General features: G+C 44.4%; 1 protein-coding gene across 1 annotated transcript; it reads left to right on the top strand.

Annotated features, from left to right (window-relative positions):
- Positions 1–28625: 28625 nt before the first annotated feature.
- Positions 28626–61524, top strand: LOC308512414 (centriole and centriolar satellite protein OFD1-like; the record flags this gene model as incomplete). The annotated part of the gene is made up of 5 exons (XM_081082173.1): positions 28626–28787; positions 52966–53072; positions 58663–58736; positions 60315–60409; positions 61309–61524. The coding sequence occupies 5 exons, from the start codon at positions 28626–28628 to the stop codon at positions 61522–61524; spliced, it is 654 nt and encodes a 217-aa protein (XP_080938299.1).
- Between the last annotated feature and the right edge of the window lie 10565 nt (positions 61525–72089).

Below are 72089 nucleotides of genomic sequence, written 5' to 3'. Positions count from 1 at the left end.
ATGTACCACAAAGGGTATGATCACTCAAACTCTGAGTTATCTCGAATCCTCAGTATTTTTATTAGTGAATATAAACAAACATCATGAATGGGAAAGGTTTTTAGAAACTCACCTCTTGGACTGTTGAGTGTATAGTTATCAACAAGCCTTCCAACTTCAATTTTAAAAATTACCCCAATAATGTGTGGTTTTTAACATTCTTTTTATTAAAATAGTGTATGTGAAATTAATTGAAAATTTAGGAAGCTGGGACCTCAACTTTTTAAGGATTTTAAAATCTAGCCTGTCAGATTGCGCGTTGTGGGGTGGCACAAACCATGGATGGTATGGCTCAGTGAGCCCATTTTCCATTGCCAGCTGGTATGCTCCTGGATTGGTGAAATACTTAATAAAGCCATTTGGATGCCAAATTTACTCAGCCTAATTTTTCCAATGTAGGTTTGTACTGATAACGTATTATGGTACAGAGAAATACAACAAGACAAACAATACAAAATGTCCCAGCATGAAATAGATCACTTTATATACAATCCCATGGGGAAGTGGAATACAAAAGAAGATTAAAGGGGAAGAAGGAACAGCATAAAAATCCTGACCATGACAAAAGACTCCTTCTTGTATTTCTAAATGGATATTCAGGGTATCAAAACCCTAAGCTATGTACATACTTTTAGATATATATTTTTATTGATTTCACAGGGGAAGGGAGAGGGAGAAAGAGTTAGAACCATCAATGGTGAGAGAGAATCATTGATTGGCTGCCTTCTACAAGACATCTACTGGGCTAAGAGCCCACAACATGGGCATGTCCCGGCCTGGGAATTGAACCCTGACCTCCTGGTTCACAGGTCGAAACTCATCCACTGAGACAAGCAGGCCAGGCTTTGGCTCTTCTTTATTCAGAATCTTCCTTTTGACATTCGTGTGCTCCAGCTGCCCTGTATCCAGCCTGCCTGACAGCTGTGCAGATTGGTGGACTCTAGGGTACATTCTAGTAGTAAGGAACCTACTATGTGTGCCTTACTCTCCCCGCTTGCTTTCTGATGGCCTAGAGACCCTGCCCATAGTGCCTTCATGTACAAGATGCCTGTGCACCAGCAGTCACCTCCTATCCAGGCCCCTTCTGTGCACATCTTCACAGATGTGGTCTCTATCTAAGCTTTCTAAGCCTCATTGCCTTAATATTATGCTTTTATGAATATTTTGATGGAAAAATCCAGATTCCAATAAAGAATTTTTCTAGATTTATCATTGTGGTCTCCAGAACAAATAAAGCGTCAAGTGCAGGACACTTGGTTTTAGAGGCAACATGCAGCAATGAGTTTTCTTTTGTTGTGTCTTAATATGGTGGGTTTTTAAAATTAATTCTTTAGAGAGAGGTGAATGGAGAGAGACAGACACAGAAGCATGCATTCATGTTAGAGAGAAACAATGTTGGATGCCTGGGGACTGAACCTGCAATCTGGACATGTGCCCTGGCCAGAAATCAAATCGGTGAACTTTCTGGTGCACAGGACAATGCCCAGACACACTGGCCAGGGTGCACTGACTTTTATTTTCTTCCTTATCTTGCATCAGGTGGTTAATAAATACCATCAATGCTAATAACAGTGGGCAATTCCAGAGGAGGACATGCTGACAAGAGCTTTACATAAGTTGGCCCCACAGGTGAATCTCCCCACAAGGTAATGGGCACTATCTCTATGTGTGGAGGAATTAACACCCAGACCATGGGATGTTTTGCCTATGCCCTTCCTCCCTCAGAACCTGCCCATTTGTGTACTTTTCCTCAAATTCCAGAGGTTCTGATTCCCATTATGGACTCTATTTCCTGTGAAGGTGGGGATGGCAAGACAAGGTGCATGTCAGAGGGACAGGGAGAGGGAGACAGAATAGGAGAGAGAGAGGAAGAGAAAGAGAGTGTTTGCTGTAAGAGATACACATTTTCTGACCAATGTTCTCTAATCCTCTTTTTGGGGGGAGTGGGGAGCTCACCGACTGTTACAGAGACTTCAGCATTTTCTCTTCCCACTAGAAGAAGCAGAGTGTGCCTGGCCAGTGTGGCTCAGTAGGCCTATGAACCAAGAGGACATAGTTCAATTCTCAGTTGGCACAGGGGCCAGAGTTTACATCTGGATCCCCAGGTGGATGTGCAGGAGAAAGCCAACCAATGATTTTGTCTCATTATTGATGTTTTATCCATCTCTCCCTCTCCCTTCCTCTCTGAAATCAATAAGAAATGTACTTAAGAAATGGGAAAATGAGCTCCTACACTGATGGGCCCAAGGTAAAAGAGTGGAAGGTAGAAGAAAAAGAAAGGAACAGCAATAAAAAGAGAACGAAGGGCCAGGTGCTGTATGTGACAAGCTAGGAAGCTGCTGACACCCAGCAGAGAGCAGCAAGCACATGAGTGGCTGGCACTGAATGAGAGGCAGTAGAAGGAGAAAAACCAGGACTGACTTCCTCACATTTAGGGAGACATACAGGCAAATGGAGCCCTGCCCCTGGGCCTGGATGTGTGGCCTTCTCCCTAGGTGGTCCTCTGGCAGGCGACTCAGTGAGCAAACTGAGACAGCCTAGGGCCAGAATGAGGTGGCAGGTGGGCAGGGAGCCTGTTCCATGCTGAGCAGCTAACTGTCCATTGACTGTGGGATCCAACAGCACACTAGGACATCTCCCTTTCACTTGGTTGTATTGCCCCTCAGGGTGGCCCTCCATACCCCCATCTCCCCGGTGTGACCTTCACCTGTGTCCACTTAAATGCTCTCTGGGAGCTGGCTTGGGGTTGTCCACTCTTCAGACCAGGGGCCTGTCACTGGCTGAGAGTTGCTTTACCACCTCCTTGATTGATGGGAAGGAGGATCATGAGGGGAAAGTCTTCTAACATTAGACCATCCTCCACAAAAGGATGTTCTATTCTTAGGACGGGACACAGAACAAAGCAGAGGTTTATGCCAGCTTAGTATTTTGCTGAAAAGAATGTAAATGTGTTTATAGGCCACAGGAACTTGAATTCGAGAAGGAGCTTGATCCAGTGGAATGACAGGCATAGACTTGTGAGGCCAGGGCTCTGGCTCCCTGGCAGGCTGATGTCCCTTTGAATACTGGGGGCCTGACTTGTGCACAGGGAAGCCCTACCATGGAGCGGCCACAGGCCAGTGGGGAGGAGTGTTTGAGTCCAGGGCCTGGACTAGTTACCCGTGATGGCCCCAGACAAGTTGTACCTCCGTGGTGCTCACTGGAAACCACTTGTTCCAGTCCCTGTGGATGCACCTTGTGTGCGTTGACCCACTAAAAGAGAGACAGAGAGGCACAGCATTTCTGTAGGCCCTTCTGTCCCCCCTGCACTGTGATGCCCAAACAACTCTCATATTCCAGGCAGAGGGTCCACGTGACAGATTACCACAGTGGTGTTGACCAGAAAATTCCAGACTGGCTGATGAGGTTTGTGGAAGAGGTTCAAACTGTAATGAGGTCAGCAGTTGAGTCTAGACTTGGTATCATGGGCTGAAAGCCTGAGTGGTGCCACCTGGGGGCTGAGATTTTCTCTTTAACACAAACATTACACGCACCAGGCAGAAATTGGAAAATTGTAGGAGCCCAAACTCAGGCAGCCACTATGAGATCCCAGTGTCCAGGAGATACAAGGAGGCAGGAGGGACCACTTAGAATGACCTAGAAACGAAGCCTGAGCGAACATGCCTTCTTCATGAGCACCAAACACTCCTCTATCCACCCCCCAAATGCAGATCCTGCATTCCCTGGACATGTGCTGTGGCACCGGGGGCAGGAGAACTTCATGCCCAGTATTGGACTGGCCCCGCCGACTCCCAGCACCCACACATGAATTTGGGGGATGTTTTCACCACATCCTGGTCACCTGCCACCTGCTCTCATCATGGCCCTCACTTATGTACAGGACACAGTAGCCTCTCAGCCCATGAGTAGGGCCGTCCTGTGCAACCTCCTTCTCCAGTCACAAAATTCCTAGTGCGATGCCAGGTCATCTGCACTTGTGACCTTTTTTTTGAAGGAAGGGAGTCCTTAGAATGTGCTCCAAGTCTGGGACCCTCTTTATGCATCCCTGGAATGTCAGTCAGCCAATCAGGAACCTGATTCTGGGGACACCTACTGACAACAGAAATCAGGAGTTCTCCCCAATTCTTCTGAGCTGTTTTGGAGAACATGACAAGCTACAGTGTACAGAAGGAAAATCAACATCCCAGCTGCCTTTCTGGATCCAAAGAGGCACCAGAGAGGAAGGCGGATGCCCTTCCTTGGTTCCACAGCAAGCCCTGCCTCTGTGGGCCTTCAGAGGCCCTGGGGACCATTCCCCATGCATGGGCTTTCCCATCGTCCACTCTCTTAACCCAGCCTTCTAGCAGACAGCCTTCCACCTGGCTTCTTTCCCTCTGCAGTCAGACGTCTTCCTACCCTCACGTATTTTGTCCTCTGTGCCTTTTTCAAACTCACAAGTCTCTGCTGGCACTACCTGCCCTGCCTGTGCCCAACAAGACCTGGTTTCACTTCAGAGCCAATGACATCTACACCTAAACAAGGGATTGCTCCTCTTTCTTGCTCCCCAAGGAGAACATGCCTCAGGTCCAAGACATGCCTGGGTCTAGCCGTTTAATGCCAACAGCAGCGCTTCTAGAGGCACAGGGGAGGTGCATGACGAAGAGCACTCACTCTGGGCTAGAGCGACAGGGCAGAAAATGGCCCAGAGAATCCCATGAGGAACCCAGAATGGGGGACAAAAGGGAAATGGCAGCAGAGCATTGGCCAGTCTTGCTGAATCTGAGATTTGCATCCCTTAAATATCAGAGACATAATCTACCAGATTATGCAGACGGCGGTGGTGGCGGGAGGGGTTGGGGTGCAGGGGTGGCCTGGTGTAGATGAGGTGCCAGTGACATTCCCAGATCCCAACCCCAAAGGCACTGGGTCATTCCAATAGAGAGTGCATGGCAAGGTGGGGAGAATGGCACACACCGATCCTGGACACAAAGAAGAGGAGAGGGCTAGAGGGAAAGGGAGGGCCCAACCATGGCATTCAGGCCTGCAGAGGGATGCTTCTGGTGAAGATTGCACTTCTGCCTCATCAGATGGTAAGAATTATGCTTCTGACCAGAGAAGGAGAGAAAGGTTCCTGCTACTGCATCCCTGTCATACACTGACCCTAAATCTCCAACTCTAAGCCAGAGGAAGACTATTGTGGCTGAGAGGAAAACCAGATGCTATAGGCTGTACAGCCCGTTCCACTGCTGATTGTTCCCCTGGGGACGGTTCCATAAGCCTCAGGGTCACAGAAGGTCTGTCTCCATACTTGACAGAAAATCCCTCTATGCCCTATGTGAAGGCTGGCAGGACACACTGGCACAGAGTGGACATCTTCTCAGGGATGTCCATCGGTCAGCTGATCCTCATCTGCCAAAGCCAGACACCTCTCCTCACTCTTCAATCCTTGATTTACTCCAAAAAATTTACTGAGTGCCTAAGGGTACATCCACTACTATTCTGGGTGATCAGCTGGGACACCTCATGAGAATTTCATGGTCTTCCTCGGAGTATCTCTGAGGCATGAAACCTCACTCGATTGAGGAGACAAACAAACAAAACAACTGAACTGGAAAATGAGTAAATCACAGACTAGTCTTGCTTTGCACTGTAGAGCAACCCACACAGAATGGTACCTCCAGCTAATACCCTGCCCAGCAATCCTAATAACCATAGGAAAAGTTGTTATTTTTCAATGGCTATTACAGAGTTATGTCACAACATTAAAAAAACTCTGTTATAAACATAACATACATGTAAATAAATAAAGTAGTAAAATCACTACTTAGCACCCTGTGATTTTAACTGTTTGAGAATTAAAAACTGACATGCGCCTTTGCAAACTATTTCCTGAGTAGTTTAAACATGGCTTGCGGGTCTTCTGCTCATACAACTTTCCACACAGAGTGAGAGTCTTTTCCATGCCCTGGTCAACTGTCACATTGCTTTCTACATTTGGATAAGCTTCCAAGGTCCCATCCTTCCTGCTGCCTACGTGGGCACATGTCTCTGGGAGAGTTCCTTTAGTGTGAAGCTCTTTGGCCTCATGGCTTGCCCTGGGACCTCTCCATCCTTTTTTTGGTCACAACCATGTTGCTCATTTACACTTCTCTGGGAGCTGGCCATTGAACCTGAAGCTGGGTTCTGAGTCATGATGATGAGTAAAAGTAATTCCTCATGTTTGGCAGAATTTAGGAAATTACAGAAGCATTCCACTTTCCAAGTCTCATTACTTCTCTCTCCAGACAAGAGACCTTGGAAGGGGCCATCAATTGACTTCCTTCTCCATGTTCAGTATCTGAGGCCTGAATCAGTCGCCTGCACTCCTATCTCTGAGTGGGTCATGGGACGGTGACACAAGAACAAGGCCCTGGTTCCTGGTGTAAGGCTCCCATGTCCATCACCTGGGCCAGCCTGATGGGAGTGTGCCTAGAGAAGTCACCGGAGAATGGGAACATGCCACTCTATGTGTGGCAGCGGTGGACACGATCAGGGTCATGGGCAGACAGCGGGAGTGTCCATTTAGGTGACAATCACTAACCGCAATCCAAGTTCTCAGAAGGTCTGTGCTCAGTCTTGGTCTATAGACCCAGCCAGTTCTTCCAGTCAGATGGGGGAGGGGAAAACATGTTGGAAGAAATAACGACAGAAAACTTCCCTTTTACAGGCCAGAAAATAACTATGCAAGTTCAAGAACCACACAGAGTCACAAATAAGATGAACCCAAAAAGACCAACACCAAGCCACATCATAATTAAACATCAATGCAAAAGTAAGAATCATAAAGGTTGACAGACAGAGACAGAAAGTTACCTACAAGGCATCTCCCATTAGAATATCAACAGATTTCTCAACAGAAACACACCAGGCCTGAAGGGAATGGAATGAAATATACAAAGTGATGTAAAACAAGGGGCTGAATCCACACCCAGCAAGGCTATAATTCAAAATTGAAGAACTAATAAGGAAATTTACAGACAAAAAAGGGCTATGAGTGTTTATTACCACCAAGTCAGCAATGCAAGAAATGCTAGAGGGATGGAAGTAAAAAGAAGAAACAGAAAGGCAAGAAGAAGCACACACATTAAGAATAAATATAACAAACAAGTACTTACAATAATAACATTAAAGGTAAATGGATTCAGTGCTCCAATCAAGACATAAGGCAGCTGAATGGATAAGGAAACAAAACCCATATTTTGCAGTCTGCAAGAGACTCACCTCAGAGCAAAGGATTCACACAGATAGTGAAAGAGGGAAAAATAAATTTTCAACAAATGGAAATGAGAAAAAAGCTGGGGTGGCAATGCTTATATCGGAACAAAATAGAACTCTAATGAAGGTCATAGCAAGGGATAAGGAAGGCCACTACACAATACTAAAAGGAGCAAATCAACAAGAGGATATAACTCTGGTAAACATATATGCACCCAGTACAGGAGTGCCCAAATACAAAAAACAACTTCTGGAAGGTATCAAGGGATAGATAGATAGCAATAGTATCAAAGTAGGGTACTTCAATACCTCACTGACACCACTGGACAAATCCTCTACACAAAAAACCTCCAAACAAACAGCAATCCTAAATGACTCTCCAGTTCAGATGGACTTGACATCTCCAGAACATTTCATCCCAAAGCTACCAAATATACATTCTTCTCCAGTGCACACGGGACATTTTCAAAGATAAGCCACATATTAGGACACAGGTAAAGTCTCTTCAAATTCAGGAGGATAGAAAACGTAATAAGCATCTTCTCAGGTCACAATGGCATAAAACTAGAAATCAAGTGCAATAAAAACAATGAAAAAAATCAAACACTTGGAGGCTAAATAGCATGCTATTAAACTATGGTTGGGTTACCAAAGAGATCAAAGAAGAAATGAAAAGCATCCTGGAAACAAATGACAATGAAAACACACAATCCTAAAATCTATGCGACACAATGAAAGCAGTCCTGCGAGGGAAGGTCACAACTCTACAGGCCTAGCTTAGAAAACAGGAAAAAAAATGGTAATAAATTAAGTAATCTTCAACTTAAATAATTAGAAAGAGTGCAACAATAAAAGCCCATATTACCAAAAAAGAAAGAGATAATAAAGATCAGAGCAGAAATAAAAGCCATAGAGACCAAAAAAATAATACAAAAGATCATGAAAGCAAGAGCTGGTTCTTTGAAAAAAAGAAAAAAAAAATTGATGAACCTCTAGGGAGGCTCACCAAGAAACTAAGAAAGGGGACCCAAATAAACAAAATCAGAAATGAAAGAGTTGAAGTAACAAATAACCCGGCAGATATACAAAGGATTGTAAAAACTATAAGAACTCTACTCCAACAATTGGAAAACCTGGACAAAATGGACACATTTCTAGACAAATACAAGCTGCCAATACTCAATCAGAAAGAAGCAAAAAAACTGAACAGGCCGATAACTACTGATAAAATTGAAACAGTAATCAAAAAGCTTCCAAAAAACAAAATCCCTGGACCAGATGGCTTCACAACGGAGTTTTTCCAAACATTCAAAGAAGAACTAAAACCAATCTTTCTCACACTATTTCAAATAATTCAAGAGGATGGCATACTTCCAAGCTCTTTTCATGAAGCCAGCATTACCATAATCCCCAAACCAGAAAAAGACACCACAAAGAAAAGGACTTACAGGCCAATATTCCAGATGAACATTGATGCTGCAATCCTCAACTAAATTCTACAAACCGGATACAACATTACATTAGAAAGATCATACACCATGACCAAGTGGATTTATTCCAGGGATTCAAGGATGGTACAATATCCACAAATCAATGCACATGAAACATCACATAAACAAATTGAGAGAGAAAAACCACACAATCATATCATCCGGTGCAGAAAAAGCATTTGACCAAGTGCAACAGCCTTTTCTGATAAAAACACTCAGCAAAGTAGGAATAGAAGAATCATCCACATAATAAAAGCCTTATATGACAAACCTACAGCCAACATCATACTCAATGGGCAAAAACTAAAACCATTTCCCTCTAGAACAGGAACAAGAGAGGGAAACCCACTTTCACCACTCCTGTTCAACACAGTACTGGAAGTCCTGGTCACAGTGATCACACAAGAAAAGGAAAGAAATGGTTCCCAAATTGGAAAAGAAGAAGTAAATTGTCATTATTTGAAGATGACATGATACTGTACATAGAAAACCACAAACAGTCCTTCAAAAATTTAGTAAACTTAATAAATGAATTCGGCAGTGTAGCAGACTACAAAATTAACGCCAAGAAATATATGGCATTTTTATACACCAATAATGAACTTACAGAAAAGGAGATTAAAAAAAGAATCCCATTCATCATCCCACCAAAAAAATTAAGATAACTGGGAATAAACTTACCTAAGGAGGTAAAAGACCTCCACTGAGAAAACTAGAAGATGTTGAAAAAAAGAGATAGAGGAAGACATAAACAGATGGAAGAACATACCTTGTTCATGGATTGGTAGAAACAACATCATTAAAATGGCTATACTACCCAAAGCAATCTATACATTCAATGCACTCCGCATTAAAATACCAACAGCATATTTCACAGACCTAGAATGAACTCTCCAAAAATCCATCTGGAATAACAAAAAAGATCACGAATAGTGGCAGCAATCTTGAGTAAGAAGAACAAAGTAGGAGGGATCTCAATACCAGATATCAAGCTGTATTACAAAGCTACTGTGTTCAAAACTGCCTGACACTGGCACAAGACTAGACATATAGGCCAATGGAATTGAATAGAAAACCCAGAAACCAATTCAAACAACCAAGCTCAATTAATATTTGACAAAGGAAGCAAAAACATACAATGGGGATAAGACAGTCTCTTCAATAAATGGTGCCGGGAAATTTGGTCAGACAAATGCAAAAATTAAACTAGGCCACCAACTGACACCATGCATAAAAATAAGCTCAAAATGGATAAATAACTTGAACATAGAGCTGTAAACCATAAAAATAGTAGAGGAATCCATAGGCAGCAGAGTCTCAGATATATGCGGAAGCAATATCTTCACAGACACAGCTCCTGGGGCAATGGAAAATAAAGTTAAAATGAACAAATCGGAAGATATCAAAATAAAAAGCTTCTTCATAGCAAAAGAAACCATCAACAAGGCAACAACAAAGCCCACTGCATGGGAGAACATATTTGCCAATGTTCTCTCTGATAAGGGTTTCATCTACAACATTTATAGGGAACACATACTACTTAACAAAAGGAAGATAAACAACCCAATCACAAAAATGGGCAATGGACCTAAATAGATACTTTTCCAGAGAGGACAAAAGGAAGGCCAAGGGACACATGAAAACATGCTCAGAGTCACTAATCATCTGACAGATACAAATCAAAAGGAAAATGAGATACCACCTAACAGCTGTCAGAATGGCTATCATCAACAAAGGGCGAGTGCTGGTGAGGATGGCGAGAAAAGGAACCCTCCTTCACTGGTGGTGGGAATGCAGACTGGTGCAGCCACTATGGAGAAGAGTATGGAGTTTCCTCAAAAAACTAAAAACGGAACTCCCATTTGACGCACTGATCCCACTTCTAGGAATATATCCCAGGAACCTAGAATTACCAATCTGAAAGGATGCATGCTCCTCTATGTTCACTGCAGCACAATTTACAATAGCTAAGATTTGGAAACAGCTTAAGTGCTGGTCAGCAGATGAGCGGGTTAAAGAGCCCTGGTATATCTACACAGTGGAATAGTATGCTACATCAGAGCAAAAGCTGGCCCAGTATAAAAAAAAAGGAGCTGTTGGGAGCTTCAGTCACCCGCCAGCCTGAACACAACCCTCAGCCCCTCACCCAGACTGGCCAGGAACCCCAGTGGGGACCCCCACCCTGAAGGGTGTGTGACCAGCTGCAAACAGCCATCATCCCTTCACCAAGGCTGGCCAGGCACCCCAGTGGGGATCCCCATCCTGATCCAGGACAGCCTTCAGGGCAAACCAGCCGGCCCCCACCCGGGCACCAGGCCTCTATCCTATATAGCAAAAGGGTAATATGCCTCCCAGCACTGGGATCAGTGTGACAGGGCAGAGCGCCCAAACCCCCTGATCGCCCCGCAGCTCTTTGTGTGACAGGAGGCGTGGCCACAACCTCCCTATCTGCCCTGCTCTGTTCATGACAGTGGAAGGCGCCCCAACCCCCTGATCAACCCTGCTCTGTGCCTGATAGGGGGGAGCTCCCCAACCCCCTGATTGGCCCTGCTCTGTGTGTGACAGGGGGGAGCTCCCCAAACCCCTGATGGGCCCTGCTCTGTGCATGACAGGGTATGGAGCCCCATATGGAGCCCCTCTGTGTGGGATGCAGCACTCCAACCCCCCTTCTCTGTGTGTGATGGGGTAGAGCCATAACTTCCCCATTGACTCTGCCATGAGTGTGACAGGATGTGGTGCCCCAACCCCCTAATCCGCCCTGCTCTGTGTGTGACAGAGGGCGGTGCCCCAACTCCCCTATCTGCCCTACTCTGTGAGTGACAGGGGGGAGCTCCTCAAACCCCTCATGGGCCTTTTCTGTGCATTACAGGGGGAAGCTTTCCAAACCCCTGATGGGCCCTGCTCTGTGCGTGACAGAGGGGAGCTCCCCAACCCCCTGATGGGCCCTGCTCTGTGTGTGACAGGGTATGGAGCCCCAACCCCCCTGATGGGCCCTGCTCTGTGTGTGACATGGGGTGGTTCCACAACCTCCCCATCGACGCTGCCTTGAGTGTGACAGGGGGCGGTGCCCCAATCCCCCAATCGGCCATACCCTGAGCATGACTGAGGGTGGTATCGCAACCTCACAATCCACCCTGCTCTGTGCATGACAGGGTGCGGTGTCCCAACTCCCCAATCAGCCTTGCTCTGAGCCCGACCAGGGGCTGCACCTAGGGATTGGGCCAGCCCTCTGCCACCCGGGGGCAGGCCTAAGCCTGCAGGTCATTATCTCCCAAGGGGTCCCAGACTGTGAGAGGGCACAAGCCAGGCTGAGGGACCACCCCCCACCCCCCAGTGCACAAATTTTTGTGCACTGGGCCTCTAGTTCAAGTATAAGGGGCTTTCAAAGTTGCGGAGGGAGGTATGAGAGGAAATCAGGGGGAGATGTGACTTCAGTAGAGTCACAAGATGCAATATTCCTGGCTTTTAATGATGAAGGAAGCGGTCACCAGTCACAGAATATGGGTGGTCTCCAGAAGCTGGAAAGAAAGTCTCCCCAAGAGCCTCCAGAAGAGAATGCAGCCTCCTGATACCTGGATTGCAGCCTGGTGAGCCCCACACCAGACTTCTGTGCTAATAACTGTAACACATTTGCATTGTTTCAGGCCACTAAATTTGTGATAATTTTTTACGGCAGCAGTAGATAACTAACACACATGTCAAAGCTTAAAAAAAGCCTTGCAGGCATGAGGAAAAAATATTTAAAGAAGTGTCAGCAAAAAGGTAAAAGAAAGTGAGGATAGAGGGAGTTCATTTACTATGGCACATGGATTGTAACACTTTGTCAGAAAGGTTGGTCTGAGCACAATGCTGCATCAAGGTGGAGCTACTTACAGCAATATGGAGAAAGAGTATGGAAAAGAACGGGGTTGTGTTTTTTTCCAGCCTGATTCCCTAACACTGAGACCAGGATATAATAAGTGCTCAATGTTTGCAGAATGCAGCTGCAAGGAGGGGACTGTAATTTAGACAGTATAAGATGACCCTGAGATTAGGGCAGAGGTAATGCTGGCATGAAAGGCAGGGTGGGATTGACTAGCTCAGTTGAGGACCTTTGAGGGCATGGAGGAAAGGGGTGGTCTCAGGCCTGAGAGCTGAAGTCTGTGTTTGAACAATTATCACCACCTTTTTGAGAACCGGCTAAAGTTGTTAAGGTCCTTACATAAAGCAATCCTCATTACAAGGGACAGGGCCTGTTGCCTAAAGGTAGGGGAGCCCTGACTGGCTCCTGTGGGGAAGACAGCATCTGTCTCGAGTAGCTAGGGTGACTTTGTTAGGGGCAGAAATAGAACATTCAAGACTAGCTATCCTATATAATAAAAGGTTAATATGCAAATCAACGAAAAGGTGGAACAACAAGTTGCTATGACATGCACTGACCCCAGGGAGCAAATGCTCAATGCAGGAGCTGCTCTCTGGGGGTCAGTGCACTCCCACAGAGGGAGCACTGCTTGGCCAGAAGCCGGGCTCATGGCTGGCAAGTGCAGTGGCAGTGGCGGGAGCCTCTCCTGACTCCATGGCAGTGCTAAGGATGTCTGACTGATGGTTTAGGTCCACTCCCCAAGGGCTCCCGGACTGTGAGCGGGTGCAGGCCAGGCTGAGGGACCCCTCACCCCTGAGTGCCCAAATTTCGTGCACCAGACCTCTAGTTAATTATAAAAAACATTAGTCATGTTCTGCTCACTGTGATTGTTTTGTCCTGATTAAAGAAGGCACATTCTAACCTGGCTGGGAGTTGCAAGCAGGACCTAGGACCTCACTTGGAAATACGGCCCATCCTCCACATCCAGTGATGCCTTCCCCAGGATATAAGTGACACATTTTCCCATGGAACTCTGAATTAGTACCTTTCCCTCTAACTTTCTTCAAATTAAGAGAATCTATGGAGTTCCCTATACTGCACAGTTTTAATGAAAGAAAATAAGACTTTCTAAGAGCATCAAATACATTTTTTTTTATTTATAAACATATATACTCCTCTCTCTCTCTCTCTCTCTCTCTCTCTCTCTCTCTCTTTCTCTTTAAAATATATTCTTACTGATTCAGAGAGGAAGGGAGAGGGAGGGAGATAAAAACATCAATGATGAGAGAGAATCGTTGGTCGGCTGCCTCCTACACACCCCGTATAAGGGATCAGGCCAAAACCTAGACATGTGGCCTGACCTGGAAACAAACTGTGACTTCCTGGTTCATAGGTTGATGTTAACCCACTGAGTCACACTGGCCGGGCTCAATTCTTATTTATAAATTCATTCCAAGGACATATACAGCTTGAAAAGCTTTGAAAGCAGTTTAAAAAAAAACAACAACTAGCTTTTAAGTAGCAAGAAAACAGTTATAGAAGAAAGTTTAAATTAAAAGAAAAAATAATTGTTTTACTTTATTCAAGAGTGGGAACATCCTCCATGAAAATGTGTACCTTGACTGAGGATGGCTGGGAGGCCTTATCACACCTTAGGAAATCAAATGCTTTTTACAATGACAAGAAAGAGAGTTTCATCTAATTTCTCTCCCAGGGTAGATGTCTGTCAACAGAAGGTGGACATGAATAAAAGGAGGGGCTTGCACAATCAATCAGGAAATCAGCAATCTATGAGTAATCCAGAACCCAGTATTTATCTCCTCTGCCACACACCCTCCCTCCCAGCCAGTGAGCAAGACAATTACTCTCAAGTCAAGCTAAGTGAACCCCCACTCACAGTGGCCCAATGCTGACATACAAAGCATACAAATAATTCTCACTCTGGCATAAAAGTGACAACTTTCTTGGAAGAAAAGCAGATACTGTAAATTTCTCAAAGTCTTCCTGAAACATTTTCTAAAGTAATTTTTACTTCTTTAGAAAAAATGCATACCTGGCAAACCATCTGTAATAAAAGGCCCATTCTATAAAACCTTACCTGATCCTACTCATATCTGCAATCATAATCATATTTACAGACAAATATATCTATCCTAAGAAAAGAGCAATATGCTAATTAGACTGGGAGACCTTCCAGGAGACCTTCCAGATGTTCTTCTGGACAAAGCCATGGTGATGGGGCCAAGGTAGAGGCGGTTAGAGGCCAAGAGGGGAGGGCAGTTGTGGGTGATCAGGCTGGTGGGGGGCGGGGCTGTTGGGGGTAAGCAGATCAGCAGGGGGGCCATGTGGGGGCAAGCAGGCCGTCAGAGGGGGTCAGTTGGAGGTGATCAGGATAGCGGGGGTGGGGGGCAGTTTGGAGTGAGCAGGCCAGCAGGGGACAGTTGGGGATGAGCAGGCCAGTGGGAAGGGAAGGAGGGACAAGCAGGCCAGCGGGGGGGGGAAGTTTGTGGTGATCAGGCTCATGGGGGTCATGTGGGTGCAAGCAGGCCAGCAGCGGGGGGCGAGGGGAGGTCAGTTGGGGTCGAGCAGGCCGGCAGGCAGAGTGATTAGAGGCAACGAGGCAGGCAGGCAGGCAGGTGAGCGGTTAGGAGCCAGCAGTCCCAGATTGCGAGAGGGATGTGTGACTGCTGTAAACTGGCAGTAGGACATCCTTCGAGGGGTCCCAAATTGGAGAGGGTGCAGGCCAGGCTGAGGAACACACTGTCCCCCGTGCATGAATTTCATGCACCAGGCCACTAGTAAAAATATAAACAAACAGATAAAAACAAAGATAACATGCTAAAGACCACAAATTTATTATATGGCAAAAGTCAAGATTCAAAAATATCTCCCCTACTAGCAGAATTAGGTGGGAAATTAACAAAGCAGAATTTAATAGGATGCAAAATAAAGTCTCGTACTAGGGCTTTACAAAAAAAAAAACCTGCACAACAGGATAACCTAGTTTAAGACCAGTGCATCTACAAAAACACATTTTCGTTTATTGCAAGCTCAACAAGAGGCAGCAGTCTGAAACAGTGGTCCCAAAAAGCTAATGCAATTCTAAGTTGCATTAAGAGAAGACAATGTCCTCTTCACAAATAATATCATCCTGGGGACCATACTCAGTTCTGGGAATCACATTTTAAAAGAATCAATAACTGAACTGTGTGTTGGGAGAAGGGTGGGATCTAGCCTAGGGAATATTCTGCACTAAAGCTAGTGAAGGAACTGGGGATGTTTAAACTGTTTTATTTTGTTTTTCATCTCATCTGTAAAGAGGATATGCTGCATAATGGAAAAGGGAGTGGACTAGGAATGGCAAATGGGTTTCCTTTCCTGAGCCAGTTCTAATCAACTGGTAGTGACTCCCAGGACCTGGTGCTGAGAAAGATTCTGAGAGTAGAAAGGAGGGAGTGAGGGCAGAGAGAGAGACACCAACTGGTTGCCTCCCACATTATCCCAATCTGGGGATTAGGGGAGTAGAGGAGCAAACTGCAACCAAAGTAGGTACCTCTGACTGGGAATTGAACCCAGGACCCTTGGGTATGCTGCAATTCTCTAACCACTGAACAACACCCGCAAGGCTTCAGTGCATCTTAGTTCTTATACCATTCTCTGGCTATGGTTTTATTACCGTGTTAACATAAGAAACATTCAAACCTGTAAAGAATTTGGTGTTTATTTGAGCAAACTGTCGACAAGTGCCTGGAAGCAGTACCTCAATGGATTGGGAAAGTGCTCTGGAGAGTGGCGGGTTTTCTTCTATTTTTATACATTACAACCAAAGGAGGAGACATAGGTAGGTTACAAGAAATTCATTGGTGATAGATTAGAGAGGCGGGAGAAACCAAAGGGGGCTTGGGGGTGAGGGAGAGAACCTGTGGGACTGGATAAAAAATAAAATGATAGACACATACTTAGAAGGGTGTAGGATAGCCAACAGTCAACAATTAACATGAGAACAATGAAGGAATTAGTGGTAACTGTCTGGGAGCCCAAGCACATTAGGTTGTGCCACAAGGGGCCCAGAAAAAGGGAAGTTACAAGTTACCCAGATATTTCAAGGGTATCCTAGCTAATAAAAGACAAAAGGGTAATTAACCGTACCTCTGCCATGCTTCCCATTGGCTAATCAGGGCGATATGCAAATTAACTGCCAACAAAGATGGCGGTTAATTTGCATACATAGGCACAATGATGGGAGGCGAAAGGGGAAGGACAGAGGAAGCTGCCTGATGCTGACAGTGATCGGAAACCCAGGCAGCAGGCAAGAGCCGGGTGGCAGGGCAAAGGTGGAGAACCTGGGCCGCCTTTGCCCTGCATGAACTATGCAGCTGGGAGAGGGGTGTGCGGCCGCTGGGAGCAGGGCGGGAACTTCCCGGGGTTTGCATCAGGCAGCCGGGAGAGGGGCGAGAACTATGCAGCCAGGAGAGGGGCACCAGGTGGCTGGGAGCAGGGCGGGAACTTCCCTGGGTTTGCAGCAGGCACCTGGGAGCGGGGCGGGAACTTCTGCCGCATTGTCATGGCAATGCGGCAGAAGTTCCCGCCTCGTAGCTGCTTGCTCATTCACTTACTCGCTCATTCATTCACTCATTCACTCACCCATTATTCACTCACTCACTCACTCACTCAGCAAACCCTCTCAGGTCCCTGGCACCAGGCCAGGCACTGAAGTTGAAGCAGGATAAGACAGAGCAATGTCCTCAAGATGTTAGTAATTCAGTAGGGCGAAGCAGGCACATGAACAAGGCAGTTGTACGCACAGATGCAGTGTACTGGGTTCAGTGAGAGCAGTAACTAATGCCGACTTTGTTCTCTTGATACAATGGGGCCTCGGGAGCCAGGCCGCCCCAAGCCTGTAGGCCTGTGCCTAGGCCAGGAGTGGCTGGGGTCCAGGAACATGACAGAAGGCGCAGGTCGGGCTGAGGGGTCTGACCCCACCCCTCACCCTCACCCCCGAGTGCACAAATTTTTGTGCACCGGGCTACTAGTCTATCTATATAAAAGACTAATATGCTAAGTGTCCTGCCGTCAGGGTAATACGTTATGTCGCAATGCCCAGCTTCCTCTCCCTAGCGACTAGCCTCCTAGAAGTTTCTTCAGCCCAGGAACACAAGTTGCTTTATAGCCAGGTAGAAACATTCACAGTTAACCAAATGTCTGTGAAGTATTTTCCTGTGCCTCATCTCATTTGATCCTCACACAAGTCGTGGAGTAGGTAGATCGGAGACTTGGTAGAATCCTATTTTCTTTTCATTAAACAGAAAATGAAGATTTAGAAAGTTTAGAAACTCGACCCAACTGAAAAGAATTGAGAAATGGTGGGCCCTCACCGACCCCCCTCCACCCCCCCCCCTTCCCCCGCTCAAAAAGAAATAAAGAAAAGAAATGGTGGACCTTAAAAATGACTTCAGGTTTTTTCACTGCACAAAATATAGTCAAACACTGCTGCAAATTAAATATTTTACCCTTTGTTCTCCCTGCGTGATCTACAATAATAATGTGCTTCTTCGTGTTGATATTTACTGCTGTGTTGCTGACAATTACCTGAAAAAGAAGTTGGAGTGCTTCACTGGGCTGGAAAAAGTTTAGCTAAATCAGAAAGCAGCTCTAATTAACAAGTTTGTTTTATATCTATAAAAGGGTAAGTTGACTCGCACATGGGTGATACATATAAAGCTCTCATTGGCAGCAATCACATGCATTTCAATCTGTCATTGTCGATCATGAATTTGGTTGACACTTCTATTATTGAGAAAGGGTGAACAGGGATATTAAAATATTTCTTCTAATTAATTTCCTTTCAATGTGCACAAATTCATGCACCAGGCCTCTAGTGTTATTATAGATGCAAAAAGACAGATAGGCTCAGTGAAGATACTGTCCTAGAATGTAACTACCCACTATTACTGCTTTTGGTTAAAGTTTAATTTCAGATCGTCCTTTGTGGTTACTTCAGGTCTTTGAGTTTGCAAGACCATCATACAGGCCTTCCCTGAGCTTGTCAGGTTACCATGTGGCCCCTTTAACCCATAGCATCTTGGTAAGCCAGCTTACCTTTATCTTCCTCGGTATGCACAAGAGTGGGTACTTGCCATGGCCTGTGTTGCTCGGTGGTTAGAGCATCAACCTGAGCAGCAGAGTCACCTATTGGATTCCTGGCCAAGGGCACATACCTGGGTTGCAAGTCCAAGCCCACAGTGGAGTGGAATGGGGGTGCTGCAGGAGGCAACCTATAGATGTCTCTTTCACATTGGTGTTTTTCTGACTCCCCCCCCCCTGCCACCCCCCCTTCCTTCCAGTTTCTAAAATCAATGGAAAATATGTCCTTACTCCTTGGGAGAGGTACAAAGAAAACCAAAAACCAAAAAACGATAAAAAGGTAGATACTTAAAGTTTAGCTCACTGATTTTAAACCAGTGACTTTTGCCTCTCCAAGAACATCAGGCAATGTCTGAGACATTCAGTAAGGTCAGAACTGGTAAGAGGCGCTGCATTTAGTGGGCAGAGAGGCCAGGGATGCTGCTAATCACCCGGCGGTGCACAAGACGGAGCCCCCTACAAAGGGTTTTCGGGTCCCAAAAGGCAACAGTGCCGTGGTTACTGAGTGACTTAATGAAAGGCAAAATAAGCAAAGCCCGAGCTGGCGGAGCTCGCTGGGTGCAATGCCTGGGCTGTGATGGGACCAGCTGGCCAGGGGATAGCCAGGTTGGGTCCAGCGCCCTAGGCCCAACAGGATGAAGACACAGGGTTAACACCCAGATCCCGCAGGCCCCGGATGTGGTGCAGAGCACATGGCTTCTCCTCCAATCCTAGCTCTAGCCCAGGGGTCCTCGCGGGACTCGGAGGCCAAGCTCTCGCGAGAAGTGGGCGGAGCTTCCGGCGGTTGTTGGCATTGACTTGGCTGTAAAGCTCTGGGTTCCCGGATTCCCGGATTCCCGGATTCCCGTGCTGGGCTGGCTGGGTCTCAGGGAGAGGGCGGGATCGGCTGTGAGGCCCCCACCCGCCGCGAGGTGCCTCCACTTCCAGGGCCGCGGGTTTCACAGCCTCGCTCCGTATCTCTACTCTCCAGCCGCTGGTGAGAGTCGCGCCCGGTACACAACCCGCTCATCCGTGGCAAGCCGAGGGGAGGAAATGTGTTTATCCGCCATTTCCTAGTTCGAGTGGGCGGGAGAGCCTTGAGGTATACCCGTTCCTCTTGATTCCCGGCCCGCGGTTGGGCTCTGAGGACAGGTGAGGAAAAAGTACCGGGAGCACACGTGAGGAGATGTAGCATCTTGTTTGTTTCCGTTAAAGCACCAACCCGGTGCGCGGGTGAGGAGGCGAACCTTCTTGCTTGTTGTCCTGCAAGCGCCGTCCCCGCTGGGCTTTCGTGCTTTCCCGCTTTCCCGCAGGTCAGCCACTGTTCCGTCTTCAGAAATTCCCGTGCCCGCTGCCTGCCTGGTAACCGTTGGCATCTTCTCTTCCAGCTCACCGTGCCCCCCAAATATGACGTGTTGAGTCAAGACGAACTACGCACAAAGCTGTCCCAGACCTTCAAGCGCCGAGGTATCCTGGACTCCCTCAAGGTGTCGGCTTGAGGCATATCTGTTCTGTAACTTTTACAAGTGGAAGCGGTAACAGGGAGTCCGCATTTAAACCCACCGGGTCTTGGTTTTAAAAATAATATGATATGCAGGTGGTATTGGGGAGTGACGCTTTTATGTTTTGTAGAACTCGTTATCCTGGAAAGCATTCTCAAACGGTTGAGAGTTTGCCCGGTCTTCATATTCAAATAGATTTATTGACTGACATTCAGGTAGGAGCGAGTAGCTGTATAAAATGAAAACATTTTAGCAACAAGGCAAGTTTTGTGAAACTGGTTTGTAGGTTCTTGAATTAATACGTGGTTTTGTAATAGTCATGTTTGGATGAAGGATATTGAGACAATATAATAAGCATTGTGTGCTGCTTACAGTACAATAGTCTGGAGAATGACAGCTTTTTTCTTTAAAATATAATGAAAGCTCTGAAGGTTTCACTTGGGCAGCACATACGTATTAGTATGAATTAACAGCAAGGAGTAGGGTTACCTCAAATGTGTTTTCATTACTATATACAGTTAGATGTGTATTTTACACTTATCAGGGGAAATACTGAGTTTTTCCTTCTCCCCCATTGTTTTCGTAACTTAAAAAACAAAACAGAACACTTTATACCTATCTGAAAAACCCATAAAAACATAGAGGAAGAGAGTCTTTTCTGATTCAGCTATTATTGGCACAGTGGTGTGTGTGTGTATTCTTAGTTCACTGTTGTATAGTGAGCATTTTCCTGTGACCCGAAAAGTTCCTTGAAACCCTCCATTTAAGTGTCCCATGATTGGATGTATGGGTAATTTATGTAGCAGTCCCTGGTGAATGTTTAATCTTGGCAGAGAATAATTTACTAATACACTTTACATGTAAAATAACATCAGGAATAGAATTGGTTTAAATGTGTTTTCATTACTACATATATTTCAGAAGTATATCTGAAATATAAATGCTGAATAGGTTATAACCAGGTCTGTGCATCCTTCAGTTGCATTTCTCATTTTTGCCTAGGTTACGTGGCATTCTTACATTCTTGTATGACTTTGTCTATATAGAAAAGGCTAATATGCAAAGTGTTTCCTTGGAGGTTAGCCCGGGAGACCGGGAATTCGATTGCTCACTATGATGTGGGCTGACCATCGGGGGGTCGCACAGAAAATTGCAGGCAGCGAGCTGGTGTTGGCGGGTTACTGAGGGAGCAAGGAAAGGGGGAAGCAGGAACAGGGGAGGGGGGAACCGCGTGGTGGTGGTGCATGAGGGAGCAGGAAAGCAGGGAACCTGATCAGCCGTGATTGCCAGCCAGGCCTAGGGACCCTACCTATGCACTAATTTCTTGCATCAGGCCTTTAGTCCTGGAAAATAAAAGGCCATAAGCATTTTTTTAAAAATACATTTTATTGATTTTTTAAAGAGAGGAAGGAAGAAGGGTAGAGAGTCAGAAACATCGATAAGAGAGAAACATCGACCAGCTGCCTTCCGCACACCCCCTACCCAGGTACATGCCCTTGACCAGAATCGAACCTGGGACCTTTCAGTTCTCAGGCTGATGCTCTATCCACTGAGCCAAACCGGGTAGGGCCGTGGTCGCCAAACCGTGGCTCGCGAGCCACATGCGGCTCTTTGGCCCCTTGAGTGTGGCTCTTCCTAAGCCTTAGGAGTATCCTAATCTACACTAATAAAAGAGAACAATGGTAATTGGCATACGGCGATACCGTTTTTATTGGCTAATCAGGGCCATATGCAAATTAACTGCCAACAAAGATTGGCCGTTAACTGCCAACAAGATGGCGGCTAACTTGCATATGTAGGCACAATGCAGGGAGGCGAAAGGGAAAGCAGGAAGAAGCCCCCTGCCACTGACAGTGGTCGGAAACCCAGGGGGGAGCTAAGAACTGGGGGGCAGGGCAAAGGCGGCCCTGGGGCCGCCTTTGGCCTGCCCCCCAGCCATGATCGGAGAATCAGGCGCCTTTGCCGCCCTGGCCAGTGATAGCAGGAAGTAGGGGTGGAGCTGAAAGGACCAAGGCCGCTGAAACCTCCACTCCCCCTCCTTAACTAAATCTTCCAGCAAATACAAGGTTGAGAGGAAAGCCTCTCTCTCCTCCTGTGTTCCAGCTGACCTTCTCCGTAAACCCTGGTGCTCAGGTTTAGTCACAGCAAAGTTATGTTATCTCCTCCCGGGGTCGGTTAATGCAAGACAGACCACCCGAGGCCCCCCCCCCCAGGAAAGTGAGTCAGCTAGAGTCAGCTACGAAACCAAGCCTGTCCTTGTAAGAGATAAGTTATGGGTTAACTGATAGCTCGGATTCCTGCTGTCCTTGGGAAATGAGTCGATTACAAACATAGGTTGTCCTTGTGAGAAATGAATTATGAGGTGATTGTTAAACCAAATTCCTGCTTTCCAGGCCACCTGCGTGTGGTTTTTGCCTTTATAAGCTCATGCTTTGCCCTTGCTCAGGACTCCGGTCAGCCAGCACTTCCCTCGGGTTGCTGCCTGTCTGGCTGCGAGTCCCTGCGCCGCGCTTGTAATAAAAGAAACCTCTTGCTTTTGCATCAAGTTCTGGTCTCCGCGCTTGACTTGGGGCTGTCGCCTCTTCCGTCGGATACACCGGGGGTCTTGGGACCCTACATTTGGGGGCTCGTCCGGGATTTGGCGACCCCCCTCAAGCGCTAGGATCGGTCTTGGAGGTAAGCAGACTCCGGAGTCGTTTGGTGTTTGTTTTGTCTTCTGTTCGTCCTTATTTTCGGTTTTCATTTTGAAGAGGCAGGTTGTCGGCTCCGTAAGGAGTCGGCTCCTCTGGTTGAAGGGTCTTCGACCAGAAAAACTGCCACCCTGGGGGACGCCCCAGGATCGGGTGGTGACCAAGAGGTCTTGGTCACTTCTGGCGGTCCGGCGACGGGCACTCGCGTGTCCGGCCGGACCAACATCAGGGAGGGGTATCACCCCTCAGCGGCCGTTTTGTGTCTGTTCAGATTCGTGTGGTTTCGGTGTCTCGTCGTGTCTCTTTTTGTTTTTTGTGCTTGTCTTCTGCTTTTCCTCTCTGATCTAGGAAACATGGGCCAAGGAAGCAGCACCCCTCTGTCTCTTACAGTGGCGCATTGGAAAGATGTCCGGAATCGGGGATTCAACCTCTCTGTCAGTGTCAAGAAGAGTCCTTGGCAGACTTTCTGCTCATCTGACTGGCCAGCCCTAGGTGTAGGGTGGCCGGCGGATGGGACATTTGACCTATCTCTTATTTTTGCAGTAAAGAATAAAGTGTTTCAGTCGGGATCGGCGGGCCACCCGGACCAGCAGCCATATATCGTTGTATGGCAGGACCTAGTCCAAAACCCTCCCCTTTGGTTAAAACCCTGGCTGGCGCCCGGTACCTCCCGGGTTCTCGTAGCCCGGACCCCTCCCACAAGTCAGGCGAAACCCCCTCTGGTTGACTCTCAAGCTGATTTTCTCCTCTTGGATTCCCCACCCCCTTACCCTCCTCCTCTCCAGCCGGAATCGCCGGAGAGACCAGAGCCCTTAGCACCCCCTGCTCCCCCTGCAGAGGGACCGGCCCAGGGAACTCGGAGCCAAAAGAGACGTCCCACATCCCCAGATTCAACTGTGGCCTGTCCGCTTCGGCCGTACGGGCCCCCGCCCCCTCGCGGGGACGATGACGAGACGGCCCCGCTCCAGCCGCTCCAATACTGGCCCTTCTCCTCAGCGGACCTCTATAACTGGAAAACTAACCATCCTCCCTTTTCAGAAGACCCACAACGCCTAACAGGATTAGTCGAGTCCCTTATGTTCTCTCACCAGCCCACTTGGGATGACTGTCAGCAGCTACTTCAGACTCTCTTCACCACAGAAGAGAGGGAGCGGATTCTTCTGGAGGCTCGAAAGAACGCTCCCGGCCCCGATGGCCGGCCAACCCAGCTCCCCCATCTGATGGAAGCAGCCTTTCCCTTGACCAGACCGGACTGGGATTTTAACACGGCAGAAGGTAGGGAGCACCTGAAGGTCTACCGCCAGACCCTAGTGGCCGGCCTCAGAGGTGCAGCACGGCGCCCCACAAATCTGGCTAAGGTAAGAGAGGTCGTCCAGGGGCCCACTGAACCGCCCTCTGTTTTTCTTGAGCGGCTGATGGAGGCGTTCAGGCGGTACACCCCCTTTGACCCCACCTCGGAGGAACAGAAAGCCTCGGTAGCCATGGCTTTCATAGGGCAGTCAGCTTTAGACATCAAGAAGAAGCTGCAGAGGCTTGAGGGGCTGCAAGACTTTACCCTCCGGGACCTTGTTAAGGAGGCAGAGAAAGTGTATCATAAGAGAGAGACTGAGGAAGAAAAAGAGCAGCGAAAGGAGAAGGAGAGGGAGGAAAAGGAAGAGAAGAGGGAGAGAAGGGAAGAGAAAAGATTAACTCGTATCTTGGCCGCAGTGATAGGAGAAAATAAACTGCAGGAGAAAGAAAAGGGAAGGCGGGCAGGTAACCTGGGCAACAGGCCGCCGTTAGGCAAAAACCAATGTGCCTACTGCAAGGAGGAAGGGCATTGGAAGCGGGAGTGCCCGAAGAGACTAGTGAAAAAGGCACTGGCACTCCAGGAAGATAGTGACTGAAGAGGTCGGGGCTCGGATCCCCTCCCCGAGCCTAGGGTAACTCTTAAGGTGGAGGGGAAGCCTGTTAACTTCCTGGTGGACACGGGAGCCCAGTATTCAGTTCTCAAGAAACCGTTAGGGCCGGTCTCCCAGAAGACCTCCTGGGTAATAGGGGCAACAGGAAATAAACAATACCCCTGGACCACCACCCGGATGGTGGATTTAGGCACGGGAAGGGTGACTCATTCCTTCCTCGTAATACCAGAGTGCCCAGCCCCCCTTCTGGGGAGAGACATGTTAACTAAAATGGGGGCCCAGATCACCTTCACCCCACGAGGGCCGACCCTGACCCAACATGGGGAACCAATAACCCTCTTGACACTTCAACTCGAGGATGAACACCGGTTGTTTGAGGATAAAGTCCAAGAGGACGGGAGGATAGCGGAATGGTTACAGCAATACCCTAAAGCTTGGGCTGAAACTGCGGGGATGGGCTTAGCCGTCGAACGGCCCCCCGTAGTAGTAGAACTTAAGTCTACCGCAACCCCGATTGCGGTGCGGCAGTACCCCATGGCAAAAGAAGCCTGGAGGGGAATCAAGGTCCATATCCAGCGTCTCCTACATCTAGGGGTCTTGGTCAAATGCCAATCTCCGTGGAACACTCCACTCCTCCCCGTAAAGAAACCGGGAACTGATGACTACCGGCCAGTGCAGGATCTGAGGGAAGTTAACAAGAGGGTACAGGACATACACCCCACGGTTCCCAACCCTTACAATCTCTTGAGTGCCATCCCTCCGTCTCACGTGTGGTATTCAGTTTTAGACTTAAAGGATGCCTTCTTCTGCCTACGGCTGCACCCTGCCAGTCAGAATATCTTCGCCTTCGAGTGGAGAGACCCTGACTCGGGGATGACAGGACAGCTGACCTGGACTCGGCTTCCCCAAGGATTCAAGAACTCCCCCACCATTTTCGACGAGGCCCTTCACCAAGACTTGGCTGCCTTCCGCGCGGACCACCCACGCGTCACTCTTCTTCAATACGTGGACGACCTCCTCCTCGCCGGAGCCACGAAAGAGGACTGTGAGGCAGGTACCAGAGCTTTGCTCTTAGAGCTTTCTCGTTTGGGGTACAGGGCCTCGGCCAAGAAGGCACAGATATGCAGGCGGAATGTTACCTATTTGGGATATGCCCTAGAAGGAGGGAAGAGATGGCTCACTGAGGCCCGGAAGAGTACGGTCACCCAGATTCCTAGGCCACAGACCCCCCGACAGGTACGCGAGTTCCTGGGGACGGCCGGATTTTGCCGCCTCTGGATTCCGGGTTTTGCAACCCTGGCGGAGCCCCTCTACCCGCTGACAAAACAAGGGAATCCCTTCGAATGGGGGGAGGCCCATCAAAAGGCATTTGACAATATTAAGAAGGCCCTCCTCTCTGCTCCGGCATTGGCGTTACCGGATGTAGCCAAGCCTTTCACCCTGTTTATAGACGAAAGAAAGGGGGTAGCCAGAGGGGTCCTAACTCAGACCTTGGGCCCCTGGAAGAGGCCGGTGGCCTACTTGTCCAAGAGACTAGATCCTGTGGCCAGGGGGTGGCCGGGCTGCTTAAGAGCAATTGCAGCCACTGCCCTGCTTGTAAAAGATGCGGACACGCTCACCTTAGGGCAGAAACTGACTGTAGTGGCTCCGCATGCCCTCGAGAGCATTATCCGGCAACCACCGGACCGGTGGATGTCCAATGCCCGGATGACTCACTACCAGAGCCTCCTGCTAAACGAAGAACGAGTCCACTTCGGGGCTCCGGTGGTCCTCAATCCGGCTACATTGTTGCCGGAGGTGAATCCCGAGGGTGGGGAAGTTCTACACTCATGTCACGACATCCTGGCAGAAGAGATGGGACCAAGGAGAGACCTTAAGGATTCTCCCCTGACAGAGCCTCAGCTTACCTGGTTCACAGATGGCAGTAGTTACCTCCATAAAGGTAGGAGGGTAGCGGGTGCAGCTGTAGTCGATCGGGACCGAACTATCTGGGCTAGCAGCTTGCCCGAAGGGACTTCAGCTCAGAAAGCTGAGTTAATTGCCTTAACTCAGGCCCTCAGGCTTGCAGAGGGCCGCCGAGCCAATATTTTCACTGACAGCCGTTATGCCTTTGCTACTGCTCATGTGCACGGGGCCATATACCATCAGAGAGGCCTTCTCACATCGGCGGGGAAAGAGATTAAGAATAAACAAGAGATCCTTGACCTCTTAGAGGCCGTCCATGCCCCACGGGAAGTAGCCATTATTCACTGTCCCGGCCATCAGAAAGGGACCTCAGAGACAGCCGTGGGAAACAGGAAGGCGGATGCTGAGGCAAGGCAGGCCGCCCTCGGGCCCCAGATACTCGCCCTTGCTGCTGGCCCCACAGCATTACAGTCAGGAGCCCTCCACTACACCCCAGAAGAAGAAGAAGATCTGCTTAAAAGACCAGAGAAATACCATAGGGATAAACTCGGGGTTTGGAGGACCACGGGGGAAAAAATGGTGGTGCCAAGGGAAGCGGCCACTGCCTACCTCCGCCAACTACATCGCCTCACCCACCTGGGGGCCAAACACCTCTGTTCCACCAGCCGGGCAACTGGACATTATATCAAGGGACTCAATCGCCTCGCGGAGGAAGTGGCCAAGCAATGCAAGGCGTGCCAACTGGTAAATATACACCCGTCCCAAGTCGGGGCGGGACAGAGACTAAGGGGAGACCGACCAGGAAGTTACTGGGAGGTAGATTTCACCGAGGTGAAACCTGCCCGATACGGTTACAAATATCTCCTAGTCTTTGTAGATACTTTCTCAGGTTGGGTAGAAGCCTTTCCTACCAAGAGGGAGACTGCAACCGTGGTCGCCAAGAAGATTTTAGAAGACATCTTCCCCCGGTTTGGAATTCCTAAGGTAATTGGATCAGACAACGGTCCGGCCTTTGTTGCCCAGGTAAGTCAGGGAATGGCCAAGATACTAGGGGCGGATTGGAAGTTACATTGTACTTACAGGCCCCAGAGTTCAGGCCAGGTAGAAAGGATGAACAGAACATTAAAAGAGGCTATGACTAAATTATCCTTAGAGACTGGCGTGGCAGACTGGACGGTGCTCCTCCCCTTTGCCCTTTTCCGCGCGCGAAATACCCCAGGCCCCCTAGGAGTGACCCCCTTCGAGGTCCTGTTTGGGGCCCCTCCGCCCCTGGCCGCTGACCCATGGTCAATGCCCACAGATACTCACACCCCTCAATCCCTGCTCGCCAGGCTGAAGGCCCTTGAAACCGTCCAGAAGGAGGTGTGGACTCCCCTGGCTGCCCTCTACCAACCAGGAGAGCTGCAGGTCCCCCACCAGTTCCAGGTCGGAGACTTCGTCTACATAAGACGACATCGGGCTGCTAATCTCGAGCCAAGGTGGAGAGGACCCCATTTGGTGCTACTGACAACCCCGACAGCAGTCAAGGTAGACGGCGTAGCCGCTTGGATCCACGCCTCCCACGTTAAACGAGCACCTCCTCCAGAAGATGATGGCCACGGATGGACTGTGGAGAACACCGGCAACCCTCTCAAGCTGCGGATTCGCCGCCGCCCTCATCCTCTTGCTGAGCCTGCCGCTGATAAGTAGCAACCCTCATGCCCCAAAGAGACTAACCTGGAAAGTACTGTCCCCCCATACCGGGCAGACAGTTTGGTCAACCTCCAGCGTAGCCCCGCCAGGGACCTGGTGGCCAGACCTAACACCAGACCTCTGTGCCATGGCTGCTGGGAATCCTGACTGGGATATTCCCCATGAAACTATAGCCACTTCCCAGCGGGGACCTGAGACTCATTTCGATGATGACCCACCCTCCTGGGCTCCGGGCTGCAGCGGTACTAGAAACCGCCAAAGCCTCTCCAGAACCTCGTTCTGTGTGTGCCCCAAGGATAGACAAGGGCGTGGTGGTAACTGTGGGTCAGAGCGAGAGTTTTTCTGTGCTACTTGGGGATGTGAGACAACTGGTACTGTACACTGGGTCCGACAGCCCCCTGAGTGGGAGCTCATCCAGGTCCAGAGGAATAAGAGCCAATCTTCTGGACATAGGGGGTGGACTAATGCGTTGAGTATCTCCTTCACCCCGATGGGGCAATCCTACGAGCTGAACAAGTGGCGCTGGGGATTAACGTGGGGGCTCCGGTTGTATAAAGAGCACCATGATGATGGTCTCCTTTTTAAGGTAGTCCTAGATATACAGGATTACAGGCCACCAGTTGCAGTGGGGCCAAATCCCGTCCTGTCTAGCCGACAGATCTCTTAGGAAAAGGAGCCCTACGTCACAACCCCAGCACCCACAGGGACCAGCCCACTCTCCAGAGAAAAATTGGCAGACTCCATGGACCCAGAGGCTGGCACTGGCCAGAGACTGTTAAGTTTAGTAGAGGGAGCCTATAGTTTTCTGAACATGTCCAAATCTGACCTAACTGAGTCCTGCTGGCTTTGTCTGAATTCGGGGCCACCCTACTATGAGGGAATAGCCTTCTGGGGAAACTATACCAACACCACCAGTCATGATCATTGTTCTTGGGGGCAGCAGGGGAAACTGACCCTCACTGAGGTCTCAGGACAGGGCACATGCATAGGACAAGTGCCGAGAGACCGCCAGCACCTCTGCAGCGAGAGCTTAGCCCCCCCTTCCCTCCTAAACTATTACTTAGTACCCCCAACGGGGGGATGGTGGGCCTGTAGTACGGGGCTCACCCCATGTCTGGCAGCTCAGGTCTTCAACCGCTCCCGAGATTACTGTATTCTTGTTCAGTTAGTTCCTAAGATTATGTACTACCAAGCTAATGCCTTTGAGGAAGAGTTCGATCCCTACCCTCTCTCCCATCGAGGTAAACGGGAACTCGTCTCCCTGACCTTAGCCGCTATCGTAGGCCTGGGGGTCGCGGCAGGGGTAGGGACGGGAGCAACAGCCCTCATTAAAGGCCCCACTTACACTGAAGAATTTAGGATTGCCATAGATGAGGACCTCAAACATGTAGAACACTCTATTACTAAGCTTGAGGAGTCTTTAACGTCCCTGTCTGAAGTAGTCCTACAAAATAGGAGAGGACTTGATCTTCTGTTCTTAAAAGAGGGAGGGCTGTGTGCAGCTCTCAAGGAGCAATGCTGTTTCTATGCTGATCATTCAGGGGTGATAAAGGATTCCATGTTGAAACTCAGGGAAAGGTTAGAAGCTCGCAGAAGAGAGCGAGAAGCCAAACAGGGCTGGTTTGAAGGATGGTTTAACAGCTCACCTTGGTTCACAACCTTAATCTCCTCCCTGATGGGGCCTATAATCATTCTTCTCCTCCTTCTAACGTTTGGGCCATGCATACTGAACCGTCTGGTCACTTTCATTCGGGACCGGATCAGTGCGGTTCAGGTAATGGTCCTCCAACAACAGTATCAGCCTGTGTCCTTAGAGGAAAATCTGTAGTTCCATGATTGAAACTCCCCACAAGAAAAGGGGGGAATGAAAGGACCAAGGCCGCTGAAACCTCCACTCCCCCTCCTTAACTAAATCTTCCAGCAAATACAAGGTTGAGAGGAAAGCCTCTCCCTCCTCCTGTGTTCCAGCTGACCTTCTCCGTAAACCCTGGTGCTCAGGTTTAGTCACAGCAAAGTTATGTTATCTCCTCCCGGGGTCGGTTAATGCAAGACAGACCACCCGAGGCCCCCCCCCCCCCCAGGAAAGTGAGTCAGCTAGAGTCAGCTACGAAACCAAGCCTGTCCTTGTAAGAGATAAGTTATGGGTTAACTGATAGCTCGGATTCCTGCTGTCCTTGGGAAATGAGTCGATTACAAACATAGGTTGTCCTTGTGAGAAATGAATTATGAGGTGATTGTTAAACCAAATTCCTGCTTTCCAGGCCACCTGCGTGTGGTTTTTGCCTTTATAAGCTCATGCTTTGCCCTTGCTCAGGACTCCGGTCAGCCAGCACTTCCCTCGGGTTGCTGCCTGTCTGGCTGCGAGTCCCTGCGCCGCGCTTGTAATAAAAGAAACCTCTTGCTTTTGCATCAAGTTCTGGTCTCCGCGCTTGACTTGGGGCTGTCGCCTCTTCCGTCGGATACACCGGGGGTCTTGGGACCCTACAGAGCCAGCAATGGGAGCTGGGCACGGTCAAAGCTGGTAGTCCCGGGAGCTAGGGGTCCCTTGCCTGGGCCTAATGCGAAGCCCACGATCACGGCGCCCCCCGCTGCCACTGCAGGTCCCCGCTGCCCGGGACGGACGCCTAGGCCAGTGGCGTTAGGCCTGGGCAGGGGCGGAGCCTGCAACCGTGGGGAGCTGGGGTTCCCCTTCCCAGGCCTGACACCTCTGCCGGAGGCCTCAGGCCTGGTCAAGGGGCCGATCCGGTGATTTGTGATCGGAGGGTGATGAGGGTCAACTCCTCTGGCTGAGGCGTCAGGCCTGGGCGGGGGGTGGAGCAAGCGATCAGAGGGAGATGGGGGTCCCCTGTCCAGGCATTATTCCTGGGCCAGAGGCCTCAGGCCTGGGCGGGGGCCAGAGCCAGTGATCGGGGGGCAATAGGGGTCCCCTGTCCAAGCCTGACACCTCTGGCAGAGGCGTCAGGCCTGGGCAAGGGGCCGATCAGGCAATCGGAGGGTGATGGGGGTCAACGCCTGAGGGCTCCCAGTATGTGAGAGGGAGCTGGCTGGGCTGAGGGACACTCTCCCCCCACACACACACCCAGAGCACGAATTTCGTGCACCGGGCCCCTAGTTACGTTAATAACAATGTACGTACCTATATAGTTTAAGTTTAAAAAGTTTGGCTCTCAAAAGAAACTTCAATCGTTGTACTGTTGATATTTGGCTCTGTTGACTAATGAGTTTGCTGACCACTGGGTTAGGGCAAAGCATTTTTTTAAGGCTCTTTGGCAGAGCATGTGTATTCTTCTCAGTATAAATGTCTTTTGTACTATAGGATTTTTGATGTGTAAGTACTGTTCTGAACTTGTAGTTATATACTCTTGTTCTTTTCAGGTGTAGGATAGAAGATAGAGGTATAGCAACTCTATTTGTTTCCTGCTTGTATAGTATTGATATGAATACGTTGCGTGGATATAGGCAACATGGTCTTGAGCTCTGCTCAATTAATATGTTTCCAGATTATATGCAAAGTAGATTAGGACAATATTCAGTAGTTCAGTTAATTTAGAGGTTTTCTTAAAACTCAAAGGAAAACTAACACATTATAACCTTGAAGAAAATTACCCACTTTGAACCTAAGTTTTCATATTTATAAAATGTGGGAAAATTACTGTATTTCACAGTGCCTTGAGATGTAAATAATATATATGGAAGTGCATTTTTAAAAATATATTTTTATTGATTTCAGAGAGGAAGGGAGAGGGAGAGAGAGATAGAAAAATGAATGATGAGAGAGAATCATTGATCAGCTGCCTCCTGCACACCCTCAACTGGAGGTGGTGTCCTGCAACCTGGACATGTGCCCTTGACCAGAATCGAAACCAGCACCCAATATTTCTTCCAATATTATTTTCATATTCTTCATCAATCCACAGAGAGTTGAGGAAGCAACAGAATTTTCTCTTATACATGCTATCTGAATCAAAGACTGCTGAAATGGACTCATAGGGAAGATAGTTAGAGTCTTCATGTGTTCTGACTAAGCAGCAATTCACTTGGAAGCAGGTGAAAACAGCTTCTCTGGCCAGAATCCATGGGCTGCTTATCTCATAGAGTAAGACAAAGTGTGCAGCAGAGTAGTACTAACTTTTGGCCATGGATCTAAAACAACTCCCCCATCAGACCTGCCTTGAGTGTGACGGGGGGCGGTGCCCCAACCCCCCAATCGGCCCTACCCTGAGCATGACTGAGGGTGGCATCACAACCTCCCAATCCACCCTGCTTTGTGCATGACAGGGGGCGGCGCCCCAACTCCCAAATCAGCCCTGCTCTGAGCCGGACCAGGGACTGCCCCTAGGGATTGGGCCTGCCCTCTGCCACCCGGGAGCAGGCCTAAATAAAACGATTCTAATAAAACGATTCTAATTTGTGTGGCAAATCTGTGTATTCCTAGTGCAGCAAACCTGAAAGTTTGTTCCCATTTGTTTTTTTTTTTTGTTTGTTTTTTTCTTTTTTGTCATTGAGCTAGACACAACTGAGAAAGCAGGTCATTCACGAATTGATGCACCCTGTATTGAGTGGAAGTCCTCCACCATTTCAGTGGAAGGGAGTGCCCTCTTCTTTTTAAAACATATTTTATTGATTTCAGAGAGGAAGGGAGAGGGAGAGAGAGAGAGAAATATCAATGATGAGAGAGAATCATTGATTGGCTGCTTCCCGCATGCCCCCCTACTGTGGATTGAGCCCACAACTTGGGCATGTGCCCTTGACTGGAATCGAACCCGGACCCGTCAGTCCCCAGGCCAACGCTCTATTCACTGAGCCAAGCCAGCCAGGGCAGGAGCGCCCTCTTAATAGGCAGGTATACCTGTGTCCCACATGAGAAACCAGAGTCTGCAGAAGTGGGTAATTTGCTTAAGGTCACAGGATTTCAAGATGGCAACACAGGGCAGTAAATCTAGATCTCTAAAATGTGCTCTTTAGATAAGAGAAATAAAGAATACATTAATTTTTTTGAAACCTGTTTTAATCCTCAAGTATTAAAACATATGTTTACCACTTCTTAATTATTTTAACTGTATTCCTACACCATTGCCTTTGAACATATTAGTTACATTTTATCTTAAAGGCAGATATAGCAAACTTTCCATATATTTTTTAAATTGACTTAATATTTTAGAGCAGCTTCATAGCAAAATTGAACAGAACGGAGAGTTTCTGTATGTCTCCTCCTCCTTCATGCACAGCCTTCCCCATGATCAACATTTTTACAGTCAATGAGCCTACATGGTGTCATCATTGTCACCTAAAATCCATAATTAACATTAGGGTGCACTCTTTATGTTGTCCCTATGTTTTAATTCTCTTTCTATTAGCTGTAGTTGTCCAAAAGTTTCTTATTCAGAAGTTTTAAGAAATCTTGAACAGTGTTAGTATTTGAAAAACTTGAAACTTAAATATGCTGTATTTAAGTTTGCCTGAGCAATAGTCAATTACATAGTTACTAGAGGTCGGATGCACAAAAATTTGTGCACTGGCGGGGGTTGGGGTGCCCCTCAGCCCCACTTGTGTCCTCTCACAGTCTGGGACCCCTCGGGAGATTACGACCTGCTGGCTTAGGCCCACTCCCGGGTGGCAGAGGGCAGGCCCAATCCCTAGATGCCTGCACCGCAGCTCCTGGTCGGGCTCAGAGCAGGGCAGACAGGGGAGTTGGGGCGCTGCCCCCTGTCATGCACAGAGCAGGGCAGATCAGAAGGTTGTGATGCCACCTCCAGTCACGCTCAGGGTAGGGCCGATTGGGGGCTTGGGGCGCTGCCCCCTGTCACTCTCAGAGCAGGGCCCATCAGGGGGGTTGGGGCTCCGTACCCTGTCAACACACAGAGCAGGGCCCATCAGGGGGTTAGGGAGCTCCCCCCTGTCATGCACAGAGCAGGGCCGATCGGGGGATTGGGGAGCTCCCCCCATCATACACAGAGCAGGGCCGATCAGGGGGTTGTGATGCCACCCTCAGTAACGCTCAGGGTAGGGCCGATTGGGGGGTTGGGGTGCTGCCCCCTGTCACACTCAGGGCAGGGCTGATGGAGAGGTTGCGGCTCCACCCCGTCACATGCAGAGCAGGGCCCATGTGGGGGTTGGGGCGCTGCCACTGTCACACTCAGGGCAGGGCCAATGGGGAGGTTATGGCTCTACCCTGTCACACACAGATTAGGGCCCTGCTCTGTGCGTGACAGGGGGCAGCGCCCAAACCCCCTGATTGTCCCGGCTCTGTGCGTGACAGGGGGTGGCGCCGCAACTTCCCCATCAGACCTGCCTTGAGTGTGACGTGGGGTGGTGCCCCAACCCCCCAATCGGCCCTGCTCTGAGCAGGACCAGGGACTGCACCTAGGGATTGGGCCTGCCCTCTGCCACCCGGGAGCAGGCCTAAGCCAGCAGGTTGTTATTTCCCAAGGGGTCCCAGACTGCGAGAGGGCACAGGCCGGGCTGAGGCATCCCGTCTTCCCCCCCACCCCCCGCCCCAAGTGCACAAATTTTTGTGCACCGGGCCTCTAGTACTAATATAAGGGTAATACTCTAATCAGACTGGATGTCTTCCAGACATCCTTCTGGACAAAGCCATGTTGGTGAGGGCCGAGGCAGAGGCAATTAGGGGCAATCAGGCAAGCAGGGGAGAGCAGTTGGGGCAATCAGGCAGGCAGGTGAGCGGATAGGAGCCAGCGGTTCCAGATTGGGAGATGGATATTGGACTGCCGGTTTAGACCCATTCCTGGCAGTTGGACATTCCCCGAGGGGTCCTGATTTGGAGAGGGTGCAGGCCAGGCTGAGGGATCCTCCCTCACCACTCCCTTACCCCACTCTTTCCCCCTACCCCGTGCATGAATTTTGTGCACCGGGCCTCTAGTATTATATATTTAAATGAATTAATCATGAAGAGCATAGTTAATTAAGCACCTGTTGATTGAGATTTTGTTGTTTTATTGTTTGGGTTTTGCCATTAGAAGCGGTGTGCAGTGTACATTCTTTGTTTCCCTGTGGAAGTGTAGCTGTGTGAATTCCTAGAGGTGAAAAGACTAGGTTAAAGAACACATGTCTTTTTGAATACACAAACACTAACAAATTTCCCTCCTGAGTGATTGAACCTGCCGACTTCCCCGCTTTCTTGCCAGCACTTCAAGTATGATCAGAGTTTTAATCTTAGCAGTCTTATTGGGAAAATAGGACCTCTTTGTTTTAGTATTAATTTGCATTTTCTTAGGATTTTGTTTATCGACATTAAATTGTCTTACTGATTTATTAGATCTCTTTAATATTATGAAAGTTAGTGTGCTTTCTCCTCATTATAGCAAATATTTTCTTCCAGTGTATCATTTGTCTTTTGACTTTATTTCATGCCATATATAAGTTCTTAATTTTTATGTTATTAAATATTTCTCTTTATCACTTCTAGATTTTTGTATCATGCTTAGGAAGGACTTCCTTTAGAAATTATTCTTAAGAGATATATAACGTACAACAGGATAATGTTATAAGTCCAAAATTTATAAAGTGACTGAGTAATGGTTGAATGAAAGTTGTGAGACAAAACTATGTACATTGTGTTTTTTAGGTTTTCTCGTGGAGTTTTTAAAAGAAATGGCAGAATATCATCAGGCTAAAGAGACTTGTGACATGGACCCTCAGACAAGTGCAATTTTGCCTAGCAAAGACTCTCTTGGTAATTTCAGGCTTTTTTCCTGATTCCAGGTTTCTATTTTCTTTTTGAATGAAGAAAAAGATCTGCTTTCCTATGTTGTGTGTGTTCCTAAACTGTGTGCAGGTGGAGTGCTCATTTCCCATTGTGTCAGCACAGTCCTACCTTCAGTGCTGCCCCTCCCTCTGTGATCACCAGGTGGATGCAAAGGCCCATGTTCTTGTTTGTTGGGTCAACCCCTCAACTGGCAGGCTCTTCCCTGTGACTCATCTAACTTTATCGTATAGCCATTAACGTGAGAAGATCCTAGACTATTTGCATTGCGGAAAACTAGAGAAGTCAGTGGCCCGTCACTTCATGTTATAGTTGAGGAAACCAAGGTCACCAGATGAAGGAAAAGTGATACTGGAGTCCAAGTTTTCTGGTCCATGATCCAGATCCTTTTCCATGGGACAGCCTTTCTACATACAGTACCATCCTGCCTTTAGGCGTATGCTCAGAAGGGAAACAGGTGGCTAAAATACTGTGATTAATCCTGGCTCCTCCTTACTCATTAAAAGCAATAACTTGTTAGACAATAAATTCAAATATCTTAATCTGATTCTGCCAGTCTTTTTTTCCTGTGCATACTTTTTAGTGGGCACTGGTGTTTACATGATTGAGATTGCACTCTCGTGTGGGTTTTGCACTCTGTTAATGTTTGATTCTAATCCACATTTGGTTTGAGGGCTTCGGGTCTGCTGCAGAGAGCACTGGAATGAGAGGAATAGCAGACCTGGCTTTTGTCCCAGTTATGCCGTTGTGCAGTTGCTAAGCCCTCTGGGAGTCACCTACACTGTGTGGGCACCTGTGTCCTCTGTAAAATGGAAGACTTAAAACTAAGAATCTCTGATTCATTTTAAGATCAGTGTTTTGAACATGTGACTCAGCTTTCACCAAAGACCATAAAAGAACTCTTTGGCACTTGGAGACTGGAAAAAGATGCCATTGTTTTCTGACCTACGTTTTGCTTTCTTTTCCCCTGACTTTTATGATGGAAATTTTCCAGCATTCAAAAAAGTTGAAAGTTTTACAGTTCACCAGTAAGTTTGTATTATGTTTGCTTGATCACTTTCTGTTCATCCAGTAATCTATCTCAATTTTTTGAATTGGTTCAGAGTAAATTGCAGATGCCCCCTGTCCGTATCCCTGTACTCTTTGCTTTTGAACAGACTTCTTGCTCACCTACCCTGAGTCCTCTGCCCTGTTTGTGTTTTTTTAATAGCTGAGAAGCTTCAACATATTGATGATCAGTTTTCAGGTGCTTACCCTCAGCATCCAACATTAGGAACTTTAGAAATAAAGTTAAATGAATATAAGAGAGAACTAGAACAGCAGCTTCAGGCAGAAATGCATGAAAGGGTAAGTTTATCTTGTTGCTGTTAACAAAAGTGATATTTTTGCTTATCTTTTCATTCTTAATCTTAGGTATATAGGAAAATATCTAGAATCTTTAATAAACTAGAGGCCCAGTGCATGTGTAGGTTCCCTAGTAGCTACCTGCTGGTGGGGCCTCCCTTTCCCTGGCCACCTGCTGCCAGGTGGGGCTGGTCTCAGGGGACGGGCTGCAGGTGGTTGGCCAGCCCCGCCCCTGCTTGAACTCCCGGTGAAGGGGACAATTTGCATATATGGCTTTTATTATATAGTTAATATGATATATACTCTTGTGCATGTTATTATTTTTCTTTCCACTTGCTGTTGTTTCTTTTTGCCTTTTGAATGAGTTTTACAGGAACAGTTAATGAGACCAAAGATGAATTAAACTATAAATATAGGGTGTCACAAAAATATATAAACACACCTTGAATAATTATAAAGGCAGTGTATATTAAACAACATTTTCACAATTGAGCTATCGGCTGTTAGAGTGTGTATACATTTTGGGGGGGGATACCCTGTATAATTAAAGAATATTGAACTTAAACATGGAGAATTTGTTACTAATTGTTTAGTATTATTATTTACAATGATTTGTAGTCAATTTGCAGTTGAAGCATTTTAAAAATACTGAAGTAGTACAAAGTAAAATGGAAGAGAAAGGAAAGTCTGAGGAGTTAGTGGTTTGGGAATGATGTTGGAGAGCTTGTCAAGCAAGATCGGAAGCCTTCTTGGGAAAAGATGTTCCTTGAGAGAATTCAAAAGCACCAGAAGGCAATATTTTAAAATCATTTACTGGATGGCTCCTTCCTGCAGCTGCTTGTAGATTTGCTAAAAGTCCAGGGGTGAGATGAGACATTTGCTGGAACAGTTGAGGACCTAGAGCAGTGATGGTGAACGTTTTGAGCTTGGCGTGTCAAAAATTTTGAAAAACCCTAACTTAACTCTGGTGCCATGTCACATATAGAAATATTCATATATTTTTTTTGATATTTGCAACCATAATAAAAAAAGATTTATATTTTTGATATTTATTTTATATATTTAAATGCCATTTAACAAAGAAAAATCAACCAAAAATATGTATAAAATGAACAAAAACAGAAAAACAATGTACATTTAAGAAAAAATAATAATAAAAACAATGATAATCATTACCATTTGCAACGTCATGGATGGAACTGGAGAGCATTATGCTAAGTGAAATAAGCCAGTCAATGAAGGAAAAATACCACATGATCTCACTCATTCATGGATAATAGAGACCATTATAAACTTTTGAACAATAATAGATACAGAGGCAGGCCTGCCTCAAACAGATTGTCAAACTGCAGCGGGAAGGCCGGGGAGGGTTGGGGGGCAGGAGGTAGGGGGGTAAGAGATCAACTAAAGGACTTGTATGCATGCATATAAGCATAACCAGTGGACATAAGACATTGGGGGATAGGGGAGGCTAGGGGACTGTCTAGGGCGGGGGAATAAAATGGACACATATGTAATACCCTTTGGAATACTTTAAGCAATAAATTAAAATTAAATAAATAAATAAATAAATAAAAAATTAAAAATTAAAAAAAAAAAACAATGATAATCAAATGGTACGAAAACTAGAAATTAGTGACTTTTTTGGTGCTGAAGTTTGTCTGCAAATTCTTCGATTGCAGGTTCATACTTGGTGCACTTCAAAGCCAAGCAAGCGCCACTAACATCATGTTAGCCGGTTCCTTTTGTTCATTTTAATATTATTTAATGCTGAGAACAAAGTCTCACAAAAATATGTTGATGAAAAAATTGTTAGCAAAGCCATCGCTAGATTTTTTGTATTGCTAAAAGTGTCAGGAACTCTGTTCCAAGCACTCAAAATTTCTTCTTCATAGTTGCACTCTTCATGTTTCAAACGATTTCGTTCCAGATTTTCAAGTTTCGACCTTAAGTCAGCAAACACGAGTCCAAATGCTACCTTGAAAATCTGCAAGTTGCATCTCTAAATCATCAATTTGCATCCATTGGAAATTATTCAATTCCAAAGTACTGTAAACTACATCCAGATACTTAATTATTTTAATGGTCTGTTCTAGGCTTCTAAATTGGTTGAATCTTTCGCTGAACTGTTCAAAGAACGTGTTTACTATATTCTGGTACATAAGTATAGACTCCATTACACTTGTAGTAGCCTTCTCGAAATACTTTTTCATCTGAGGAAAATACGAGTTTTAGTTTCAATATCTCGCTTGAAAATTTTAAGTTTACTTTCAAAAGATTTGATGTATCCAAACATAACGTCAATATTTTTGCCAAAACCTTGTAATTTTAAGTTCAGTTCATTCATATGAACAGAGAGATCTGTAAAAAACATCAAATTGCTGACCCACTTATGATCATTGATCTGAGGAAAGTTTGCCAGATCCTTATTCTCAATAAATACCATAATTTCTTCAAAGCACTCCACAAATCGCTCAAGTAGTTTTCCTTGACTTAGCCATCTCACACGATTGAACATCAGTAGTCCACTGTAGGTTGAATCAACTTCCTGTAAAAGTACAGAAAATTCTCGCTTGTGAAGGGGTCGAGAAGCTATAAAATTCACAATTTTTGTTACAGCTGACATTAAATCATTCAATTCAGAGAATCCCGATTTGGCACACAACACCTCCTGATGGATAATGCAATGAAAAGGTGCAAGTGGATGTCTAATAGCTTCCATAAACAATTTCAGGAATCCCACTTTTTTCCCACCATCTTTGGTGCCCCGTCTGTCGTGACTGACACAATTTTAGAGATATCAATGTTTAGGACACTGAATGTTTTTATAACAACTTTACATATTTGGTTTCCTGATGTACTCATTGGCACTTATTCTAACTTTATCAACTCTTCTCTCATAGTGAGACCATCAGAATATCTAGCAATAATGGCCAACCGAGCATATGATGTGACATCAGTAGTTTCATCAAGAGAAATCAAAAAATATTTACATCTATTTAAGTCTTTTTTTTATTGACTTTGTACGTTTTTGCCAAGATCTGTTATTCTACCTTTTTTTAAAATTAAATCTTTATTGTTCAGATTATTACAGTTGTTCCTCTATTTTCCCCCCATAGCTCCCTGCCACCCAGTTCCCACCCCACCCTCTGCCCTTACCCCCACCCCCTACTGTCCTCACCCATAGGTGTATGATTTTTTTTTCTATGTCCCTGATTCTATTATGATCACCAGATTACTTATTCACTTGATTCTTAGATTCACTTGTTGATAGATGCATGTTTGTTGTTCATAATTTGTATCTTTACCTTTTTCTTCTTCTTCCTGTTCTTAAAGGATACCTTTCAGCATCTCATATAATACTGGTTTGGTGGTGATGAACTCCTTTAGCTTTTCCTTATCTATGAAGCTCTTCATCTGACCTTCAGTTCTGAATGATAGCTTTGCTGGATAAAGTAATCTTGGTTGTAGGTTCTTGGTATTCATCACTTTGAGTATTTCTTGCCACTCCCTTCTGGCCTGCAAAGTTTCTGTTGAGAAATGAACTGACAGTCGTATGGGTATTCCCTTGTAGGTAACTGAGTTTCTTTCTCTTGCTGCTTAAAGATTCTCTCTTTGTCTTTTGCTCTTGGCATTTTAATTATGATGTGTCTTGGTGTGGTCCCCTTTGGATTCCTTTTGTTTGGGGTTCTCTGCGCTTCCTGGACCTGTAAGTCTATTTCTTTCACCAGGTGGGGGAAGTTTTCTGTCATTATTTCTTCAAATAGATTTTCAATATCTTGGTCTCTCTCATCTTCTGGCACCCCTATAATTCTGATGTTGGTACGCTTGAAACTGTCCCAGAGGCTCCTTACACTATCTTCGTATTTTCGGATTCTTTTTTCTTTTTGCTTTTCCAGTTGGGTGTTCTTTGCTTCTTCGCATTTCGAATCTTTGACTTGATTCTTGCGCTCCTCTGGTCTGCTGTTGGGTGTCTGTATAGTATTCTTTATTTCAGTCAGTGTATGCTTAATTTCTAGTTGGTTCTTTATCACAACATCGAGGGTCTCATTAGATTTCTTGAGGATCTCACTACATTTATCGGCGGTCTCACCAGTCTTTTCGAGGGCCTTACTAAATTTATCGGCAGCTTCTAGACAGTTCTTGAGAGACCTTAAAAGTGTGGTTTTGAGCTCTATATCTTCCATTTCTGACATTTGCGTCCTATTTCTTTGTCTCCGCATTTTTTTATCTTTTCTTGGTGCACCCCCTAGTGGTCTTTGTGCGCAATCTTGTTGTAGTTAAGCCTTGATTGTTGTCGGCAATACCGGGGGTGATTTGGCCTCCAGGCTAACTGGCTATGAGAGCTATTCTGCCTTTGATAGTATTTCTACTGAGTGGTAACTTAGAAATTCTTTTAATAACATCATCTTTTTTTTCATATCGTGAAATAGAGCTGGTGCACCTCTTAGAAATGTTTCCTTACTAAATTCTCTGTCACTGAGGGTTTTTTCCATGCTGAGCTATGGAGAGAGCAATATAGTAACTTGCTGATATTAAATTTGTAGAGCATCTTACAAATTTAATGATGGAATTTGATTGACTTTTATAGAGGTGTAGCTGCCTAGAAATGCATTCCTTCCTCTCATCAATACTTTTTTTCAAGAACTGACAATGATTAGTTTCAAAATGTCTCTTTACATTCCACATTCTGCTTACTACTGTTTCATTAAACACTATGCACAATGAATTGTTGTTTCTGTTGACAATCCCGTACATCTCGGTGCATATGTCTTTTTAAGGGTCGGCTACTGCTACTTCCACTTCCCTTATCATTCAATCTTGCTTTTTTATTTTTTTGATTCTCCATCGCAAGGCTGCAAAAATAAATATAAATGACGGCATTTTTTATGAAAGGTTGATAGTTTTCTTACCTATTAACTTTTTGCAGTGTTGTTGCACTGACTCCTGTTGCAAAACAATTCAAAAACAGTACGTATAACCAACAAATATATGGTGCTGTAATCAATTATCTGACACACAGAATGTCTCGTCGAGCACTATTGCACTGTCTATCTTTTTGTTTTGTTTTTTTATTAGGTAAGGTATTACAAATGTGTCCTCTTCCCCCCCCATTATCCCCAGCCTCCCCAACCTCCCCGCACACTCATGCTCCCATCCCCCTGTTGTCCATGTCCATTGGTTTGGCTTATATACATGTATACAAGTCCTTCGGTTGATCTCTTCACCTTACCCCCGCCCTCCCCTACTTTCCTTCTGGGGATTGATAGCCTGATTGCTGTTTCTCAGTCTTTGGATCTGTCCCTTTTCATCAGTCTATGTTGTTCTCTATAATCCACAAATGAGTGAGATCATGTGGTATTTATCTTTCTCTGACTGACTTATTTCACTTAGCATAATGCTCTCCAGTTCCACCCATGCTGTTGCAAAAGGCAAGAGTTCCTTCTTTTTTACTGCAGCATAGTATTCCATTGTGTATATGTACCACAGTTTTCTAATCCACTCATCTGCTGATGGGCTCTTAGGCTGTTTCCAAATCTTAGCTATGGTGAATTGTGCTGCTATGAACATAGGGGTGCATATATCCTTTCTGATTGGTGTTTCTGGTTTCTTGGGATATATTCCTACTAGTGGGATCACTGGGTCAAATGGGAGTTCCGTTTTTAGTTTTTTGAGGTGGCTACATACTGTTCTCCACAGTGGCTGCACCAGTCTGTATTCCCACCAGCAGTGCAGAAGGGTTCCTTTTTCTCCACATCCTCTCCAACACTTGTTTGTTGATTTTTTGATGATAGCCATTCTGACAGGTGTGAGATGATAACGCGTTGTCGTTTTGATTTGTATCTCTCCTATAATTAGTGACTTTGAGCATGTTTTCATATGTCTTTCGGCCTTCTGTATGTCCTCTTTCGAAAAGTGTCTATCTAGGTCCGTTGCCCATTTTTTTTATTGGATTGTTCATCTTCCTTTTGTTAAGTTACATGAGACCCCTGTAAATGTTGGAAATTAAACCCCTGTCGGTGGTATCATTGGCAAATATGTTCTCCCATACAGTGGGTCTTCTTGTTGTTTTGTTGATGGTTTCCGTTGCTGTGCAAAAGCTTTTTATTTTGATGTAGTCCAATTTGTTTATTTCCTCTTTAGTCTCCATTGCCCTAGGAGCATTATCAGAGAGGAAATTCCTTGGGCATATGTTTGCAATTTCGCTGCCTGTGGATTCCTCTAGTATTTTTATGGTTTCCCATCTTACATTGAAGTTTTTATCCATTTTGAGTTTAATTTTGTGTATGGTGTGAGTTGGTGGTCTAGTTTCATCTTTTTGCATGTATCTGTCTAATTTTCCCAACAGCATTTATTGAAGAGACTGTCTTGACTCCATTGTATGCTCTTGCCTCCTTTGTCGAATATTAATTGGGCATAGTGGTTTGTGTCGATTTCTGGGGTCTCTATTCTATTCCATTGACCTATATGTCTGTTCTTGTGCCAGTACCAAGCTGTTTTAAGAACAGTGGCTTTGTAATACAGTTTGAGATCTGGTATTGAGATCCCACCTGCTTTGTTCTTCTTTATCGGGATTGCTGCAGCTATTCGGGATCTTTTTTTTATTCCAGATGAATTTTTGGAACGTTCGTTCTAGATTTGTGAAATATGCCATTGGTAATTTAATGGGGATTGCATTGAATCTATAGATTCCTTTGGGTAGTATGGACATTTTGATGATGTTGATTCTACCCATCCATGAACACGGTGTGTTCTTCCATCTGTTTCTGTCTTCCTCTACCTCTGTTTTCAGTGTCCTGTAGTTTTTTGCATATAAGTCTTTTACCTCCTTAGTTAAGTTTATTCCTAGGTATTTTAATCTTTTTGGTTCAATGGTAAATGGGATTGCTTTTGTAGTTTCACTCTCGGTAAGTTCACTTTTGGTGTAAAGAAATGCCATGGATTTCTTAGCATTAATTTTGTATCCTGCTACATTGCTGAATTCATTTATTAAGTCTAATAATTTTTTGATGGAGTCTTTTGGGTTCTGTATGTACAGTATCATGTCATCTGCAAATAAGGACAGTTTTACTTCTTCTTTTCCAATCTGGATGCCTCTTATTTCTTCTTGTCTGATTGCAATGGCTAGTACTTCCAGTACTGTATTGAACTGGAGTGGTGAGAGGGGGCATCCCTGTCTTGTTCCTGATTTTAAGGGGAATGATTTTAGTTTTTGCCCATTGATTATGATGTTGGCTATTGGTTTGTCATATATGGCTTTTATTATGTTGAGGTATGATCCCTCAATTCCTATCTTGCTGAGAGTTTTTATCAAGAAAGAGTGTTGGATTTAGTCAAATGCTTTTTCCGCATCAATTGATATGATTAAACGGTTTTTTTCTCTCAATTTGTTTACGTGATGTATCACATTTATTGATTTGTGGATATTGTACCATCCTTTCATCCCTGGGATAAATCCTACTTAGTCATGGTGTATGATCTTTTTGATGTACTGCTGGATCCGATTTGCTAGGATTTTGTTGAGGATTTTGGCATCTATGTTCTTGAGGGATATTGGCCTATAATTCTCTTTCATTGTGTTGTCTTTATCTGGTTTTGGTGTTAGGGTGATGCTGGCTTCATAGAATGAGCTGGGAAGTGTTCCTTCCTCTTGGATTTTTTGACATAGTCTGAGGAGGATAGGTTTAGTTCTTCCTTCAATGTTTGGTAAAACTGCCCTGTGAAGCCGTCTGGCCCTGGGCTTTTGTTTGCTGGAAGCTTTTTGATTACTGCTTCGATTTCCTCCATAGTTATTGGCCTATTGAAATTTTTAGATTCTTCCTGATTAAGTTTTGGAATGTTGTATTTTTCTAGGAATATGTCCATTTCCTCCAGGTTGTCTAGTGTGTTGGAGTAGAGTTCATAGTATTTTCTAACAATCCTTTGTATTTCTATGGGGTCTGTTGTTATTTCTCCTATATCATTCCTGATTTTGTTTACTTGGGTCCTCTCTCTTTGTTTCTTGGTGAGCCTGGCTAGAGGTGTATCAATCTTGTTTATCCTTTCAAAGAACCAGATCTTGTTTTTGTTGATCTTTTGTATTGTTTTTTTTGGTCTCTGTGTTGTTTATCTCCGCTCTGATCTTTGTTATTTCCTTCCTTCTGCTTAGAGTGGGCTTTTTTTGTTGCTCTCTTTCTAACTCTTTGCGTTGTAGAGTTAGGTCATTTATTCTCATTGTTTCTTGTTTCTTGCAGTAGGCTTGTAGAGCTGTGAACTTCCCTCTCAAGAGTTCTTTCACTGTGTCCCATAGGTTTTGGATTGTTGTGTTTTCATTTTTGTTTGTTGCCATGATGTTTTTTATTTCTTCTTTGATCTCTCTGGTAACCCAGTCGTTGCTTAATAGCATGCTATTTAGTCTCCATGTGTTTGATTTTCTTGGATTGTTTTTGTTGTAGTTGATTTCCAGTTTTATGCGTTTGTGGTCTGAGAAGATGCTGGATATGATTTCAATTTTCTTGAATTTGAAGAGACTTTATCTGTGACCCAGTACATGCTCTATCTTTGAAGATGACAAATGTGCAGTTGAGGAGAATGTATATTCTGTGGCTTTGGGGTGAAATGTTCTGAAGATGTCAATTAATTCCATCTGATCTAGTGAGTCATTTAGGATTGATGTTTCTTTGCTGAGTTTTTGTTTAGAGGATTTGTCCAATGGTGATAATGGGGTGTTAAGGTCCCCTACTATGATTGTATTGCTGTCAATCTCTCCCTTGATCTCCTCCAGAAGTTTTCTTACATATTTGGGTGTTCCTATATTGGGTGCATATATATTTACCAGAGTTATTTCTTCTTGTTGGACTCCTCCGTTTAGTATTATGAAGTGGCCTTCTTTATCTCTTTTTATGTCCTTCACTTTGAGATCTAATTTGTTAGATATAAGTATTGCTACCCCGGCTTTTTTTTCACTTCCATTGGCCTAAAAAACCTTTTTCCATTACTTCACCATCAGTCTGTGTGCGTCTTTTTTTCTGAGTTGGGTTTCCTGTAGACAGCGGATATATGGGTCATGTTTTCTTATCCACTCATTTACCCTATGCGTTTTTACTGGGGCATTTAATCCATTTACATTTAAAGTTATTATTGATAGAAACTTGTTAGTCACCATTTTTGATCTTTACCGTTGTGTTCCTTCTTTGTTTCCTATTTTTTCTTTTTACAGCAGACCCTTTAGCATTTCTTGCATTGCTGGTCCGGTTGTAATAAACTCCCGTAGACCGTTTTTGTCTGTAAAGCTCCTGATTTGACCCTCAATTTTGATTGATAGCCTCGCTGGGTACAGTATTCTTGGATTCAGACCCTTCCTTTGCATGACTTTGTATATTTCATTCCATTCCTTTCTTGCCTGATGTGTTTCTGTTGAGAAATCGGTCTCTAGTCTGATGGAGGATCCTTTGTAGGTAACTTTCTGTCTCTCTCTGGCTGATTTTAATATTCTTGCTTTGTCGTTGGTGTTTGCCAATTTAATTATTATGTGCCTTGTTGTCGGTCTTTTTGGGTTCATTATGTTTGGGACTCTGTGAGCTTCTTGGATTTGTGTGAGTTTTTTCTTCCCTATCTCAGGGAAATTTTCCGTTATTTTTTCAAACAGGTTTTCTATTCCTTGCTCAGTTTCCTCTCCTTCTGGGACCCCTGTTATTTGGATGTTGTTTCGTTTAGTGTTGTCCCAGAGTTCTCTTAGGCTCTCCTCATGCTTTTTAATTTTTTTTTTCTAGAAGCTGCTCTGTTTGGGTATTTTTTCCTACCTTGTCTTCTAGCTCGCTGATGTGGTCCTCTGCTTCTTCTAGTCTACTGTTGATGCTTTCTATTGAGTTCTTTATAGCAGTGATGTCATTTTTCATTTCTTCTTGGTTTTTCTTCATTTCCTCTTGGTTCCTACACATATTGGTGAATTTGTCTTCCATTCTTTTCATCCACCTTATGGCCATTTCTCTGATTTCTTTCTTTGACAGGGTGCTTGCCTCCATTGCCCCCATTTCGTTTACTTCCTTTTCTGATGATGCATGTTTTTCTTTCATATGTGGGTTGGTTCTTTTTTCACCATGATCTCTCTTCTCCAGGTGTTTGGTTATGTAGTTCTCTTTCTGATGCGTTGATTTAAAGGCACAAAATACAACACAACAAGGCACAACATACAAGGCACCGAAAACAAATGTATTAACGATATTAATAACCCCAAATAAAGGTGACCACTGAGCGAAGAGAATTAGGGGATAAAGAAGAAAAAAGAGAAAAAGATTAAAGAGAAAAAGAAAAAAAGAAAAAGGAATGCCGAAATGAGATTGGGAAAAGGGAGAGAAGAAAGAAGAAAAAAAAAGTGAGAGAATGAATTAGAGGGCGGCAAGAGGCAATTTGTATGGGGAGAAAACTCTAATAGAACCACAAATAATCCCAATGAATTCCAGCAGCAGATCCCTGGAGATTAATGCAAACTACAATCAACCACTAATATCAGGCGAGGCAAGGGAAAACAGAAGCACAAAAATAACCAGAGAAAGAAAAAGCAAAACAGAAAAATAAAAATGAAAAACAAAACAATCTCCCAAACAGGCATAAAAAATATATATACTCAAAATCAAGCAAACACTAGCAAAACGACAGACAGAGAAAAAAAATTGGGTAGTGAAGAACGAGAAGAGAGAGGTGTATATGGATTTAGAGCAAGGGATTGGAAATTAGGTATATAAGTAGGGTGAAATTTAGACAGTGGGTAAAAAGAATGAATAGGGAAAATCTAAAGCAGGAATAGGGTAAGAGAAACAGGACAACAAAAGGGGAAAAGTGAGGAAGAGTTATGGCTTAAGGGTAAAGGTGAGATAGAGAGAAATGATGCTAAAGGAACGATGAAAATAGAGTGTAGAACACTAATTCCAAAATAAAATAACGAAAAAAAAAATAAAATGACACTTGAAAAAGTGGTAAAATGATAGCAATAATACTGGCTAAAAAAATGTAGTAATTACAAAGGTAAAATCAGGTGATGAAAAAAAATAATAATAGGTTCTTTATGAAATGGTGAAAAAAGAATTAAAAAGAAAAAAAGATAAAAATGTGCAGTAGTGAAGGTGCTTCAGATCTTCTACTCTTCTTTTTGGCACGCCTTAGTCCTGCCAGGCATTTAGGAGAGTGTTGAATTTCCCTGCGATACACTGTCCCTCCGTGCTGTAAACCACAGTCCTGATTTTAAGGCAGGTTGTATTTGTTTACCAGACTGCCTTTATTTGCATTTACAGAAGAGACAGTTCGTGGCCCTGCCTCTGGGTGGCAGTGTGTCTGGATTGACCTCCGAGGCTATAAGTCCTCTCTATCCAGTAGTTAGGGTTTATTTTCTCTATGTTACTTGAAACTGGTTTGGGAAAGTCCACTGCCCAGAGCTGGTTCTTTAATCATTACTCCCCGCTCTGTTTCCCAGGCTCCCCAAAAAGATCTTTCCCCTACAGGCTATGTGAATGACCCCACCTGGGGAATCCCATTCACTGGGTTTAATAATCAAACACACGGATCTAAGGGGAACTGTAACAACAAGAGCCTGAGAAGTTGTGCGAATTTGCAAGCCTCCACCTTCCAGGTCTGCGCACAGTCTCCACGCACCCACTCGCCCCTGGCACCAAGCACCCGGCAGACTGGCAGAATCCGAGGCTGCTTTTTTGCATCCAGTCCAGCTATGTGCTTATTTTTATCGTTCCCTTCTGCCAGCAGCCCTGTGGGGCCCCTTCCCCACTTGAGGGTCACGCTGGTTCCAAGGGCCACGGACTCTGTGGGGCGCAGATTTCACCCCGCGCGGTTCTCTCTCCAACCTGAATTGCAAACCGCACCTTTAGGGGAAGTCTAACCTTTCTGTGAGAAGAAGCAGTGCTCGTCTGAGTTCACGCAGTCACGCTGCTTGAGATCCCTTGTTTCCAGGTTAGTAGCTGATCTCTGGTTGTCTGTAACAGCCACTCAAGATGGCACAGTCTCCGCTGCTGAGCCGGCACACAGGGAGACGTTTCAGCCGCAGTCTCCAACCGTCCTTTTTTTTCTGGGAGTTCTCTGTCTTTCCCAGCTGCAGACTGTCTCTCAGCTGAATATCCTCTGCCTATTCGGGCTGTATGTTACCCGTTTCAGCTGCTCACCCTTATCTGCTCCAGGACAAGGCACAGGACATGTCCGTTTATACCTCCGCCATTTTTCTCCCCTTATATCTTTTTCTTCTAACCCTCCCACTCCTGTCTCCTAATGAACATGGCGATCAAGTGCGTCCGTTTGCCGAATGCACCCAAACGCACAGGAAGCTTACCCGAGGCACATGTTGACAATAATGAGGCCGTTTCCAGAATTGGGCATTTTGTCACTCGAGTAAAAATAAAGTGTCTTGAGTAAAGATTAATCTCTTTATAGTGCAATTCTTAACCTTTTTATATTAATGCCAATATTGGAACAGTGTATCTTGGATGTTTTCACAATGTATCTTTGCTACGCAACACTGATGTACATGCTTACATCTGGTTTTAGAATTGTGTAATTGATCATGAGTAACATGAGTAATAATATTACTCGAGTGATGCCCAGCTCTGGCCATTGCGAGAGACAAATATATGAATACGCAATTTTTTGTCTCTGTCGATGCGTGTCACCCAAAATGGTACGCGTGTCATAGGTTCGCCATCACTGGCCTAGAGGACTAGTAGGGACTGCGGTCAAGAATACACCTGGAAGAATCAGCTTTGAAAAGGATACTAAGACTTCTTTTTTCGAGATTACTGGAAGGAAGAGTGGAAGTGAAGGTCCGAGTCAGGGGCGTGAGACAACCTCACTAAAATTGCAGCAGATGTGAGAATTAAGTGATAAGTGACCTTTGAGGAGAGGACCAGAGGTATGGAATGGCCACTGGGTGGCGGGGGGTTGCAGAAGGAGCCGAGCAGCTCTCTGAAGCTGACAGGATTCTCGAGCTGTTTTGAGGGTACTGCTGAAGTGGGCAACCTGGAATTGAAGTAGACCAGACCAAGTGCATGTAGGTCAAGAATTTCAAACACTAACACGAACCAAGTTTATGTGGGCTGCAAAACAAAAGCTTCAATTTTCATAGAAAGGTTTATTTCGGTAAAGACATGCTGAATACAAAGGGCTGAAATAAATGAGTAATCGTTAACAAAAAATAATAGAACGTTTTAATAAAAATTAGTATTTTGCATTGAACATTAACTTCCCAGACACTGAATAACTGGACAGATTAATAAGCACAATGCAAATAAACCTACTTTTCTCATTCTCTAAAAGCAAAGTATTTCCTGTTGCACATACCAAACAAGTCAGTACAAGACTAATGATGTGGTCATCGGGTGCTAAAATATGGTCTGCTAGTATTAATGGAGAGAAATGGCACGCCAGCGCGTAAGGCGCACAAGGGAAATGAATGCAACACAATTATAATCAGTCATTAGCAAATGTAGTTAGTAATTAATAATTATGTAAATCAGGTTATTGTAAAAATCAGGTTACGAAATTTTTATTAATACGCTACATACTGTTATATTCGCTGAGCCACAAACATATTCATTGTGGGCCACGTGCGGCCTGTGGGCCATGAGTTTGACATGCTTGTTGTAGGTGATTGTTCTGTTGCAGCTCTTGGGAGGATTTGGAAGGTCAGTGAGGGCAGAAAAATGGTCGTAGTTGAGGAGTGTAGCTTTATAGAGCTGAATTTATTTCATTTGAGAAAGGCAGCCTGTTTAGTTGAAGACATTGGGGATCAGCATGATGGTGAGCGGAACCAGAGCAGAGTGTGGATGACTAATAATCCAGGAGAGAAGGGAGAGCTACGTGGCAGTCTCAGACATCAAGGAGTAAGTCTGGGGATACAGACAGATGGAAGAATAAGGGTGGACCAACAGGACAGAGTTGCAGGTTGGGGTTCTAGGTGAAGTTGGAAACCAAATGCAATGTGCTTCCATCTGAGCAAAGGCAAAGGTCCCTGGAGTAGAAGGGTCTGGGGCTTATAAGTGTCATCCATGTGGCCATTTGATCTTGTCACCCAGAAAATGACTGGACAGGACATGAAGAGGTTGAGGAATGGTGGGGAGTGCATGCCAGCAAAAGAGATTGGATTGTTTCTTTTGGAAAAACAGTTCCTTTCCCAAGGGTTGTCAGACCTAACTAGGTTGGGGTCATGGTTTCCTCAGCCAGGACTACTGATACCAGGAGATGGTTGAAGTTAAAAGGCTTCCTCCCAATGTCAACCTTTCTTGGAGTCTCAGTAAAACCCAGTTATTAATGGTGACCACACCCCCTCTACAATTTTTTCTGGCATTTCTGGGAATTGGGTTAATTTTAGCTATAAAAATAAATGGAAGCACTGGTCTTTGAGATGATGGGTTGTGTTCAGACTAACACTTTGAACCTTAAAATGAGTGAGTGACTAGATCAGATCAACCAGTTGACAGCCTGTCTCCATTCAGTCAGATTCTCTGAAGGCACTGGAGAAGCTTGGCATCCTCATAAAAGGCACCATACTTTTACTCTGCCACCCGACTGTTCACCCCCTTCTCTCCCTGATAAAACTGTCCTGTCCTTCAAACTTTAGCTTCAATGATGCTTCCTGGTGACGCCTTCCCTGAATCCCATTGATAGACTCATTTAGGCATCATTCCTGCCGTGGAGACTGGACTCTGGTTGTGAAATTATCACATTGTAGTATTATTTCTCTCTCCCTCAGTAAATTGTGAATTTTTTAAAAGATGGGGACTGTAGCTGTTCATCTTTTCATATCCAGCTCACTGTGCTTTTTGACATGATATTCACTAAATCCTTGCTCAGTGAACACGCAAATGTAAGTGTGATCTATTTTTCACAGTTTCATTCCAGCTTGTTCATTCTGAGTCAGAACCGCCCATGAATTGAAACTTTCAGACGACTATTGAACCATGGGGATTCTACTTTGTTAAGTTCCCCCATTTTGTTTTTTGTTTTTTTTTTCTGGAGAACTTACAAAAATGTTAAGGAAGTGTCAGGATATTCTGCACAAGGGATATTAGGGTAATATAGCGTAACAGTCATTGGGCTAGGGAAGCCATGGACAAACTACGGCCCGCGGGCCGGATCCGGCCCGTTTGAAATGAATAAAACTAAAAGAAAAAAAGACCGTACCCTTTTATGTAATGATGTTTACTTTGAATTTATATTAGTTCACACACACACTCCATCCATGCTTTTGTTCCGGCCCTCCGGACCAGTTTAAGAACCCATTGTGGCCCTCGCGTCCAAAAGTTTGCCCACCCCTGGACTAGGAGGTAAATTCTTGTGTAACTAGAATAGGCAAAATGCATACCTTGAGATGGAATGTTTTAAAAGTGAAATTGTTCCTCTAAATGTCTGTACTTTGTTCTCTGGAATGTAGGAAGCAGTCCATTAGTTCAAATCTGTCTTATTTTCCTCAGCTTGCTTGCTACAATTAATGCTTTCCTCTACAGATGGAAACAAAAGAAAGTTATGCTCAAATACAGCTTCTACTGAAAGATATCGATTTCCTAAAAGGCAGAGAAGCAGAACTGAAGCAAAGAATTGAAGCTTTTGATTTGTAAGTAATGTTTTCATTTTGACTATTCAGAGTCTGTGAGTTTAAAACAAATACTAATTATTCTAATGCTAATTGCCAAGTAGAGTTCTTGGTTGTAAAGGTGCATTCGGCTAGTTTTAAAAGGCATAAGTTGAGAGAAACAAAGACTAGGATTTTGCTTTTGAAATATTAGTTATTGGGATGAAAAGCAGTGAGACACCATCATCAGGCTACAGTAAAACCAGACCAGTACTTTGAAGAAGCTAACAACTGTTAACAAATTATGTTCAGTCACACACTTATGTTTAGTCATTGAGATCTAACGGTTCCATGTGCATGTAGTAACTCAATGCAGTGGCTCTGACTTGATTTGTACTGGGTGATGGATGTGTGTGTACTAAGTGCTCACCACTATTTCATTCTTCACATTGTACCTGCCATTAATGGCAAGCTCACCAGTGTAGTTTATGAAACAGGTTTCATTTCCATTAGGTTCTACTGTTAGTTGACTCTTACTTCCTTAGTGGATTTGTCCTGGTGTTCATTAATGTGGTTAGATCATTTATATAGGCTTTAATTCATTTTATTTTTCATCTCTGCTACATTACTCTGTTCTAAGCAGTACTGAAGTGGTAAATTGATCATGACAGAAAAGGAAAGTGACAAATAAGCCATCGATTTTCAACTGGTGTGCTGCAAGAATATATAAAACATGACATACCTGACTGTAGTCAAGGGCATTAACCTCTTTTTCCTTAGATTTTCAAATAAAAAAAAAAAAGACAACAGTCAACACAAAATAGCGGTTCATTGTGAACGATTCAAAAATATACCTGTTGTGTTTTTTATAAATGGGCAAATATATTTTTGGCATGCTGCAGAATTTTAGTAGTTTATGTGTGTCAGAGATAAATAAGGTTGAAAATCGCTGATATCTTACGTAATAAAAGCCTAATATGCAAATTATTCCCTCTACTGGAGTTCCACTGTGAGTTTGACCACTGGATCAGTCGATCAGTCACTATGACGTGCACTGACCACCAGGGGGCAGACGCTCGGACCAGTAGGTTAGCTTGCTGTGGGCACTGGTGGGCTGGACTGGAAAGTGAGATGTGAGGTGAGAGCTGTCAGGAAGTTCCTGGGGTTTGTCTTGAGCCCTGGGCAGAGGCAGGTGGGGGCGGGAGCCAGCAGGGACCGGGTGGCTGGGGAGGCTTCTATGCTGAGAGCCTGGACTATGCAGCCCTCCGCAGCCTGTGGCCTTCTCAGTGCTCAATTTATAATCTTCAGAGCTGCTTATATTTATTTAAGTTTCACTAACTACTCCAGGAGAGTGGGTAACACCATTATAGGGGGCAGGCCAGGCATAGCTGCCCAAAGCCAAGGTGCAGCCTCAGGCTCCTGGAACGCAGCTGAGAGGGGGGTGGGGCTGAGTCAAAGAAACTGAGTCCAAAACTTGAGGCGGAGGCAGCAAGAGGTGGAGGATGATAGCTGTGCAGGGGCCTAGAAAAGCTGCTGTGTGGGGACAGCCCAGGAACCCAGTGCCTCTCCCACGGGACAAGGTCTACATCCCTCCCTCCTCCTCCCGGTGACCTGTCACCCCAGCTCTTCTCCAAAGGTTGGACTTGGCCCACAGAGCTCTCCACCACTGCACACCCTGTACTGCCTTGTCTGCCCCACCCCACTCTGCACAGCCCGCTCCATTCCCACACAGCCTTTGGAGAGCTCTGCCCCCAGAGGAGAAAGTGGGAGGCTGTGGACAGGAGGTCACATGAGGAGGGGGCAGAGCAGGGCCCACCAAGTTAGATGGAGGGGAAGGAGGGAGAAACCACACAGGACTGGGGGCAAAGACAGTCGGGGAAGGAGGTCCATGTGGAAGCTTTGCCCTTGGTTGAAGTAGAAATCCTGACCCCATTTTACAGACCGCAGCAGAGTGTGTGTGTGGGGAGGGTCAAAGACAAAAGAGGGTTTGAGGGGACTGGATGGATAGCAGCAACGTTTGATTAATGGCCTACTTACTATTTTTATTGATTTCAGAGAGGAAGGCAGAGTGAGAGAGAGAGAGAGAAACATCAATGATGAGAGAGAATCCATCGCCTCCTGCATATGCTCCATACTGGGGATTAAGCCCGCAATCCAGGAATGTGTCTTTGACCGGAACCAAACCTAGGACCCTTTAGTTCGCAGGCTGCGGCTGTACCTACTCTACCAAACCATCTGGGGAGACCCATGGCCTATTTAAAAACCACTGCAGTAGGCTGAGCAGGGGTCTTACCATGATGGTGTTACCTGATAATGAGGGTGTCTGTCTTTATGTTGGAGTAATTGGAACTGCAACGAAGTAAAGACACAGCAATGGAGCCTACAAAGGGTTTCCACGCACACAATGCAATTTACTTCATGTGGCAGCTGAATTTGGTGAGCAGAGCCTTAGAAGAACATGCGGTCTCCAAGACCAGGGGCAGGGGAAAGTTCATGCTGAACATTCTGTGCTGTGAGTTACAACCTATATATATAAAGGCATGATATGCTAAGTGTCTGACCGAGTGGTCAACTGACTGGTCGCTACGACTTGCACTGACCACCCGGGGGCAGATGTTCCAACCAGTAAGTTGCTTGCTGCTGGGGTGGGGCCCATCAGGACCAGGCAAGACAGGACCAGACTTGCCCTGGAGCCCTCCTGTGATCCCACCCCAGCCCCAATTGGGACTGGGTGAGAAGATCAGGACTGTGTGAGACCACCGTGATCAGCCAGGTGGAGGGACCCCTGCCATTCATGAATTTGTGCACCAGGCATCTAGTAAGCTAATAAGTATTGTTTACTGCTCCTTTGCTTTACATGTTAGTCAGCAGAGGGTGCTAACACATAGAGCTTTTATCCTTTGCTTGGAATGGTCAGCATTCCCTAGCACTTACCTGGCTCGATCAAAGGGAAGACCATTCCATTCTTCAGTATTTGGAAGTTCTGATTGACCTATCTATCTTTTTCTATTGTTCAGCACTCTTCAGTATTCAATCACTAGATTATTAAATATCAGAAACAAATCTTTTGTCTTTCATACCTATGGGCTGATCAGTTAAACCTCACAGAAATAATCTTACTGAAGAAATAAGTACTAAAGCAAAAGTACACTAACTTAAGTTTGGTATGTAGCTTTTCTCTGAATTTATTATGGCCATTTATTACCTGCAATCATTTTTTAAGTGTTCATCATCTTCTATGAAAAGCACTTTGGTCTTGAAACTTGCACACTCCCTGCAGCCTGGTGCACCATGCTGCTCCATCTGCTACTTCAGATCCCACATAACTTGGTCAGTTCATAAAATAGATGGAGAACTCCAGCTCTTTCCAGTTACTTCCCAGCAGTGACAGTCACATAACAGTTTTAGCTTGTGGAGCTAAAATTATGTTATTTTTTTCTCCTAAAGTCTTTACTTCAGCAATTACAGTTTTATTTTTTTTTGCTTTTTATATTTTTGCTAATATCAGAGGCTACAGAAGAAAATCATAAAAGTGTGGCTGATGCACTTAGGAGACAGGATCCTGAATATAAAGAGCATGGAGGAGACCTGTGACCAAAAGCTCAAGAATGAAATTCTAAAGAAATTGTTTGGTGTTCTTAAACAAGTAATAGATTTGGAATAAGTTGATGGAAACACAGCAATACTAGTGAAGTAGATAAGACTTAACATTTTATGGTGATAGTGTTTAAAAAAAAATACGGGTTTTTTATTGACAGTCAAGCCTTTCCCATGAATATTTAAGATAATTTTACAGAGTTACAGTATAGGGAATAGCATCCTCTGCTCTTTCTTACTCATAGCTTTTCTAACATGTATTGAGGGTCTGTGATTTGCTTTCATTTTATGGCACATTGTGAGTTGCTCAGCTCACATTGTAGATAAACTATAAAAGTGGTTGATCTAAGGCAGTTGTTCTCAACCTTCTGACCTTTTAAATACGGTTTCTCATGTTGTGACCCAACCATAAAATTATGTTCGTTGCTACTGCATAACTGTAATGTTGCTACTGTTATGAATCGTAATGTAAATAGCTGTTATGCAGGATGGTCTTAGGCGACCCCTGTGAAAGGGTCGTTCAACCACCAAAGGGGTCGCGACCCACAGGTTGATCAACTTTTTAAAAATTCACTTTTTTAAAAAAAAAATAATAATTTTAGGGAGGAAAGGAGAGAGACAGGTAAAAATCAGCATGAGAGAGAAATATTGATCTGTTGCCTCCTGTATGTGCCCTGATCAGGAATTGATCCCATGACCTTCCAATGCACTGGACAGTGCTTCAACCATCTGAATCAGGCTGACCAGGGCGGGAATTATAATCCCTTTTAGTTCTCTTTTCCTCTCCCGCCTCATACTTGCCACTACGATGGAGGTATCTATCAATTTATAAATTATTCTGCCTAGTGGTTTTAGTGCTTATCAGGTAACATGTGCCCTGTATTCCTTCAAGATTCTGCAAAGCCAGAATCAAAAGAAATAAATGGAAATTAACAATGGAGCAAAAAAATTATACAGGAAAAGGAAAATATGATAACTATGGTTACTATGACTTCCCTATAATCTGAGTTTTAATGTGTTGCAGTGATTAACTACTCAGTGCAGACATCAAGCCCATATGGTAACTTTTCTCTACAGTGCTCAGTGTAGTGTCTAGCACACAGGTGTTCATATAATATTCATTGAGTAAATGAATTTGTGGTGAAGAGATGACTCAACTAACTTTTGGTATGTCTTAATAAGTGGTCTCTTTTTACTGCCTTGCCCGTAATTTGTCATGAGATTACATTACATAGTACTTACATTACATAGTACTGAGCTTATTCTTTAAAAGAATTCTAATTAAAATATAGTACCTTTCCATGTATAGATTTTGAAATGATGACATACATATAGTATGTCAGCTTCTCGAGTGTAATAGCAAGTGCTGACATGTCTGTAGTTGTTAAACCCTTAGGAATAAATGAATGAGTAAATGTGTATGTTAATTTTCCCACTGCTTCGCAGATCATGTACTGTTTGATGTTGTCTGGTTTGGGTATCCTCTATGACTTGAGCAAGGGTGGGAATTCACAGGATACTCACCATCTCTCTCAACTGAAACGTCTGCTAGTGGCAGTTGGTGGAGATAAGTAAAACTTGAAAGTGTGCTTTTGGTATTGCTAACCCAGATATGAGGGTGGTCGAAGTTGGCCCCGAACCCTATGCCCAGCCCTTGAGGGCAAAAGTTCTTTGGGGTGGGGATGGGGTGCAAGGCAAGGCAGGTGGATGTGACTGACTTCTTGTTCTTGGGATTTAGAGTCAGTTGTACCAGTGTAAATTGAACTTAATTTACTTTTGTGTGCCAATCCAGACCACCATGGAATAATTGTTCTCAATAACCTCACAATAACGAGTTTTGGGGACCAAATTAAAGGATTGTAGCAGGTTTTATATTCAGAATTTGCATCTCTGGGCTTTGGTACTGATAGTCCTTGAAGTTATGCATGGCCATGTTCATGCCCTTAGGTGCCCGGGTGCCACAGAAACCCATACATTGATAGGAATCTGTTCAGGAAAGTGACAAGAAAATCATTTTGGTCATTCTAATTCTCAGGTATCAACTTGAGCTAAAGGATGACTACATCGATAGATCTAACAGACTGGGTGAAGAGGACAGGAAGAATAAAGGTGATTCTTGTGGAGAAGAAAGCTGCATTTGTAAATTTCTGGTATAGGTTATTAGCTTCCTAAATTGGGCCTGTTCTAAATTTATATGTGTGTGTGTAGCTTACATTTTACTTTTACTACAAAATTAATCATTATTTTGTTCTTTTAATTTTACGTATCAAAAATGACCTTAACCTGAGAGAGGTAGGGTATTCAGGAGGTTATTCTTCCCCATCTACTTTCCTCCCTCCCCTTTGACCACCACTTGCTTGTTATCAATATTTATGGGCCTGTCTGTTTTGTTTTGTTTATTTTTATTTCTTAAGATTCCACATGTAAGTTAAATCATAAGGTATTTGTTTTTCTCTGTAACTTATTTCATCATAATATCCTTTAGATTCATCCATGTTGTCACAGGTGGCAAGATTTTATTCATTTCAGTGGCTGAGTAATATATCACATCTTCTGTATCCACACATTCATTTATTGATGGTAGTCTAGGTTGCTTCCAAATCTTGTCTGTTACTAGTAATGCTGCAGTGAACATGTGGGTGCACATGTATGTCTTTTCAAATTGGCATGTTGTTGTTTTTTACATATACTGAGAAGTAGAATTATTAGAACATATGGCCGCTCTTATTATTATTTTTTTTGGGGGGGTGGGGGTGGGGAGAGTGACTTCACACCGTTTTTCCATAGTGGCTGCACCAATCTGCATTCCCACCAACAGTGTATGAGGGTTCTCTTTTTTCCACATCTTGGCCAGCACTTGTTATTTATCCATTTATTGATGATAGCTGTTCTAACAGGTGGGAGGTGATATCTCATTGTGGTTTTAAGCATGAGAGACTTCATTTTTTACTTATGGAAAATTTTAACTTCTCCATTCCCTGTGACCTGTTTCCTTATTTCTTTTACTTGTAACATATGTTTATGCCTCATGATATTTTTACCTGACATATAACTTCCTAAACTGTTTTATAACTAACCCAGGAGTAGGAAAGTTGAATAATTTTTCAATCTCTTGATATTTTATGTCTCAGTATATTTGTAGAAACTTGTCTATGAAAAGAAGTGAACTTAAGTAGAAATTTCAAAGGAACGAGAGCTGCGTACTTGATAAGGACCCATAAGGTCACCCAGTGTGTGGCTGCTCCTCTGTGACTATCTTGTGAAAACTAGACTAATACTTCTTAGGAATTAGTACCATCATGTAGTCAGCTAATTTTTTTTTAATGATATATCTGCATAGACTCATATTGAATGAAGTGAAAATGATGAAATAGACACTAAAATCATAAGACAAATCTTTGTATTTAAGGAAATTCAGATCTTTGGGTATGAGGGCTCTGAGCAGCTGGTGCAACTGGTTGGTATGTGTAGTGGAAGAAAGTTCACAATATATGTGACCATTAAGACTTCCCATCACCTGTTGGGTAATAGGACTTATTTCTTACTTTCCCTACTGATTTTTGACTCTGACACCTGCTATTTTAGATGATGAAATAATCGCCATTAGGTCTGACATTGTACATAAATTCTTAAATGAGTTTTTATTCACTAGAAAAACATCTTTAATTGGTTGGCTTTCTCTTTCAGTAAAACCTATTCTTTTGCAAGAGCAGTCCATGGCTACCAATTCAAAACAGGAAGAAGAATGCAATCATTCTGCAACTCGTGTGAAAGAACTTGAGGTAATTGCTAAGCCTATTGTTTTTTGAAGTCGATAAAACTTCAAGGCAGTAGATGAAATTTTAGTTTCAGCCATACATTATTTAGCTTGATGTGTTTAGACTGTTTATTTTATGACTAAGAAGGCCCAACTTAAGTTAATTTAGTAGTTCTTCCTTTTAGTCCTTCCTGCTTGTTGCCTGGAACAAGTTCCTTAATCATTGGGGTGGTTGAGGTTCCGTGGTGAGCTGACCTATGTGCCTAGCCCATAGCAGGTGGCCAGTGCTTTTAGTTTCTGCCTTAGCCTCTCCTTCCTTCCCATCAGCAGAAGGTGAACATTCCTGTCATTACATTGGGATCTTACAGGATAAAACAGAATGAGATGTGTTTTTCACATGCCATTTATTTTCTTGCTGTTCATCACGTGTGCTCTCTGAAGGACAGAGCTGGAACTTGATGTACCTGGATATATCCTGCACATAAAATGTATTTTTGCAGCTGTAATGATCTATTTATTTGAGAACATTGTAGACTTTTGTATGTAAACATGAAATGTATAAAAAAAGGAAAGCACCACAGCATGTTTGTGATAGCTCAGCTTTTCATTTTTATAAACATTGCTGCAGTCTGTGATTGCTATTGGGACCTTAGTTGTATCTGGAAAATGGGCAACAAACTTAATCTGAAGCACTTGCTTTGTAGGCCAGGGTTCTGCATAAGTATAAGGTTGGATGAACTTCCCCCGCCCCTTCTAGGGCAAAGATGAGCTTCCATGTTGGAATCAGGTTCTTCTTACTGCAGAGAATGAGTCCTCTGTCCAGTGACCTTACTTACTATGACACCCAGTTTATAGCAGCCTGCCAGTTTTTGCATAAGAAGTACTGCAGTAACTGTTCAAATGCAAGTTTTTTTTCAATTCCAGCTTGAACTCGAATCTCTCAAGGCCCAGTTCTTGGCAATAACCAAGCAAAACCACCTGCTGAATGAAGAGATGAAAGAGATGAGTGGCTATTCGCTTCTAAAAGAAGAGAAATTAGAGCTTCAGGCTCAAAATAAATTACTTAAACAACAACTGGAAGAGAGCAGAAATGAAAACTTGCATCTTTTTATTTTTTTTTTTATTTTTTTATTTTTTTAATTTTTTTATTGCTTAAAGTATTACAAAGGGTATTACATATGTGTCCATTTTATCCCCCCCGCCCTAGACAGTCCCCCAGCCTCCCCTATCCCCCAGTGTCTTATGTCCATTGGTTATGCTTATACGCATGCATACAAGTCCTTTAGTTGATCTCTTACCCCCCTACCTCCTGCCCCCCAACCCTCCCCGGCCTTCCCACTGCAGTTTGACAATCTGTTTGAGGCAGCTCTGCCTCTGAATCTATTATTGTTCAAAAGTTTATAATGGTCTCTATTATCCATGAATGAGTGAGATCATGTGGTATTTTTCCTTCATTGACTGGCTTATTTCACTTAGCATAATGCTCTCCAGTTCCATCCATGACGTTGCAAATGGTAAGAGTTCCTTCCTTTTTAGAGCAGCATAGTATTCCATCGTGTAGATGTACCACAGTTTTCTAATCCATTCATCTACTGATGGGCACTTAGGCTGTTTCCAGATCTTAGCTATGGTGAATTGTGCTGCTATGAACATAGGGGTGCATATATCTTTTCTGGTTGGTGTTTCTGTTTTCTTGGGATATATTCCTAGAAGTGGGATCACAGGGTCAAATGGGAGTTCCATTTTCAGTTTTTTAAGGAAACTCCATACTGTCTTCCATAGTGGCTGCACCAGTCTGCATTCCCACCAGCAGTGCACAAGTGTTCCTTTTTCTCCACATCCTCTCCAGCACTTGTCGTTTGTTGATTTGTTGATGATAGCCAGTCTGACAGGTGTGAGATGGTACCTCATTGTTGTTTTGATTTGCATCTCTCGGATGATTAGTGACTTTGAGCATGTTTTCATATGTCTCTTGGCTTTCTGAATGTCCTCTTTTGAAAGGTGTCTATTTAGGTCCTTTGCCCATTTTTTGATTGGATTGTTTATCTTCCTTTTGTTAAGTTGTATGAGTTCCCTATAGATTTTGGAGATTAGTCCCTTATCAGATATGACATTGGCAAATATGTTTTCCCACACAGTGGGTTTTCTCGTTGTTTTGTTGATGGTTTCTTTTGCTGTGCAGAAGCTTTTTATTTTGATGTAGTCCCATTTGTTCATTTTCTCTTTAGTTTCAAGTGCCCTAGGAGCTGTATCAGTGAAGAAATTGCTTCGACATATGTCTGAGATTTTGTTGCCTTTGGATTCTTCTAGAATTTTTATGGTTTCCTGTCGTACATTTAAGTCCTTTATCCATTTTGAGTTTATTTTTGGTATGGTGTAAGTTGGTGGTCTAGTTTCATTTTCTTGCATATATCTGTCCAATTTTCCCAACACCATTTATTGAAGAGACTATCTTGGCTCCATTGTATGTTCTTGCCTCCTTTGTCAAATATTAATTGAGCATATTGGTTCGGGCCGATTTCTGGGCTCTCTATTCTATTCCATTGATCTATATGCCTATTCTTGTGCCAGTACCAGGCAGTTTTGAGAACAGTGGCTTTGTAATACAACTTGATATCTGGTATTGAGATCCCACCTACTTTGTTCTTTTTCAGGATTGCTGCAGCTATTCGGGGTCTTTTTTTATTCCAGATGAATTTTTGGAGAGTTCGTTCTATATCTCGGAAGTATGCCGTTGGTATTTTAATGGGAAGTGCATTGAATTTATAGATTGCTTTGGGTAGTATGGACATTTTAATGATGTTGATTCTACCAATCCATGAACACGGTATGTTCTTCCATCTGTTTATGTCTTCCTCTATATCTTTTTTCAACGTCCTGTAGTTTTCTGAGTAGAGGTCTTTTACCTCTTTAGTTAAGTTTATTCCTAGGTAGCTTAGTTTTTTTGGTGCGATGGTAAACGGGATTGTTTTTATAATCTCTCTTTCTGAAAGTTCACTATTGGTGTATAGAAATGCCTCAGATTTCTTGGGGTTAATTTTGTATCCTGCTACATTGCCAAATTCATGTATTAAGTCTAGTAGCTTTTTGATGGAGTCTCTAGGGTTTTGTATGTATAATATCATGTCGTCTGCAAATAAGGACAGTTTTACTTCCTCTTTTCCAATTTGGATGCCTTTTATTTCTTCTTCTTGCCGAATTGCAATGGCTAACACTTCCAGTACTATGTTGAACAGGAGTGGTGAGAGGGGGCATCCCTGTCTTGTTCCTGTTCTTAGGGGAAATGGTGTAAGTTTTTGTCCATTGAGAATGATGTTGGCTGTGGGCCTGTCATATATGGCTTTTATTATGTTGAGGTATGATCCTCCTACTCCCACCTTGCTGAGAGTTTTTATCAAAAATGGGTGTTGAATTTTGTCAAATGCTTTTTCTGCATCAATTGATATGACCATGTGGTTTTTTTCTTTCAATTTGTTTATGTGATGTATCACGTTTATTGATTTGCGGATATTGTACCATCCTTGCATCCCTGGGATAAATCCTACTTGGTCATGGTGTATGATCTTTCTGATGTACTGCTGGATCCGATTTGCTAAGATTTTGTTGAGGATTTTGGCATCTATGTTCATGAGGGATATTGGCCTGTAATTCTCTTTCATTGTGTTGTCTTTACCTGGTTTTGGTATTAGGGTGATGCTGGCTTCATAGAATGAGCTTGGAAGTGTTCCTTCCTCTTGAATTTTTTGTAGTAGTCTGAGGAGGATAGGTTTTAGTTCTTCCTTGAATGTTTGGTAAAACTCCCCTGTGAAGCCGTCTGGTCCTGGGCTTTTGTTTGCTGGAAGCTTTTTGATGACTGCTTCAATTTCTTCCATAGTTATTGGCCTGTTGAGATTTTTAGATTCTTCCTGATTGAGTTTTGGAATGTTGTATTTTTCTAGGAATTTGTCCATTTCCTCCAGGTTGTCTAGTTTGCTGGAGTAGAGCTGTCCATAGTATTTTTTAACAATCATTTGTATTTCTGTGGGGTCTGTTGTTATTTCACCTCTTTCATTTCTGATTTTGTTTATTTGGGTCCTCTCTCTTTGCTTCTTGGTGAGTCTGGCTAGAGGTTTGTCAATCTTGTTTATCCTTTCGAAGAACCAGCTCTTGGTTTCATTGATTTTCTGTATTATTTTTTTGGTCTCTATGTTATTTATTTCTGCTCTAATCTTTATTATCTCCTTCCTTCTGCTCACTCTGGGGTTTTCTTGTTGCTCTCTTTCTAATTCTTTGAGTTGTAGAGTTAGCTGATTTACTACCATTTTTTCTTGTTTTTTGAGATAGGCCTGTAGAGCTATAAACTTCCCTCTCAGGACTGCTTTCATTGTGTCCCATAGGTTTTGGATTGTTGTGTTTTCATTGTCATTAGTTTCCAGGATGTTTTGAATTTCTTCTTTGATTTCATTGGTAACCCAATCAATATTTAATAGCATGCTATTCAGCTTCCAGGTGTTTGAGTATTTTGGGTTGTTTTTATTGCAGTTTATTTCTAATATTATGCCATCGTGGTCTGCGAAGACGCTTTTTATGATTTCAATCTTCTTGAATTTGGGGATACTTTGCTTGTGACCCAATATATGGTCTATTTTTGAATATGTGTCATGAGCACTTGAGTAGAATGTATATTCCGTGGCACTGGGGTGAAGTGTTCTGAAGATGTCTATTAAGTCCATCTGATCTAGTGAGTCATTTAGTATTGCTGTATCTTTGCTGATTGTTTGTCTAGAGGACTTATCCAGTGATGACAGTGGTGTATTAAAGTCCCCTACTATGATTGTATTGTTGTCGATCTCTCCTTTGATATCTTCCAGAAGATTTTTTATGTATTTGGGTGCTCCTGCATTGGGTGCATATATGTTTATCAGGGTTATATCTTCTTGTTGTATTGATCCTTTTAGTATTATGAAGTGGCCTTCCGTATCTCTTGTTATGGCCTTCACTTTGAGGTCTATTTTGTCCGATATAAGTATTGCTACCCCAGCTTTCTTTTCTTTTCCATTAGCCTGAAAGATATTTTTCCATCCCTTCACTTTCAGTCTGTGTGAGTCCTTTCTAATGAGGTGGGTCTCTTGTAGACAGCAAATGTATGGGTCATGATTTTTTATCCATTCAGCCACTCGATATCTTTTGGTTGGAGCATTTAGCCCGTTTACATTTAAAGTTATTATTGAAAGGTACTTGTTTGTAGCCATTTCTTTTTTTGTGTGTGTGGCTGTTTTCTTTCTGGGATTTTTATTTCTTCTTTTTACACCAGTCCCTTTAGCATTTCTTGCATTGCTGGCTTGGTGGTGATAAACTCCCTTAGCCTTTTTTTGTCTGTGAAGCTTCTTATTTCCCCTTCAATTTTGAATGATAGCCTTGCTGGATAGAGTATTCTTGGATTCAGTCCTTTGCTTTGCATCACTTTGTAAATTTCCGTCCATTCTTTTCTGGCCTGATGTGTTTCTGTTGAGAAATCATTTGATAATCTAATGGGAGATCCCTTGTATATAACTTTCCGTCTCTCTCTTGCAGCCTGTAAGATTCTCTCTTTGTCCTGAACATTTGCCATGGTAATTATGATGTGTCTTGGTGTGGGTCTTTTTGGGTTCACCTTGCTTGGGACTCTCTGGGCTTGTGTGACTTTTTTCTTCCCCACCTCAGGGAAGTTTTCTGATATTATTTCTTCCAATAGGTTTTCTAATCCTTGTTCCTCTTTCTGTTGTTCTGGCACCCCTATTACTCGTATGTTGTTTCGTTTCATGTTGTCCCAAAGCTCCCTTAGGCTCTCCTCCTGTCTTTTAATTTTTTTCTCCAACTGAAGTACAGTTTGGGTGTGTTTTGCTTCCCTGTCTTCTAATTCACTAATTCGGTCTTCCGCTTCTCCTAGTCTACTGTTGATACTTTCAATGGTGTTCTTTATTGCAGCTATATCGCACTTCATTTCTTCTTGGGTCTTAGTTAAGTTGTCGATTTTTTCATCTGTTTCTTCTTGCTTCTTGGATAAGTTGTCGATTTTTTCCTCCATCCGGTGTATGCACTCTAGGACCCTTATTCTGAATTCTTTTTCTGTCATGTTGTATGCCTCTGTATCACTTAGCTGCTTTTCTGGTGAGTCCTCCTTTTCTTTCCTTTGGGGATTTCTTTGTCTACCCATGTTTGATCTCACTGACGTATATAGATATTGAGTCGTTCAGTGGCTGCTCCCTAGGTGGCAGTGGCTCCTCGGGCTGTGGTTGCTCCTTGGGCGGTTGTGGTAGCAGCTGCTCCTCTGTTGTTAGCGGGTCTTCTGATGGGTGCTGTTCACAGCTGTTGTGGCTCTTCTGGCTGGTGGAGGGAGGCTTCACCCACAGCAGCTGTTCCTCAGACAGAGCGTGTGGAGATCAGGAGGCCGCTGTTGCTTGGATCTGCTGCGTTGATTTAAAGGCACAAAATACAACACAACAAGGCACAACGTACCAGGCACTGAACACAAATGAATTATGGTATTAATAACCCCAAATAAAGATGGCCACCCAAGCTAAGAGAGTTGGGGGGTAAGGAAGAAAGAAGAGAAAAAGATAGAGAGAAAAACAGAAAAAAGAGGAAAAAAAAAAAAAGAAGAAGAAAAAGAAAAAAAAAGAAAAATAGAATGAAGTAGAAGAGGGGAGGAGACTATTCATATGAGGAGAAAACTCCGATAGAACCGCCACTAATCCCAACAAATTCCAGCAACGGATCTCTGGAGTGAATACAAACTACAAACAGCCAATAATATCAAGTGAGGCAAGGGAAAGCAGAAGCACAAAAATAACTGGCCGGGGGTGGGGTGGGGAGGGGGAATGGGAGACAGAAAAAGAAAAAGAAAAAGCAGAACAACCTCACATACAATCCTTAAAGAAAAGAAAAGAAAAAAAAAACACAATATACTCAACAATCGAGCAAGCAACAACAGAACAATAGAGAAAAGGAGAGAATAAAAAATTTGGATAGTGAAGAAAGATAAGGGAGAGGTGGATAAGGATTTAGAGCAGGTGATTGGAAAAGGGATATATAAGTAGGGTGAAATTTAGACAGGGCGTATGAAGAATAGGAAAAATCTAAAACAGGAATAGGGTAAGAGAAACAGGACAGCAAAAGGGGAAAAGTGGGGAAGAGAGTTTTAGCACAGCAGCACAATTGAGGTAGAGGAAAATGATGCTAAAGGAACGATGAAAATAGAATGGAGAACCTTAGTCCCAAAATAAAATAAAGAGAAAATAAAATGACACTTAAAAAAAAAATGGTAAAATGGCAGCAGTAATAATACTGGTTAAAAATAAAAATGTAGTAATTAAAAGGGTAATATCAGGTGATGAAAAAAGAAAATAAATGGTTTCTTAGTTAAAAGGTGAAACAATAATTAAAAAAAAATAATTAAAAAAAATGGGCTGTAATGAAGGTGCTTCAGATCTTCTGCTCCTCTTTTTGGCACACCAGGTATTCAGGAGAATGTTGAATTTTCCTCTGATACACTGTTCCTCTGTGTTGTAAGCCACAGTCCTGATTTTAAGGCAGGCTACATTGGTTTCCCAGACAGCCCTTATCTGTATTTACAGAAGAGTCAGTTCATGGCTCTGCCTCTGGGTGGCAGTGCGTCGGGATTGACCTCCGAGGGTATAGGACCTCTCTGACCAGGTGTTCTCTATTGTACTGGAAGCTGGTCTGGGAATGTCCTCCGCCCAGAGCTGGTTTTCCAGTAGTCACTCCCCGCTCTGTTTCCCAGGCTCCCCCAAAACAGCCTTCCCTTACAAGCTCTGTGACTGACCCAACTGGGTAGTCCCTTGCACTGGGTTCAACAATCAAACGCACAGATTTAAGAGCCTGGGAAGTTGTGCGTACTCGCAACGCTTCACCTTCCAAATCTGCGCGAAGTCTCTGCGCGCGCTCTGGCTCCTGGCACCGAGTAGCCGGCAAACTGGCGTAATCTGAGGCTGCCCGTTTGTGTCCCGTCCAACTGTGGGCTTATTTATAGCGTTCCCTTCTGCCAGCAGCCCTGGGGGTGCCCTTCCACACTCGTGGGTCACGCTGGCTCCAACGGCCACGGTCTTTGTGGGGCGCAGAGCCCCCACCCCCCTGCGCGCGTTCCACTCTCCAACCTAAACTGCAAACCGCACCTTTGGGGAAAGTCTAACCTTTCTGTGGGGAGAAGCCGAGTTCCTCTGAGTTCACGTAGTCGCGCTGCTTGAGAGCCGTTGTTGCTGGGTTAGTAGCTGGTCTCTGGATGCCCGCGACAGTCACCCAAGATGGCACGGTCTCCGCGGCTGTGCCGGCGCACCTGGAGAGGTTTCAGCCTCAGCCTCTAACCGTTCCCTTTATCTAGGATTTCTCTGTCTTTCCTGGCTGCAGACTGTCTCAGCTGAATCTCTTCTGCTTATTCGGGCTGTATGCTAGCCGTTTCAGCTGCCCGCCCTTATCTGCTCCGGGACAAGGCACCGACACTTCTGTCTAAACCTCCGCCATTTTCTCTACACTCCCTTGCATCTTTTTAACCGTATGTCTTTTTCCTGATTTGCATGTCTTTGTAATTCATATTAGCTTAATATTATGGCACTATGCTTTGTATCTGTAAGGAAGGCTTCAATCAGGAAAATTTTTATAAAATTAAGATTCTCAATTTGAAGTTACTTCCTTTTTTGCTTGCTATTACTATAGTATATTATTAGTGTCACTAAGAAGTATCTTTAAACTACAAATCTGCCTTCTGGGTTGTACAAATCTCCCCTCACTTTCTGCTGCTCAGATTTGGCCATTGAGAAGGAGGAATGAGAGTGAGGTTGAGGTTATTATTCCCTCTCCACCATTGCATCCTCACCCCCACTGTATATATTGGCTGTGGGCTGGCCCTGTGCCTCTCAGCAAGGCAAGATCCAGTGCTTACAGGATGACCTCTCACCATTGCTCTGTGCCTGTGCCAGATCTTTCTCTCCCAATTCTGGGAATTCTTCCCTCCCTGATGGTTTAGGCCAAGTGTGGAGACTGTCCTGCCCACAGGCTATAGAAGACCCATAAAATCTTTTGATCTGGCCCTGCCAAGGCATTAGGGGTGAGTTAATTAAATGTTTGACCAAATATAGGAGGCTAATTAAGTTGATAATTTTGTATGACCTGCAAATGATGTTATAAATATCCATGTCAAAACCGATTTGGCTCAGTGGATGGAGCGTCGGCCTGCAGACTGAAGGGTCCCAGGTTCGATTCCGGTCAAGGGCATGTGCCTGGGTTGCGGGCACATCCCCAATGGGGGATGTGCAGGAGGCAGCTGATCGATGTTTCTCTCTCATCGATGTTTCTGGCTCTCTATCTCTCTCCCTTCCCCTCTGTAAAAAATCAATAAAATATATTTAAAAATAAATAACTAACTAAAAATAAATATCCCAATGGCCCTTGGCAGAAGAAAGTTTCCCCACTCCTACTTTGGGCCCACGGAGTTAACAGCATGGCCCGATTACTAGCCCAGAGAACTATACCACCCTTAGTGGCTAACCTACATGAATCACCCTTTAGTGGTTCTTCAGTGACTGAAATGGTGTAACTCCATCTGATGTCTGCTTGAACCCTGAGTGTTGCTGACTGGTGCACAGATCAGATTAGACCTAGGGGTACTTAACAGGTTTTGATGGAGAACTCCTTTTATGCCTCCTGTGTGTGATAGAGGAAAGAGGTGGGCTTTCAGGTTAGTTAAAGGATTTGAAAGAATTTCTTTCATTTGCATTAGAAAAGAGTAGTGAACTTTGCCTCTGCATGCATTCAACTCTTCTGAAATTTGTGCTCTTAGTCCATTCCATAGAATTAATATGGTATTAACTACATGTGTACAAAGAAAAGAAAGAACAATTTAAAATATCTTTAGCTGCTTTTGCTAAGTGAAATGGGAAAACTTACTGTTGATAATCACTAGGCTTTTTTACCTTCTTAGTTATAGCTCAACCACCTCCTGAACTGGTAAATTTGCAGAAACAGTTGAAGGAAGCAGGAGCTGCTTTCCTGTTAGGGCATAAGAAGTTTGAAACTCACAAGGAGGCTCTGCAGAGACAGCTGCAAAGTGAAGTGAGTACTGATCTTTATTTGGTCGGGTGTTAGTCTGATCCACTGTGTACACATGTAAGCTTGGTGTGTGTCACACCAGTGTAAATCAGATTGGTTTTAACATCAAAAATTATCCCCCCACTATTCTAAGGTAACCTTCTCACCTGAGAAATTCTTGGGTGATGATATAACTATATTTATAACAGTAATAAAATCCCAAGGAAAGCGCACTCATAAACAGAAATTGTCCCAGTCTCGGTTGTGCCCTCTAGTAATGTCTCTTGATTCTTGCCCTGTGACTTAGAATTGTTGACACTCTGGTGTCTGCCTCCTACCTTATAGAACTGTTCTTAGAGATGAGTGCAAATGGAGGTGGCAAACTTGTTTGTGTGCTTTATTGTTTTCTAGGGACCTGTGGACCACAGGCATGAAGCTGCTCAGAATGGGCAAAATGGAAAAGAGAATAAGCCCTATAAAAGACTTGTTCCTTTTGAAGTGAACTGGGATTTCTTTTACATTGATTTCTTCCCTTCTTTAAATCTTTTCAGACTGAGCATTCTGCAAAGCTGAAGGCCCAGATATTAAATTATGATGCTTCTGTAAGGAGGTTAACTATGCAGGTGGCTGATTTAAAATTGCAACTGAAGCAGATTGAGACAGGTTAGAGAGATTTTTAACTTACAAATGTGTATGTGTAAAACTTCCAGTATATATGGAAATGTAATGATCACTACTGAAGTTTCAGTAATTCTCATAGTAGGGGAAAAGCCATAGAAATATGTCATCTTAGAAGTAAAAACTCTGTCCATTTCAGGAATACCAACCAGTCAGTCATCAGCTAACGTGACTTGCTTTTATAGGTTCCTTTGGCTTGGAAGAGCCTTGTACCCCAAATAAGAAAGGTGTAATGGCACAGAGGTTCCCAAATTCATGGACCTTGGTTTTTCTTTTATATTTGTTACCTTGATAATAAGATCAATCTGACCCTTCAGGGTTTTTACGTGTTCCTTGAGAGATGAGTAAAATATGTGAGAAGCAGGGTGACTTATGTCACACTAGAGGCCTGGTGCATGAATTTGTGCATGGGTGGGGTCCCTCAGTGTGGCCTGTGGGGATTGTGCTGAAACTGGCAGTCCAGCGCCACCTGCTGCTACTGCCTACCACTCTCGCTCATCCTGATCCTGCTGCACCTGCCACAGGCTCACGCCCAGTCAGTCCTGATCAGGAGAAGCTCGTCTGCTGCAGTGGCGCTTGCCTGCATCTGGCGCCTGTCCCAAAGGGTATGGGATGGAGGGGCGGTGGGGGGAGAACGCAATCTGCCCTTTGGGCAGGTGGTGGGATGCCCTTGCCTGCCCAGGATCCAGATCTGTCCCTGACGTTCGCAGGGATTGTCAAGATTTCTTCCTTGCAGAGTGTCTAGGGAGGGGAAGCAGCTGCGGTGCCTGAGGCCAACTTTCAGGAGGCTAGTGGCCCTGTGCTAGTGGTACTGGTCTGTTGGTGCCTGGCCTGTTCTCTAGAGATTGGACCTGCAGGACTACTGAGGGAGTGAGTGGCTACTGCTGCTGGCTGGTGGGCCTCCAGGAACAGGTCAGTCAGCAGAGCGGCACTCCCCCTGTGGGAGCGCACTCACCACCAGGGGG

The sequence above is a fragment of the Myotis nattereri genome (assembly GCF_964212035.1).
Source record: "Myotis nattereri genome assembly, chromosome: Y".
Taxonomy (NCBI): Eukaryota; Metazoa; Chordata; class Mammalia; order Chiroptera; family Vespertilionidae; genus Myotis; species Myotis nattereri.
This window is presented reverse-complemented; position numbering and strand designations above follow the sequence as displayed.